This window comes from Oryzias latipes, chromosome 22, assembly GCF_053564925.1.
Source record: "Oryzias latipes strain Hd-rR chromosome 22, Olatipes_Hd-rR_3.1".
NCBI lineage: Eukaryota > Metazoa > Chordata > Actinopteri > Beloniformes > Adrianichthyidae > Oryzias > Oryzias latipes.
Genome location: NC_136258.1, coordinates 11,134,557 through 11,206,645, shown reverse-complemented (window position 1 = coordinate 11,206,645; position 72,089 = coordinate 11,134,557). Strand labels below are relative to the sequence as shown.

The 72,089-nt window shown below is 40.1% G+C and overlaps 1 protein-coding gene, 2 long non-coding RNA genes and 1 pseudogene across 5 annotated transcripts; 1 reads left to right on the top strand and 3 right to left on the bottom strand.

Annotated features, from left to right (window-relative positions):
* Positions 1 to 14,499: 14,499 nt before the first annotated feature.
* On the bottom strand, positions 14,500 to 14,649 carry LOC111946886 (U1 spliceosomal RNA; annotated as a pseudogene).
* Positions 14,650 to 35,464: 20,815 nt separating this feature from the next.
* On the bottom strand, positions 35,465 to 37,841 carry LOC144988948 (uncharacterized). The gene is made up of 4 exons (XR_013653051.1): positions 37,562 to 37,841; positions 36,664 to 36,844; positions 36,460 to 36,589; positions 35,465 to 36,285 (listed from the first exon to the last, which is right to left on the bottom strand). It is a non-coding gene; the product is annotated as an uncharacterized LOC144988948 (long non-coding RNA).
* A 70-nt stretch (positions 37,842 to 37,911) lies between these two features.
* Positions 37,912 to 68,753, top strand: LOC110017583 (uncharacterized). Of its 2 annotated transcripts, XR_013653052.1 has the most exons (4): positions 37,912 to 38,262; positions 53,059 to 53,158; positions 55,319 to 55,469; positions 68,229 to 68,753. It is a non-coding gene; the product is annotated as an uncharacterized LOC110017583 (long non-coding RNA). The 2 variants fall into 2 exon arrangements; XR_002293013.2 differs by lacking the exon at positions 37,912 to 38,262 and having other exon boundaries at positions 50,664 to 53,158.
* On the bottom strand, positions 43,154 to 46,510 carry LOC144988947 (protein NYNRIN-like). Of its 2 annotated transcripts, XM_078940353.1 has the most exons (3): positions 44,017 to 46,510; positions 43,883 to 43,940; positions 43,154 to 43,552 (listed from the first exon to the last, which is right to left on the bottom strand). In XM_078940353.1, the coding sequence occupies exon 1, from the start codon at positions 46,335 to 46,337 to the stop codon at positions 44,304 to 44,306; it is 2,034 nt and encodes a 677-aa protein (XP_078796479.1). In that variant the 5' UTR covers positions 46,338 to 46,510; the 3' UTR covers positions 43,154 to 43,552; positions 43,883 to 43,940; positions 44,017 to 44,303. The 2 variants fall into 2 exon arrangements, with proteins under 2 accessions (XP_078796479.1, XP_078796478.1); XM_078940352.1 differs by having other exon boundaries at positions 43,167 to 43,552; positions 43,883 to 46,510.
* Positions 68,754 to 72,089: the final 3,336 nt, after the last annotated feature.

Genomic DNA, 72,089 nt, shown 5'->3' with positions numbered 1-72,089 from the left:
CCGTACTTCGATCAATGTGTTTCTCGTTTCTCTGAGCTATTCTGTTTCCTTTTCAAGTGACTCCAAATTTATTGTTTTCATGGTCCACTGACAATTATTCTGTCTTTTTTTGTTTCCCATTTGAAATGAAAAGTCTCTCTTCAATTCTTCTAAGAGACTTCTTTTCTATGTTTCTATAACTTATTACTTCTGATGATTTCAGTAGGGTCAATAAAAATGAAAAAGCAAAAACATTGCTTTATAGATTTAATTTATATCCTTTTAAACATCATCAACATTAATTTTGTTTCCCAGGGAACATCTATTCCAGCTGTGTGTCACTAACTTGTGGTTAGCTGTCCTCAAAAGTCCCTGCAGCAGACCTTGCCCTTGACTGTATCTCAGCATTTTTAGTTCCATTTGTCTTTCAAAAAAATGATCCCGTTTGGGGTCACAGGGTTCCCGGAGCCTATCCCAACTACTGTTGGGTGAAGGAGGGGTACAACCTGGATGGGGCACAACCTGGATGGTGTACAACCTGGATGGGGCACAAGTCCGTTGCCGGAAGGCCGCTCATCTTGGGACAATTAGAGTAACCAATATACCCATGATGTATTTTTGGAGTGTTGGAGGAAACGCAAATGGCAAGAAAAAACGGCCCATGTCAGAGGAGAACATGCAAACTCCCAGCGGGGATTCCAACCAGGACCTTTTTGCTCTTTGTTACCATACAGTCAGTATTCTTCGATTTGGATGGTTTTTGATTTGCTAAATTTTTGCTCTTCTGATTGCTGTTTTTTTCCCAGCAGTATTAGAGGATTCTCAAATCTCAGTCATCAAGCTTGAGACACACACCTTGTGTCAACCATAGCTGTACTGCTGTATTCCAACGGCATAATAAACATGCTGCGATTGTGTTAACAGGAGCCGCTATGCTCCATCCAATAAAAAGGGAAATCTACACATCAGCTTATTCAGAAGTGTTTGTATGTCGGTGTCGATGATTATGGTGTGCTGACATTATGATAATCTACTTACCACCACGAGTCAACTGTACCAAGTGATGACTCTGCCAGCAGGAGGTATCCTTACAGGGAGAGAAGCAAACCCAGTCATCCAAAAAAAAAATTCAGTCAACTCAAAGTAATAAATGAGGAAATCTAGTCAGTAATAAAAAACACTACTCTACCAATAGACAAGACAACAGTAGTGAAAAAGTTAGTTTAATCTGTTATTAGAGACATTAAAGCAAAAGGATTCAGCCAGATTATCGGGATAGATTGTGGTCAAATTTATCCCACTTTTTTGTTTTTATTGTGATAGTTCCATTCGGCCCAGGTCTCCCTTGAAAAATACATCTAATCTCAGTGGGACTTCCTGGTAAAATAATGGTTAAATTAAAAAAAAAATATATAGACAGAAACCATCTTAAGCATATACATGAAAGTGCTTTTAAAAAAACGCATTGCAAGAGAGCTTTCAAAAATGCCAAAAGAAGCAAATGTATACAAGATCCCGAAAAGGTTAAATTCTGCAAAACTGTAAATCCCAACTGGTTTAACTTTCAATGTCCATTCAATGGCCGCTCATTTTGTACGTAGAGCATGTAAACAGACTTAAAAACTTGTGTAATGATGCATGAACGTGAGAGTTTTTAATGCAGTAGCCCGAAACAACCTTTTACGTGCGTTTGCATAGGAAGTTTGTTGCTAAGGTCGAAGTAAACATAGCATAAGAGTTAGGCGTGATGTGGCAAACAGGAAACTATGTTTTACGCGAAAACACAGTGAGATCAGTCTACTAGTCTATGGTGATGCAAACGAAGCGGCTGACACCACAGCTCTACAGGAGTCTTAGTAAGAACAGTTGTCTGGTTTGTTGGAAAACCAAGAAACAGCTTACAGTAGCAATGTTTACTTGTCAAACACATTACGTGGCTTTGTGTGTACAATGCAAATTGCATTATTTTATAGCAAATATTAGAAGGCATGGATGATTACAAATATACAGACAATTTTGCATGAGAAAATCCAGGAAACAACGGCTTTAGCCTATAGAAAACTACATAGGTGCAAATGACACATAAAGTATGCAGGCTGCAGACTTGCTCAAAGTGTGCCCCTACTTCGCCTAACATATTCATGTTAATCCCTTTTTTAGTATCCCCAAAAGGGATTAGGGATGGGTATGGTTAAGGTTTTAACGGTACTACTACTCTTATTGATACTGCTTATCGATCCGGTATTTTAACGATGCTCTTATCGATACTTTTTGAGGACGAAAAATTAATAAACAACAAATTAAGAACATAAAGTGTTTTATTTCCTCATTATGCAACAATGTTTGGTAAATCATTGTTTATTACCATTACGAGGTGAAAGTTTGGAGGTTAAAGACTTTTGGTACATTATAAAGATAATGTAATAGTTTACGTGAAGTTAGCTGGTTCTGTTCCCAATAAGTATGCCAAAAAAATAAGGAAGATTTTATTCCTCCACCAGCTTCTTTTTCCCTTCAAGTTCATTGTCGGTGAAGCTGCACAGCTCAATTGGGTTGGCCTGTGACGCACCTTGGGGATTGTGCTACTTGGCAGTAAAAACTCTTCTTTGCCTGCTGCTGTTCCACTCTGCACTTTTCAAGAATTAGGCTTTAGAAGAAAAAGAAAGTGGGCTATAAAAATAGTAAACAGGCCCTTGTTCACATTTTTTTTCGGTGCAGTTTGCATTAGCTGGAGTTTCAGGTCTAAAACATGCTTTGTTGATTGGGTACTTTAAACACCTTTTCCTTGTTTTGGCAAAATAACATGTGGCTGCCTAATGACATTTACGTCACATGACCTTTGCAACAAAAATAGATTCTATGCACTAAAGATGTCCTCACAAACAGATAATGTAAGTTATGATGGGGTTCTTGTAAGACAATCTTGAAAGACATCTACACTCACCAGCCACATCTTTAGGTCCTCCTTGCTAGTACTGGATTGGACCACCTTTTGCCTTCAGAAGTGCGATAATGCTTTTGGGCATCAATTCAACAAGATACTGGAAACATTCCTCAGCAACAATAATCAGGTATGTGCTCAATTGGCACTAAAGGGCCCAAAGTGTGCCAAGAAAATATCCCCCACACATTGACACCACCAGCAGCAGCAGGAACCCTTGATACAAGGCTGGATGGATTCATGCTTTTATGCTGTTGACCCCAAATTTTGACTCTAACATCCAAATGTTGCAGCAGAAATGGAGACTCACCAGACCAGGGTGCGTTTTGTCCAGAACAGGTGCTGCTCCTGTTCTTAGATGACAGGAGTGGCACCCGCTGTGGTCTTTCTCAAGGTTAGACATATTGTGCATTCAAGGATACTCTTCTGCAGTCTGGTTATTCTCCAGTGACCCCTGGCAACAACAAGGCATTTCCCCCCACAGAACTGCTGCTCACTGAACATTTTCTCTTTTTCTGACGATTCTCTGTAAACCGATATGGTTGTGGGTGAAAATCCCAGTAGATCAGGAGTGTCTGAAATCGTCAGACCAGCCCGTCTGGCACTAACAACCATGCCACGTTCGAAGTCGTTTCTATCTCCTTTCTTACACATTCTGATGTTGAACATCAGCAAATCGTCTTGACCATGTCTACATGCCTAAATGCATTGAGTTGCTGCCATGTGATTGGCTGATAAGAGATGTGCATTGATGAGCAGTTGGACAGGTGTGCCTAATAAAGTGAATGTACATGATTGTTAGAATGCTTATAACTTGTAAATACTCTGTTGAAATCCTCTTGGTTTGAAAGTCTATCTTGCATTCAATAGAAGAAAACCTTGTAACCTAAAAAAACTAAAGCGTGAATTGAATTGGTTAGTTCAAAAGGGACCCAAGTCAAGAGGTTTGTTTTTCCAGGAAATGATTTTAATTGCATAGCTTAAAGGGAGGCAACACCAAATGATTAATACTTTTTACCAAATTTAGACCCGGGTAATAGCTTACAAATGCAATAATATGAAGCACCTCACTTTTATAATTTCAGAGGACGAGCAAACTAAAGTCTCTGGATTTGGACCCTTCTTGAATTAAACAGGGGCGCTGCCATATTGGATAACTAGTGCTGCCATCTATGGGATCAAGCAAAACCCATGCAAGAGAGGCCTAAGTCCAGAAAATTTTGAACGTAATGCATTTTCAATGTCAAACATAGTCAATACATTACAACGGACTTGGGACTTTTTTGCACATAATCAGATAGCTTTTCCCTTGAAGACCATAGAACAAATAATATCTCTATTTCGAAAAATTGTGGACTTGGGCCCCTTTTGAACTAACTGATTCAATTATGCTTATAAATATTTTAAAGAGCAAATCCAAAACAGAAACCAGCTAGGTATCTAATTTGGTCCAAGTACAAAAAATAAAAACAACAAACTTTCTAAAAGAAGGTTTCTTTGTTTAAAAATAATATGTTACTCTTATTAAATGCTTCTCTTCCATTTTACCCAGAAGTCTAAAAAAGTGGGTTTATGGTGAGAGAGAGAGAGAGAGAGAGAGCTTTATATTGAATTTGACATCTAAATCAAGAATTGGAAAAAGAAAAAGAAATCTCAGTTTGAGTTATATGTATTCTGCGAGTCACCATAGTCCAACAACATTCACTCAACCAGCTAAATTATTTTTAAACACATTTGCACCTCTGAAGTGACAGAGAGGTGCAAAGCACTTATGCAACAAAACGCTTCTGAGTCTTTCACACCTGTCATATTCAGTATGTTTTTTGTAGTCTTTTAAAAGTTACCTCTGAATAATTTTTACAATGACATAAAAGGGGATTCTGATGTTTGGAAAAACACATCAGATTCGTGTTCAATGTTCTCTTACTGGTAAGAAGGATGACATAGATGCTTCGTTTAGATCATAACAAAGGGGTTATTCGTAGCTCTGGGGATGTGGGATGCATAAAAAAAGCTTAACACCTTAATGAGAATGACGGTTTTGTTTTCTGATTTACCCCAAAAAAAGTTTTACAGATCTCCCTATCTTGTCTCAGTTTCTGGTGCATACACCATGCTACATTAGGATTTAGATGTCCCTGAATGTTCTTAAGACCACTTTGGGAACAAATAACACATAATCTTTAGAACTTGAGCAGTGTTTTCATTACAAAATTATATTTCATTCACAGAGTTTAATGCAATAGAAAAAAGTTTAGATTTACACAAATTAGGGTCATTATTGTCATTCTTCCTTCTTATCAGCTCTCTCGCTTTCATGGATGACAAGCACGCTGATGTGTCATTCTTGTACAATACACTCAGCGGGAGCAAATTTACAGTTTGAAAGGTGGGACTTTTTCTCATGATGCGAGTCAAACACTTGCTAAATGATGTCAAAATGAATAAAACAAAGATTTGTTTTCTCCACAGATGAAACAGACGGTTGTGTTGTGTCCTTTTGGCATCAGATGGTAAAACATTCTGTCATGAAAGTATTTGATAGGTTTATTGCATTCTGGGATTGATACTTTCTTGATCTAAGGCCAATATTGATTACACCTTAAGATCCTTAACCCTTGTGCTATCTTAGATGACCCCACCCTTACATTGACGTGTTATTCCTACCATGACAAAGGTGGATAAAGGTAGAAAGATTTCATGTTATCCATGGACACCAGTGAATATCACAAATCATTGAAGAAAAAAGGTTCAGAGCACTGTCTAGTGGGTCTAGATGACCCAACTCCCAATGTTAAAGTGCCTAGGATAGCACAAGGGTTACACTGTAAATGAGAACTGGACTGGCATTACAAATAGGAAGTACCCGCTGATTCAAGCCAGAATCCCATAGACTTCCATAGAGAAATAAACAACTATTACTCACTAACATGTCCTTGTTAATCCTAATTTTGTTTTCTTGATATGTTTTCTTTGTTGCGAATTATCCATGTTATAAACTGACCAATCAGATGTCTCAATAAAACTATGTGTTCAAAATGTTTAATTGACAGATTCTTGACTGGGTCCAGTTCTCATAAACAGTCAATTCTTAGGACATATTTAATAAAGCTTTATCTGTATAAATAGTCTTCATACTTTTTGAAACTACTACATTAATCCCACTTTGTTGATATTAAATTAAAAAAATAAAAATCTTTTTGTGCATTTAGTCACCTCAAAGTTGGCACATGAGCGCTCTTCTTCGAAGCTCAAATATCTAATAGGTATCTCTTTTTTAGAGAAAATCCATATCCATCAAATGCAGGAAAAGGTTAATGATTTCCAGATGACATCTGTAGCAGTTGTCCCCTCCCCCCAGGCCATGGACCGGTACTTGTCTGTTAAACAGCAGAGAGAGAGAACAAAAAAAAGAAAATTTCGATTTTTTTTTTTTTTCCTGTTTTATTTATAACCTACTTCTGAAGGAAGGTTTATGTTACAGACCTTTTTTTATTTTTGTCATTTTTCACATCATTCTTGACGGATTTCAAGTTGCTTGTCACTTGTCAAAGATACGTCCACTACTTACTTAAAGTTGCTGCACTGACCAATTGAAATCCCCAAGTTAACAAAGTTAGCAAACAAAAAACAAACATATTTGTATGTGTTCGCAGAAAAGAGCCAGCGCAGAAACAAAAGAAGGGCCTTTGACTTCAATGAAAAAAGAAATCAGCAGTAATAACGAATAATATGCAGCAACCGCCTGTCTAATGTTACAAAGAATCTGCTCATCAGTGGATTCACGTTTATCATCAAATTTAGAAAATACTAGTTTGATTAACCGTTTTTCCTTTCTGTATTGTTGTAATATTATTGTAATATTGTATTATTTTACACCTCAAAAGTTAGGTGAGGCTTAAATTGGCATCCGATTCTTAGCTTCTACTTTGACAGTTATGATTTAAGGGAAAATATAAATCACATTTTAATGGTTCCAACATGAAACCAAGTGGACAAAAAAAGTTTAAAGCAGCTGCAGATATTTTACAGAGGATAAAGATAAAGGTAACCTTTAAAAGTTAAAGGAAACTATAAGCTAAGAAAAATCAAAATCAAACGCCCGCCTCAGTCTCACGCAGATATTCCTTCAAAATATTGTCTGACAATAAACCGGTAGGTGGCCTGAAAAAGGTTGGGGACCACTGGACTACTCTATTGAATTTTCACAAGAAAGTCTTCTGACGCAAACAATGGCAAAACAAAAGCACGACATGCCGAAAACATCAAGATGCAACCAGTTGGAACATTCCAATACTTCTACAATACTTCTACAAAACTTTTAGAGCTTGACTAAGATTGACTTCAATATTGTAGAGCTTCTCTTCTGAACATATCTGCTTCCTGCTTTTAATAAGGTGGACCTTCAAGATTTAAAAGACACCATTCCTTCCACCAAGAAAGGGCAGGAATGTTCCATCAAAAATCAGATTTTTTCTCCAGCCCATTTTTGTTGCAGATGTTATTTTAATGCTGTGGTGAAGGAGGTTCTCGCTGGTCTTACTTATCCAAATGACCCAACATACATTTGCTGTGTGTCTAATACTTCACTGCCTTAATCTTGTAGCTATTGAAGTTTTTAACAGGGCTTAAGGGACAAAGGACAGCACTGATAGTACCCAATACCCACCAATAATGGCTTATAAAGTGCTACCAGTTATGCAAGCCAAGTTCTCTTAATGGGGTAAAAGGAACAAAGAGTCAATGGCAGAGCTCTTGATATACAACCTGATTAGCACTGATCAAAATTTGGGATATGATCTGGAATAAAGGAAAGTTTTCTGTGAGAAAGAGTAAAAAGATCAGTTTCAAACACATCTTAGAGAAAGAATGCTCCTCTCAGTGGAAGTGTCAGAGGACCACATCAGAGAGAAAAGACAGTCAAATGTCTTTTTGCCGGTTAAGTGTTTGTGTGTGATTTTGGCCACCTAACAACCTCACTGCGTTTAAAATGTTGCCAGGGATGAAGGGGATTTCTATGATGCCATGTTGGTCCCTTTTTTAAATGCACACTGACAGATCAAATGGAAGACGAGTGAGTACACAGAAGCCTTTCAACATTCCTGGCAGGGACGGATGGAGCTAAAAGAACAGAGATCAAACATTTATACACACACAGAGCACAAGGGAAAGACTGTGCACATCACTGAGGCGGCGATGTGTCACATGGAGATACACCAAAGAGCCATGTCAAAAGGTGAAAATGGTTCGGTATAGTATCCAATAAAAGTGTTATCTTGGTTTAGGTCAAGTTGACCAAAGATGCTGTTTAGTAAAGCATGTTACGCAAAATGCCATTATCTGGCTGATTAAAAACACACCTTAAAAAAAAAGGAGTTTTTACCATAATTTGAACCCAGAAAAACAGTATGACCAAAAAAAATGATAGCATTTTACTTGGTTTCTTGATATGAAAATTGTGTAGCTTCTGTGTTAGAATAGTGTGACAAATACGTGCACCACAGTGTGCACCACACAAATAAACACGGATCACTGAGAGCGTTTGCTCAGATTAAAACGAAAACCTTAAACAAATGGGTTAAAGGTAAATGTCAAAAGTGTGTCTGCAAAATCTTTGATGTTTCTTTCTTTCCAGTTGCACCAAAAATTCAGAGGTTTAGGCTCCATGTTCTGTTGAAAATCTTCATGGACATGACCGCAGAGGAAAAGTGATGACAAAATGAAAAGATTGTTAACATCTTGACACCTATTAATGCAAATATGCACCAAACTACTTTTGCTCCAAACATGCCTTAATTAGCATCTGCAAAAACATTAGTGATGTTTTCCCCCTCATAACTGTAAACAAATTTAGTAAATCAATGGGTCAAGTGAAGAATAACAGAAGAACCAAGGGCAACCCTCACAGACATTAAGGGTGAGCTCCAAGGTTTGTGACAGTATACATCATTTGTTAATGTCTGAACCAATGTGGACTTAAGGAAATACTGCCAAAGAGGACACCACTGTTTAAAGAAAATCCTAAAAAGCAGGGCTGAAATTTTCTGAGAGAGTGCCCTCATTACAGATACAAATAACGTTGAACTTATTTTGATAGGGCTCACAGACACAAAAATAAAGCATATCAGGAAAAGAAAGCTACTGTAAAACACAAGAGATGCACTGTCGTAGTCTGAGCTTCATCTGGTCCAAGTTGTCTAGTTTTTCTGCGTTCTGGAGAAACGTCTCAGAAATGGGTGTTTCGGGTTTTTGGGTTGTCCGGGCCCGTGGAGGGTCGTAGAAAGGAGTTGTCGCGTGTGGCAGGTGTATTATGAAATACTTGTGAGGATGATATGAATTAGACGTACCTCTGACATACCGGTGAAACTGTAGTACAGTGCCTCAACACTGCACTCTTGTCATTAGTGATATGATACATTAGTGGTGTAGGACACCTGTAGGATGCCCACACAAACTATGCTCTGATTGATACTCTGATTGCCTAATTTTCTTATTTCTAACACTCAGGCAGCACAGCATGGAATGAACAACGGGTGCACAAGGAGCACACATTTATCACTTGAAGAGCACTAAGAGACTCCTTGCAGTGTGCAGATTTTGGGGGGGGAAAATCAGTATGATATTAAAATGTTGTGCCCTGTACATGTTTGCTCACTTTTTGCCCACAGGTAGCCCGTATCCACTCATAAGGGAAGTTGTGATTAAGGCATATGTTTGCTTGATTCCTCTAAAAGGGTGTTCAATAAAATATTAAGTAAAGAGGATCTTCGTTTTTCTCTTCGGCCTGTTGCAATTTTGTGTCAATACAATAATTCTGTATAAAGACAATTCAAAAGCAATGTTTGATTTTCTATTGTTTATTTCAATCTTCTGTTTTTGTCTGTTCTAAGTTGCTTCAACAATTTTGAACTTTTCTATCATTGGAAGAGTTGTGTTTATTATGCATTAACATTAAATAAATACTTTTTGTCTTTTTATGTTTATGTTGTGTTTGTCATTGCAAAATAGAGAAAATGTAAACAGGTGCCTTGTTTTATTCTCAGTCATAATGTATTTCATGGGAATAGGTAGAATAGACATTGTAAGTAAACCTTGCCTTCAGCTGCATCACTTTGAACTAAGTTGAACTTTTGTTTTTTTTAAAGAATACATTTTGGTGGGATTAGATAAACTCCTTTACAAGCAATAAATCAAGCTCTACCAGATATTAGTTAATGCTCACTAAATTTAATGAAACAATTGTGACTTAACTGTGTCTTTTTTTTTGTTTTTTATCAATGTGTCTTTTTTTTTGTTTTTTATCAATGCAATTCATCATGTCTGAAATGAGTTTGATAAATCTGTGTGAATCTTTTATTGTATTAACTACAATGCTTGAAATCAATCAATAAATCCATCCATCGATCAATTTATACATCAATCAATATACACAAAAATTGTTTGACAACAATCACCTACATACCCACATTAAGACAATGGGGAAGCTTTAAGGCATGTCACTGTGGTACTGAGGTTGCACAGCCCAAAACAAGTAGGACTAAGCTCGGGTGGTGAGGACGTCACAGGGAATTGTGGAAATGTCAACAATTGGATCTAGAGTCAGTTTATCCAGAATGCCTGAACCCCAAAAAAAACTACAAGAATACAGTGACGTGGGGTAAGGTTCACAGCTCTTGAGGCACTGACAGTCAGATTTACAGATAAATGAAGTAGCTAGAGTAGCTTATTCACCATTTGATTGGCAACAGTTGAAGTGCATTGTTTAAAATTTCATTTCAACATTTTTCTTCTGTTTACAAACTGTAGCATTAATTTATTTTTTATTATTGACTTACTTTGAATACTTTGAATTCCATGCATTGCTCATCTGAAGAAACATGTGGATAACCTGTTTGTAGATGTGTTCCTTTTCTTTCTTAAGGTGTAAAAGTCTCTATGTCTTAATGGAGATCAGTGCCAGTGACGTGTCTAAACAAACTCCTGAGTTTAGAGACATGGTCCTCCATTTAGAAAATGAGGCTAAACAACATCGAAGAATAACTTCTACAGTTGTGTGACATCCTCTCTACCTTGAGGCACACATACTGCGGTTAGGCACACATTATGCCGGCCTTACCTAGTGTACAGTATTTCTAATGCCTATTTATAGACCTAATTAGTAACAAACTGGCTCCAATGTAATCAGACTGTGTGCAGGGTAGGCATGGTGTCTCACCTGTCACTTTCTCATGTATTTGAACAGAAAATGTGTAAATCAAAGAAACATTGAAAACATGCACAGAAAAAAAGCAATCATAGAGTAAATGTCTAAAAAGTAATATTTGATTTTTACTTTTATTAATAAAAAAGTATATTCGTCTTATTTAATTTATGTATTTTTAAGCTATGCCTCACCTGACTCCCCTGACTGCACGTCACTGCAAGAATAGCAAAAGATCACTCCCACCTTTGTAATGCACTTATTATAGCATTATTATTTAGATGGTGGTTTACTAAAGTCCCCCTCTGATGAAAATCATGTTTTTTGAGTTTTTTAACACATACATGTGGCATTTTTGCGCCTTCTTATTTATCAGATCTTTTAGTAAGATAGTAGATAGTAAGGACCCTCGCGGACCCTGAGATCCTCTGGCACTGGTCTGTTGACCATTCCAACTGTAAAAACTAAAACCTATGGAGAAGCTGCATTTCAGCTCTATGGTCCCCGTTTACGGAACAGTCTGCCAGAGAGCCTGAGAGCCGCAGAGAGCATTAATGCTTTTAAGAAAAGGCTCAAGACCCATCTTTTTAACCTGGCTTTTAGCTAATTTTTATTTTTTATTTATTTATTTTACTACTTTTATTTATTTATTCAGTTATTTATCTATATGTATTTTCTATTTTTATTTTATTTCTTTATCCATTTTATCTTGTTTTATGAACTTGAACCTGATTTTTAACGTGTTATTTTAATTTACCTTATTTCAATGTTTTATCGTTTTTATCAATATGTTTCCTTTTGATTCTCAATTTTTATTCATTTTTATTTCCGGTGCTTCCTCAGCTGGAACCTCTCCCTCTGGGACGGCTGCTGTTCAGCCACTGAGGCTCTGGGTGGGGACCTGCATCACCGCTTAGCTGTGGTGGAGCGGTCCCCGCCTGTGATGTTGCATTTGGCTGTCTATGCGTCTGTTCACAGGGGGGGGAGGTTCCAATTACTAGCGTTTCCCGCATCATGTTTTTGTGCTCAGCATATGTTTTACAGCCTATTTTTCATTGTCATTTTCCATCAGTTAGAGAGTGGGAGGTGTGAAAGGCGTGGGGGGCTAGGTACGGGTAGGGGGGCCCTATTATTTATTTATTTATTAATACTTGCTTGTTTTTATATTTTGTTGTTTTAATGTAAAGCACTTTGTGTTATACTTTTATATGAAAAGTGCTTTATAAATAAAGTTTGATTTGATTTGATTTGATTTAAAGGAGCTGCTTGTGGCTCTGGAGCCTCAGGTTGCAGGACCCTGCTCTTCTCCATTTATTCATTTGATGTTTATTTAAAATTTAATTCGCAAAAAAATGACAATAAATCTCTTGAGTCTTAAGTCAGTTGAGCGGGTTAATAAATACACAAAAATAATCATTAGAAATAAAAAACAAAGTAAAGAAAATAGAAAACCAGTCAAGATAAAAGGATAAAAATTTGGCAGATGGCTCCAGAACATGCATAAGGGAAAGTATCTGGCAGGGGGACACCCCAGAGGCTGTGGCAGCTGTTAGTAAAATGTAGGCCAATCAAAGCAGCCTAAAGAGGGATCAAACCGCCAGGACTTCCTGCTGCATCTCACTGGCATGCAATAATTCTGTCATTCTAACAGAGCAAAGCACATCCAGTCTGGTTCAGCATTATTTACAGACCCCTTTCCTTTAACCTTAATGCTCAGAACATGCCAGCAAACCAGGTGGAGGAAAAAAGGATTACCCACCGTGTGACTGAAAGCAGAGCAGTAAGGGTAAAAAAGATTAAATTAATTAGTGCCTCGATACTGAAGGCACTGGAAGCCATCATTGCTACTTGATGCTTGATTATCTAACAAATAGGCTGAAGCGGAGGGGAAGAGTATAATTACTTGGGCTGCTTCTCCTTCTGCTTTCTCTATCTTGATACTTTTTGTTTTTTCCGGCACTGTCAATGTCTTTCAACTATATATTTGCTGTTTATCACCCTCCATCCCCTCCACTCTGTAGCTGTCACTTTATCTGCTCCTCCTCTGCAATTTCCTGTTTTTTTTTTTTTTTTCCATCTTTAGGAGGAGTGATGAGCAGATGAAAGCTGGGCTCAGTCTAAGTGCAGATCTTCTTGGGATAATTATTCATTATGTTCAAACAGAACCTTCACCCTGAAAAGTACTTCAGCATTTAGGGTTTAGATGACACTTAAAGTTCTGCAGTAGCTCAATGGCCCTCAAACTCATTTTATCTTCTTCCAAAGTAAATGTTGATTATTGGGCATAACATGAGATAGTAACAGTAAAGTGGCGGAAGTTTACAGCTTGCTCTGGGTCTTTTAGATCCACATTTGGATGTTGTTGTTGTTTCTTCATATTGTTCTGTTTTTCCGTTTTAACACCACATTTTAAAGAGTTCCAGCTTGACCACAATCAATTTAAACCGAAGGAAACAGACCAGACTTGATCCGGAACGCAGAAGCAAGTGGGGACTTTCCTGATCTTTTTTTCTTTTTACATGGTGGTGAAGTGGTTAGTACTCTCGCCTCACAGCATCCCTATGTCTATCTTCTCCTTTGATTTATTTAATAAAACTTAAGTTGAATGTATAGTGAATAGACCATCCTCTTCTCGAAGAAGATGCCCTCTCACATTGAAATGATGAAGGAGGAAGAACGGCCTCCTGGTTTTAAGGCACAGAGAGACAGAATGACTCTTCTAATGTGCATTATAAAGTTATAAAAAATAGTTCAGGAAAAAAGAAAGAAAGCTCTTTTCTGGTTGAGCAGTGTTCCAATGTTCTTTAGGAAATGTTTTACAAAGCATCAGAAACATTTCAGAAGGGTTTTTTGATTAATGAGAATCAGTGACGCACATTCTTCGGCCACGGGGGGTGGGGGGTTGGTTCTCTGTATTCGCTGATTCTGCGTATTTGCAGGTATCTTCGGACCCTGACCCCCCAAATATGGGGAAAAATACTGTATATATTAAATATTTTAGGATAATTCTAATTAAATTATTGATGGAAAATCTGAGTTTGACACTACACTGATTCATCATTCTTCGCTGTGATTATATCTATGATAAAAAAAGTTTTAACTCCAAGCCGGCTTAAAAATGAATAAATAAATATCAAAAGGAGCCAAATGAGCCAGTCTTTTGAACGGCTCTTTAAAACAAACAGATCCCAAAGATCCGGCTCTCTTGAAAGACGGTCAAATCTTATCGCTATTTGGTACTTCTTTTAGTGCCACCTTGTTTTTTCTGCTCCTGAAGTTTGCTTTCCTCTAATAAAAAAAGAGAAAAGAAAGATGTGGGTGGAGATCTACTGGAGATGCTGCAATCCTATAAAACGCCACAACCTTTCTCAACAAAATTTAACGGGGAACACGAATGTAGTTCTTCCCAATCAAAAATTGTGCAGTTTATATTTTCACATATGGGAAATTCATAAAGGTGAACAAAGGTGAGCTTCACCTTGGGCAAACCACCTTTGTGATCATGGAGTCACCGCTAACAGGTAAGTATGACCGTTTCTTCTAAAGCAGCTTCCTTTCATTATTTTTATGGTTTCTTTTTAGTGTCATATCCTGGACTTGTCTGAGAACTCATCTATATAACATTATACATCCAACCATCTCCATTATCTGCTGCTCTTCTAGGTTCAGATGGCGTAGGCTGCAATTTTAGCAACAATGCCCAGATCTCTCCGCCTCCAGCTCCCTCAGGGAAATATCAAGGTGTATTAAGTGCAGCTGAAAGATATAAAATCTCCTGGAAGTTAGTGGTCTGCCAAGTGGTAAACCCATTTACCTTTCAAAGGAAGCTCATTTGTGCTACTTCCATCTACGATTTTATGACAAAAACGGAGTTTAGAAGTTTAGAAAATCCCAGATAAATTGAGAGCTTTGCTACTCTACTCTCTCTGTTTCAAGGTTCACATTAATGCAACCCTTTAGGTAATCTATTTCACAATTATTTTGTTGCTAGGGAAAAGAACGCACGAATAGTTAAATTAAATTTGTCGATTTAAAGCAGTGAATGGTTCCAAAAGTTTTTTTTTTTTTTTTTTTTTACCAGTTTCTGGTTTAAACAATGGCTCAGACTTGGGTGTGTTAATTTATTTTCCACAATCAACAGTCAATCAGTGCATTGAGCCTGCTGAAAACTGAAAATCATTGCATAGGAAAGCCTAAAGTACAACACAAAAAAGCAAAGTCATCATTCCAAAAGCCCTTACAGTAGAACTTGCATGCAACTTGGCTGCACAAAGAACTTTTATTAAATAAAATCATTGATACTAGACAAATCTAGAACAGTCCAACACTTGCCGGCTATAAGTTCGACTTACTGAATGCTATACAAACCTGGCTCTTGTTCTTAATAAAAAAGACTACTACTACTACTACTACTACTAACCCACCACGAGTGTATCCAATAAAAAAAGCACCATAGGTAAAATACCTCCCCGTCTAAAGCACTTTTGAATCACAAAGCACACTTGGACCCACACTAAATTGTCAAGAATTCTAACAATAGTAAAGAGCTAGCTGGGTCAGTGTTCCACAGCTTGGACTGAACGTTTTAAAGAACTCCACTCACTGGCCACTTTACACCATGTTAGAACCTGGTTTGACCCCTTTAAAGAAACCTTAGGTGTTAAGTCAGTGTGTGTGTGGCCTTGTGACGGAGTGATGACTTGTCCCGGGTGTAGCTTTGTCATGTTTACTCTTTTTGTGAGAAAAGCGATCTAAATCGAAAAAAAAACAAGACTTAAGGACTAAAACCTGGTTAATATGTATTGCTTTTGTAACTGACCATGGTATAAGCGGGATAATAGCCTTCGAAGTGTGCGTTTATTACTTTTTAACGCACGCCGTGGAAGCCTGAACCGTCCAACGCGAAGCAGAGGACGGTTGCTTCCGGGAAGTGCGTTAAAAAGTGATAAACGCACACTTCGAAGGCTATTAACCCTTACTTAAGGTCCTAAAAAGACCTATATATATAGTAAAGCATAATTTTACCACTAGTCCCTCATCTATAAACTTGAAAATCAGTTTTTTTGTACCAATTTTCACAAATAATTGGCCCAACAGTAGCTTGGATAGGCACCAACAACCTTGTGACCCCAAAAGGGATTTAGACAGTTCAGAAAATGAATGGATACATTATTTTAAAAACTTAGCAAATACAATTAATGTAAACACACATCTCAATTTATTGGATTTGTGTGTGCATATTTTATATTTAAACATATAATGTGCGTGTGTGTGTAAAATAGCTTTAGTAATTGGTAGTGAAGTTGAAACAAATGAGTTGCATATCAAATTCTGCGAAGATAATGGCCCCTAAACTCTGTACTGGTCATAACTGTCAAAAAGCATCGGCAGATGATAAACAGTAGTATTGTGACTTCCAGAAACAGCAATTTTTGAACTCTACAAGGCTTTCAAATTGTCATTTACCACACTGTCATTAAACCGTCTGACTGTTTTGATGCAAAACTAAATATTAACACTGTGGCATATCAAGCACAGTTACAAAATATTACAAATACTTAAACCTGTATGAAAGTAGCCATCTGAAGAACACTTCATAGTACTACAGATACCCTCCGATGTTTCCTTTCTGGTTTTATTTGTTACAAAAAGGTGACCTATTGGTTTGCTTTGTTTCATTTATAGAATACCCAGAGTAGTTTAATTCTGTAAGAGTGCAGCAGGGAATCTGGACATGCTGTTTTATTTTGGAAATTGACCAGAGACTGCACTCTTCTCATGTCTGACTTCTGTGCCAGCTTATCTGCTCTGTGTGGCTTAATGCTGCTTCTGTCAGAAACAGATAAAGCATGAGCTGCTCCTGAGACAACTGGGAAAGGCTAAACACCACATCCTTTGAAATACCGCCATAGTAGAGTGAGATGAGGGGGGGGGGGCAACTTTCATGTGTCATCATGTTGGAAAATATTGAGACAAATGGGATGGAAACAAAATTATAATTCCTTGGTTTTCGTGTCACTTTCCCTGTCTAACACTATCTGAAATATTATTTAAGCATTTTATAAACTGGAATTTTCTTCTTAAGCCTGATATGACAACTCACATGCTTTGTAATTAAAGACGTACACTAACCAGCCACTTTATTTGGTACACCTTGCTAGTACCGGGTTGGATCCCCTTTTGCTTTCAGTGCTGCCTTAATCCTTCGTATCATAGATTCAACAAGTTACTGGAAACATTCTTCAGAGTTTGATAGCATCACGCAGTTGCTGCAGATTTGTCAGCTCCACATCGATGCCAATCTCCCGTTCCACGACCTCCCAAAGGTTCTTTATTGGGGAAAGATCTGGTGACTGTGGAGACCATTTAAGGTGAGTGAAATTATGGTCATGTTCAAGAAACCAGCTTTATGTCATGGTGCGTTTTCCTGCTGGAAGTAGCCACCAAAAGATGGGTACATAGTGGTCATAAATGGATTTGGACATGGTCAGACACATTACTGTGGTGCTGGAACCATGCCTAAATAATCCTAAGGGAACCAAAGTGTGCTGAGAAAATATCCCCTACACCATTGCACCACCACCACCAGCCTGAACAGTTGATACAAGGCAGGATGGATCCATGCTTTCATGTTGTTGACGCCAAATTCGAGCCCTACCATTTGAATGTCACAGCAGAAATGGAGACTCATCAGACCAGGCAATGATTTTCCAATCTTCTTTTGTCCAGTTTTGGTGAGTCTGTGTGAATTGTAGCCTCAGTGTCCTGTTCTTAGCTGACAGGAGTGGCACCCGGTGTGTTCTTCTGCTGCTGGAGCCCATCTGTCTCAAGGTTGGATGTGTTGAGCATTCAGAGATGCTTCTTCTACAGACCTTGTTTGTAACCAGTGATTATTTGACTTCCAGTTGCCTTTCTATCATCTCGAATTGTCTTTTGGACCATTCTCTGTAAACCCTAAAGATGGTTGTGCATGATTATCCCAGTAGATCAGCAGTTTCTGAAATACTCAGACCAGTCCTCTGGCACCAATAACCATACCACGTTCAAAGTCACTTCAATCACCTTTTTTCCTCATCCTGATGTCCGGTTTAAACTACTGCAGATCGCCTAAATGCATTGAGTTGCTGCCATGTGATTGGCTGATTAGAAATTTGCATTAAAGAGCAGTTGGACAGGTGTGCCTCATAAAAGGGCTGGTGAGTGTACATTAGTATGTATTAATTAGTTTTAGAGTAAAACCAAGAAGTACAGACATAAAACTATCAAGTATTTGAAATAAATTTAACATAAACTATTTAACATTTTTATGGTTTTGACTGTATAAGGTATCCACCTTTTTGTGATTTTGCCAAGGTGACATGCTACTACAAATTGGACTTTAATAAATTGCAAAATACATCAAAAGTGTTAACTTTATTTCACATATTCTGCAGATCTGCATGTATGGCCTGTCTAAAGTATGCCCAATTACAGTCACAGTGACAAGCTCTGTGTAGTTGGGTCTTTTTTTTCCTGTTAGGAAAGCCTTAACAATCGCGCAGGCACCTGCTGTGCACAAATCTGCACTTCCACAATTCTGCCATGATTTGACAATGAAATCCAATTACAGGGAGATTCTGGTGGTGTTAGAGGACATTTTATGAGACACATTCTGACATGATGGAACCAAAATCTTAAAGTACAAGAGCTGCAAAAGAATTATAAAGGTCTAGATTCGGTTATCCCCCTCAAAGGTTGGCATGTACTACTGTATAGTGTTAGGTAAAGTTATGGATCTTTTCTATGTCTTTCTGTCTTTTTAAACATTTTAGGGAAAGAGAAGACTTGGGGAGCTCGAGGGAAACATAAGCGAGGTAAATGGAGTGAACCAATGAGAAAGTTGAGAGGAGGGATGAGAAGGAAATGTTGAATGGGCTGTAATAAGGTAATTAAGGTGGGAAGAATTGGACCACCAGGGAGCAAACGTACAATAGCGGTTGCTTGCTTTCACACAAGAAGTGAAAGTAGATGGGGAACAAAAAGGCATCCTGGAATTGGTGTTTCAGTTAAAGCAGAAGAGAACCACCCCAGACAATAGGAAAGTGTGTATGCCTGGTATGAAACCATACAAAGTGTAGGTAGTACACAGGGAGGCGTGTGTGTGTGGGGAGGTTGGGGGCTGATAGGGAGGAGAGGTTGTCGAAAACACTTGTCAAACAGTGATCGCACAATGGGATTAAACAATGAGTTTTCTGGTCACATACGCAGTTTACTAATGGGGCATAAAACATTTTTTTAAATTAGTCACTAAGAATACAGTCACTCCTTTATTTATAACTGGAAAGAAGTAATCGTGATGGAAACGTTTTACCTATTGTGTTACGCAACTGATGTTTAACCTGCAACCTTTTTAAGCTAGAACTTGTACAGTTCTATTTAGCATGGATGTAATCATTATGTTGCTTCTACATCAGCAATTGTTTGTAGGTTACTTTCATTAAGTCAATACAATAATTTCTATTAAAAACTGCCAACAATTGATTGACACTGGTTTCCCCCTGAGATAACCATTACACTCTGGGTCCAATTTACGTAGCACCTGAAAAGAAACCAGAAAGTTGCCTGTGCATGCTCATAGATTACATGAACAGGATGGTTAAAAGTTACAGGTGATTTACCAAGACACACAAACAGCAGCATTTAAATGAGGGTTTAATGTGCTCTGTAATTGCTGACATTATTGCAATGGAGAGAAGAGACTAGAACCTGATTTCCTCTACTCTGTCTGCGGTGCATCTCCCAATCTGAATGTTTAAATCGCCTCCGTCACGTCTCCATCTGATGTCCGTCACTTCGCAATGCAAGCTTTACGAAAGGGTTGATTTCCAGTCCATTGACGCATTGAAGCCAGAAAAACAGGAACCATGTCTGGTTTTTAGAAACTTGCAATATACCTTTAAAGGGACTTTTCAAGTAAACATTTTATTTAATATTGAAGGTGACATGCCCATGCGATTACGCACATTAACAACGGGTGTCCATTTTTTATTCGTGGATGAGGAATGTTTAATTTTGCAAGAACAAAAACACAACATGGTTTATCACATAAAACATGGATTTTACAAGGACAGTGAGGAAGGAGAGGGCATGAGGCCTGATTGATAGCCACGAGCAAAGAGAGTGGGATGAAGTAGTCAACGGAGGTGGTGAGACAGACCACTCCTTCAGAAGCTAGGGGGATGGGGGACAGACTGGAGGTGCAGTGGAGAAAATGTAAAATAATGCATTGCAGACGGACCAATGGAAATCAGGCGTTACTCATAGCCACAAAGTCCCACCCCCAAGGAAATGCCATTTTTAATCCATGAGCTTTCTGAGAACAGACACAATTGGAGCCATTTGTTTTATGGTACAGACAGTAGGCTCTATCTCTATTTGTATGTGTGGATAATATTAAACATTATTGGGCTTTCAGCTGTGCATTGTGACAAATTATCATGTCAGACTTCAGATGGTCTGAAAATGCTTTTAGAATGAGTGCAACTACCTTTAAAACTATTTTTAACATCACAGTTTTTCTTCTCAGTAAGCAACACACACATCATTTATGCATCAGTGCCCCAGTGTTTTCCACCACTAAGTTTCATGCTTAAAATCCAAAGCAGAGCCACTATCCCCCCGTTGCTTGTCCTGTTTGTGGTAACATTTGAGCTTCTCAGTACATTTCTCCCCATCTGTTGAAGTGACAGATTAGCTCCACAAGGTGAAAACTACTCAGTAACCAAACAGATGTTCAGTCACTGATAGGAACTTCCCTTTTTCGTAACTACATCGGAGAGGGACCAAGTAAACTTTTAGAAAAAAAGTTGCAAGTGTAAGAAAATAAATAGCAAATAACTGCCCATTCTTCCAAAAAATATGTGATTACTAGTTTACTAATTCATGTAATAATTCCCTTTATTCAGGGGGGGCTTTAAAAAACTGGGTATTTTATTTTATATGCATTTGTCTACTATTGTGTGTATATGCAACAAAAAGACCATTTTCATTGGAGTGGGTCTTTGAAACTTATATTTGTTAAAGAGAACAAATGATGTAGTGTGTGTTCTTGTCAGTACATGGACTGAAAACAAAATTCCCTTTTTATTGTTTAATTTTACTTCAGTTGTCAGAAACAGTAAAGCTATTGTTTTATAATAAATATAAACCTGTTTCTTTACAAGTAAAGAGAATACACTATAATCATTGACACAGAAGGAGAGAAGAACAGACTCTTGGCAAGCCAAAATGTGATATTTACTGGCGCACTTTAACTGGAGGTGAAACCAGTTCAGTTAAACAAAAGCTTTCTGGCTGACACACCGTCAGACGTTGTATTTAATGGTGAGAGACAGAGTGAGTGTGTAGTTAGACAGAGGGGCTGATGGGAGTCTAAAGGTCAGTGTAAAAGTCTGGCCCTCAGTCTGAATAAAGCTGCTGGCATTTACACTGACAGACACAGGAATTAGGGATGCAACTGCAGTGGACGAGATAAACAGCAAATAAGTCAAAACTGGGTGAGAAGAACAATGCTTAAAAAAATTCTTTAAGATGATTAATTCAAGAGATTAATTATTGAAAGCAAAGAAAACATGTTAAAAGTGGAAAAATGTCATAAAATTAAGATAGCATTTATATATTGTGTGGGAAAAGGTCTTCCCTTTAATTTTCTTGTAGCCTCTTTATTGGTTCTCATTTGCCTGTGAAATACCAAAATACTTTAATCTCTATGTATAGACATGTTCAGAGATGTGGAACCAAGTTCATTTGTAATTATTTTAAAAAGAAATTGTTTGAAAACAACACAATTCTAAAAAACATCCCGTTTCAGTTCTTAACAAATTAGGTGAAAATAAAATATTTGACAGAACCATGTACCCATTTTATTAACCCTTGTGTGGTGTTCATATTGTTGTTACTCAGCCAGTGTTCGTGGGTCTGGTGGACCCGTTGCATGTTGTGGTTTTTAATGCCTCACAATCAAACACTTTGATGTTAAAATACTCGACAGATGTTTACCTCATCAAATTACAATCAGTATATTTGGTTAATATTTGCACTTTACCTTTTTTAGATCACATTCATAACTCATTATTTAAAACGTGATAAAGAAAATCAATTAAAATCAAGATATGAGTGGAAACAAATTTTCAAGTGAAGCAAGGGTTTTCAAAACTACTGACTTTTATTTATTTGAACACAGAAACTGAACCCATTCAGCTGCACAACACAAGCTGAACACAGAGTAAACCTATTAGTCAAGACAACACATCAGCCCCATTGAACACATGACCTTCTAGCCACTAGCCTGTACAACACATGGTCCTGGCTGCTGACGGCCTGGTCCTGTGGCTGGGTGCTGATGGCTTCGTTTTGGAACTGGCTGATGATCAATCTAAATGGTAAATGGTAAATTGCGTATACTTATATAGCGCCTTTCTTCCAACAAGGACAAAGTGCTTTACAGTCACGGACCCATTCACCCAGTCACACACACATTCACTCACACATTCAGACACTGGTGGCGGCTCCGCTGCCAAACACAGGCGCCCGCCTACCACCAGAGGCAAGGTGGGGTTCAGTGTCTTGCCCAAGGACACTTCGACTCATGGGCGTGCAAGGCGGGAATTGAACCTGCAATCTTACGATCATGGGCCAACCACCCGACCGCTGCTCCACGGCCGCCCCAATCTAATCATCTTCTTCAGAGTCACTGTCAGACTCTGAATTTTCAGAGATGTGATCCTCTAATTCTGAAACCTCCTCTTCTGAATCGTCTCCCTCTACATCATCATCAAAAACGTCTCTCTTCTAAAATCAATTCCAGGGCCCTCTGCGCAGAAAGTCTTTTGGCCATTTTGATCAGTTGTGATAAGAAACCACACTGGCAAAGCTATATTTATAGTGTCCCGCCTCCAATTTGTAGCAGATAAAGAGCGAGATAGATTCCCGCAAGAAAGTCAAATGGTCAAATGTGCGGGAGAACGAGAGCAAACAGAGTTGATGGTTGAATTATTCTAACAATGTTGCAACCTTGTGCGGGAACCGCAGGTGCAGAAACAGAACTCACATTTAAAGTGAAACTTTCTCTCTCTGCCACTCTCTCTCTCTTTCTCACTGGTCACACACACACCTACACACACCCACACACACACAGCAGGCCCAGACAGGTGGAGGACAGAGTGTAGGTACATAAAACATCAATTTCCACACTTCTATTAGCCCCGGGTCCAGTGGACCCGAACATCTTATATGTAATAGAAATGTGTTGGGGGGGTATACGGTGTGTGGTCATTAAAAATGTATTCTGATATCTGTTCTTCACAGAAAATGAGCCAAGGCCAGTGAGTCTGAGTTTGAAAAATTAATTAATTGTATCATTTTTCTTTTGATAAAAAATGAAAACGGGTCCCACAGACCCGAACACCACATAAGGGTTAAACTGAACAAAACAAAAAAATTATAACTAAAGCTTCCAACAGACTAGATGCTGTCTATGGGGCTTTCTGCTCCCTCCGCAGTGCACCTTCAGGTTTTACAGAACATGTTTAACTGATGTTGTGTCTCCAAATAGTGTTTATTCTGCAGAACTTGTAAAATCAAAGTTGACTGAAGAGAACATTGGTAGACCTGCATGGCGTTTCATTTTGAAGAACAAGTAGATTCACTGTTGCTAACTTTAGAGCAGATAGAGTTTGTCCAAAAAGTATTTGTAACACTTCACTTCTTCCACATTTTTCCTACAGCCTTTTTCCAAAATGAATAGTATTCATTTATGTCAACATCCTACACACAAAACATCCCATAGATACAATGTGAACCAAATTTTAAAAGTGTTGCAAATCTATTAAAAATTAAAAAAAAAAACTGAGAAATAACATTTACATAGGTATTTACCATTTGGCTCAATGCTTTGTAGATGCAAATCTGGCTGCAATGAAGTTGTTTTGAGTATGATGCCACAAACTTGGAACATCCGGAAGCAACGATGCACACCCATTTTAAGTTTCCCCCAGAGAAGTTCTGCTGGATTCAGGTCCGGACTTTTGTTTAGGACATTTTCTGAGTTGTTGTAAAATCACCCTTTTTATATCTTGGCTGTGTGCTTAGGGTAGAGGTAAGATCGGGCCTAAAAAATCCAGCCCAACCCAGGCCCGCGGGCATTAAAGTCCAACCCAGCCCAAACTCGTCCAATTTACTTGATTTGCAGGCCCGAGCCAGAAGCAAACCCGAAATTTCAATTTATCCCATAGTATTTTTGGCAGAAAAAACCGCCAGATTTCTTAAGGTTAAAATAATCTTTGCACAACGAAATAACGCTGGAACACAGAATAAGAAGCCAGACAAAGAGAGTGAAAGAGAGATCTTGATGCACACTCGCTTAATTACGCAAAGAAATACTCTGCGCTTCCTGTTTAGTAGTAGTTATATAGCAATGACCTTACAGCGCCTTCTCCGTTTTAACCAAATTATTTATTCAAAACAAGTATTCCTTAGTTTAGTATCCACACATCATTTTAGTATACATTTTTATAAACATATATTTATTGAAAAAAGTCAGCGAGAAGCCCGGCCCGCCCCGAACGTAATGATTGTAATTTTAGTCCCCGACCCAACCCGAATTTCGGGCCGGGTCGGGTTCTGACTCGGGCTTAAGATCTTACCTCTAGCTTAGGGTCATTGTCCTGCTTAAAGATGAACCATCACCCTGATATCAAGAGTGTCCTGGAGCAGATGTTCATCCAGGATTTATCTGTGCAGTGCTGCATTCATCTTTACTTTAACCCTGATAGCTCTTCCAGTTTCTGCTGCTAAAAAATATCCCCACAGCATGATGCTGCCACTACCATACTTTACTGTAAGGATGGTACAGGTCTGGTTATGAGCAGTGCCTGGTTTTCTCCAAACGTAATGCTTGGCATCCATTCCAAAGAGTTCAATTTTTGTCACATCAAACCCCAGGATTATTTTAGTTCTAATGGTTTGACAGTCATTCAGGTGGGCTACCATTTGCCTTTTATGAAGGAATGGCTTCCATTTGGTCAATGTACAAAACAGTCCTGATTGGTAGATTGCTGCAGAGATGGTTGTCCTTCTGGAAGGTTCTCCTCTCACCACACAGGAACCCTGGAGCTCTTACAGAGTGACCATGAGGCCATTGGTCACGAATGCCCTTCTCCTCCAATGACTCAGCTTAGATGGCCGACCAGCTAGGAATAACCCCGGTGGATCCAAACATCGATAATGGCCACTGTGCTCACTGGAACCGTCAGCAAGCAGAATCTTTTCTATAACCTTCACCAGCCTTATGCCTTGAGGCAACCTCGTCTCAGAGGTCTAGCGACAATTCCTTTGTCTTTATGCTTGGTTTGTGCTTTGACACACACTGTCATCCCTTGGATCCTATACAGACGAGTTTTCCAAATCATCTCTATTCAGCTTAATTTACTACAGGTGGACTCCAATAAAGCCGCTGAAACATCTCAAGGATAATCTGTGTTAACGGAATGTTCCTCAGCACAATTAAGAGCTTCATGGCAAAGATAAGATAAGATAAGATAAAGCTTTGTTGTCATTGAACAGTCACCAAGGCTGGGAATCCTTTTGTACATGGAATTTCTTAGGTCATTACATGAAATCTGAAACAACTTTTTATGGGTTATTGTGTGTAGAATGTCGAAGGAATTGTATCAATTTTGAAATAAAAAAAAGTGGAAGAAGTAAAGTGTTTGGAATAATTTCTGAAGGCGCTGTAAATAACTAACCTAGCCCCCTAAATTTCTTTTACTTTTTATGATGCATTGATTATTATTTTTAGTAATTATGTATAACCCCTAGTTGATTGGGGTTGAGATTTTATTTTTAGGTTTCAGTTTTGTGAAAACTGGTTTTTGTTCAGGTTATACATTTTGCTGAATAATTTAAGACAGGCAAAAGTGACTTTTTTTCCGTCAGGGTGGAAGCAGTCAGTCTAAGCTTCCACCATGCAGGCGTAGTTTATTTACAGAGCGACCATGAAGAAGTGAACATCGGCTGTTGTTCCTGTTCTGAAACCGGAGGTGGTAGGGAATGCTGGCGCTGAAATCAGTGGAAAGGTTGCCGGTGCTGCTTCCTGCTTGAGTGCCATGGACTGTGGCAGCGGCCGGGCTTCTGTCTACAGAGTCTGACACCTCCCCTGCTCTGTGAGGAGCAGCAGGTGCGATAAGTGCAATGTACTTTCTTTCCTGTCACAAAAAGTGTGTAATGACAGAAGGAAAAGTCACTAGATTTGTCGCTAGATGCTTTTCTAAAATAATAGTCTGTGGAAGAGTCTGGAAAAACTCTGAAACAGCCAGATGTGTGGTGTGATAACACCAAATGGCTAAAATAGTGTTTAGATGCTAAAACCTCTTATATGTGTGTCTTTTAATCATTCAAGACATTAAAGGCAACAAAAGATCATCTAGATTAATGAAATTTAGGCCAGTAAGAGTATGAAAAAAAAGTTTGAGATTTACTCTTTCATTTCTTGCTGAGGATTATGGGACATTTAACTGTATATTTGTCTGCCTTTCAATCATTCTCTGCACCAGTTTGACCTTGTTAAGGCTTAAAGGTTACTGGAGCATATGCGGTATAGGTTGCTCCCATGGGCGAGACAGAGACCTGACATTCCACTGGTCTATTACAGAGATGGGATGACAAGTCCACAGTTTACAGTTTTCTCTTTATGTTTGAAAAAATGAGAAGTAGCCTCATTAAAATGCAATCCCTTGGTAGAACGACAGAGTATTCCCAATGAAACAATGAAGCATTAAAAATGCATTATATAGACTAATTGAACTCAAAATTAAACCTACGGCTGTTAAAAGAGGCTTGTATTTTCTGCACTATAGGGCACGCTGGATTAGGTGGGTCGCCAATGAATGGTCTGTCTACAAACTAATGTCAGATATAAGGTCTATTAAGCAAAGTCTGTGTGTCAGAGATAAGTCCATCATCCAGTCAGACTTTATTAACTGGGTTTACTATAACCCCAGAACTGGTTTGTAGCCATGTTAGAAACGTTGGCTGTGGTAAAGTATTCACAATACCTGCGAAGCTAGTTCACAACAGGCAGGAGATGCATTTGTGAATGTGGGTTGGTGTTCACACCGGACAAGCAGGGAGAGACATCTTCTCATGTGTCTTTTGCTACTGTTTACTAGCGCATGTTGGACGAGGCTTGGTGTGAAATGTCAAAGCAGTGCAAATCTTGTGGATCTTGCTCCAGACTTTCTCTTGAACAGCTCTCTTCCGAAATACGAAAGACTTAGCGTCATATAATTCCAGATGGACACAACCTGGAGTTTTTAATTTCTCCTCCATGATCAGTTTTGAAACAGTTGGCACTTCTGGGAATTTGACGTCTTCCAAACATCTCTATCAAAACAGAGTCCCTGCTTGGTCAAGGTTTGACCTGGTTTAACCTTCAGCGCCTTCAATGGACACGCGTTTGTACATAGTGTCCGAAAACAGTCCTAAAAATGTGCATAGCTACGTTATGAATGCAGAATTTACATGGACTTTTCATTGAAGGTAGTTGCTTGAACACATGTTGCCAAGGGTGGTGTGAGTGTAGCTTAACCATGTTTACAACATATAAAAACAGACTGATACTGCTAAGACAACTTTACTGTGACTCTTACTGTAACTCCCAACCTTTTAGTTTAGTTTATTTTCCCACAATGTGTCACAAATAACAGCTCACCTCACAATACAGAACGTGGAAAAAATGGACACCCCCGAAGCAGATGCTTATTATTAGGGGTCCACTACCTTGTTAGTAACACGTAAAAAAAACAGTTCGACACCGCTATATGTAAGTTGTGCTAGCGTATTCACAATAACCCAGAAACTTTACACTGAGAGGTAAACATCATCTATGTGCCACTCAAAATTACTTTAACATCAGTAACCACAACCAGAATTAATCCATATATAAGGTGCACTGTTGTTTTTTAATGTGTGGAAAATACAGTAAGCCAAAGATCAAGAAGGTTTTAAAAACGCTAACTTCTTTTTGCTGTTTTTATTCATCGCATGTTTGGATGTAGAAATGATCTCAAAATATTGTCAGTGGTTGTATTTTTGCAGTCAATTTTATATTATTTCATTATGTCCACCAGAAGCCTGGAAGGTACTGGTAAGCGCTCCACAGCATTTGCATATCAAAGGGAGGGTTATCTGTGTGAGACTGAGGGCCAGAGCCGTGACTGACAGCTGTCATGGGTGCGTCACAGCTAGGATTCACAGATTTGGAACCACCACTACAAAAAGATGTGGTATAAATAGTGTTGGAAGACATACAGTATACCCAAAAGATGTGAAATTCAAATATCCATTGCTCTCTCACTGATGATGCAAGCATGTCCCTGTCTTGACAGAGTTTTAGTATGCAGGAAGAAAAGGGTGCATCAAAAGGAAAACAGAGCTGTGCGGTTACTGCTGCCTACAGTGACAAATGTCATACTATGTTGGTGTAACGAACAAGCATGGATCAGTGGCGCCTCCAGAAATTTTTCATGGGGGTGGCCGGTTGGGGCCACATTAAATCTTGGGGTGGCACTCAAAAAAGCATGAGCTATATTTTTAAAATTTATTCTACTAAACGTAGTAAAACAACCTTTAGAATACAAACAGAAAGTTAAATGCCTGATATTTTGTAGAGCATTAACTTATAGTAGATACTACTATAGATAATAGTAGATTTCATTAGTAGATACTACTTTTGATATATTTTTATTTATTTTTTTTATATTTAATGCTTAGGTGAGTCTGCTTGGGGTGTTCGGCTCTTGACTGGGAGATTTCTATGATGAACAAAAGTGAAATCAGTTGTTCTGAAATAATAATAATAATTATACCCTTCCATGGTAATTATTAATTATATGTAGACATTTCTATTCAGACTAATAAACATGAAACCGTTTTATTATTAGGGCAGCAGGATTCTAAATTCACCTGTTGGTCCAGGAACAGGTGGAGCACCTTTAGCTAAGTGCTGCCTTGTTTCTCTGACCAATGATGCTGACTGTTGTTCTGCGTCCAGCGGCTCGTCTTTAGATGTCTGCGCATGCAAAGGCAACAGGGAGGGGAGGGGGTGTGGGCCGGTTCAGGTGATCAGAGCGACTTGCCCGCTTGCTGGCCCGCGTGCTTTTGGGATGATGCTACCACAGTTTACGGTGGCTAGTGGGGTGGCCACTCGGGTGGCCAGGTGTCGGCCAGGCACTGGTGGCGCCACTGGCATGGATCCATATGCAGAGTTTATTGATAGTGAGGAAAAAACAGGAAAAGCGCTGAGAGCTTGGGCAGATGAGGGTGGCAGCCGTCGGCTTCAGACTTGGGAAGGAATCAGGAAAGCACTGAGAGCTTTGCTGATAAGGGTGGCAGCCATCGCCTTCGAGCTTGGACGAGGAAAAGGGGCAGGTAAAGGTGGAGGTGGCAAACCGGGTCCGAGATCCAGCCTAGATCAGAGGCACAGCTGAATAAACACAGGGCATGAGTATTAGGTGAATAGATACACGACCTCACAATATATAGAGGTTGAGTGATTGCAGATGAGATAAAGTTGAGTGATGAATGACTGAATGGAAGCAGCTGGTGAACAGGGGTATTGAGGACAAGGGCTGATGGGAAACGTAGTGTGGTAATCAGGAAGCGGTCAGTACTCTGGTGACATTTCCCACTGATGGAACTGATGGGAGGAGGACAGACAGGGGACCGCTTCCTAATAGACCTCCCACTCTGCGACCGGCTCTGGAAGCGAGCAACCAGTCAAGACAGGGGCCGCCCACAGCATACTCCAACCAGGGGAAGGATGGGGGCTGAAAGTCCAGGACGCACTGAAGTGATGAAAGACTGGTGGAAGCTTACTTTAGAGAGTTCTGGTCATACCCCGCCAATGGGTGCTATGGCAGAGGTATCAGCAGGCAGGACTTAGAGAATCAGTCTGCCATTGTCAGGATGGCAGTATTCCCCTGAGAATGGGGCAGGCCTGTCACAAAGTCTAAAGTGGCTAAAGTAGACCTTGGTCCTCTGGCAGGTGAAACACCATGTGACAAACGGCGTTGGCCTGCTGATGTTCCACTGAATTGGGGCCAGAACAAGTGTACATGTCCTTGAGCAGCAACGTCAGCGTTACGGCGATGGTACTGAAGCCCCGGAAGAACCATTGGTAAAAGTTTGAGAATCCCAGGAACTTTTTAAGTTCCCGCACTGCTGTTATTTGCGCCCTGAGGAAACCTCCTTCCATCAGTAAGGACATTGAAGATACAATGTCTTTCAGCATAAGAACGATCCCAAACACACAGTAACGAAGGTATGGCCTATGAAGGTAAGAAGCATATTGAAGGTCCTAGGGTGGCCTAACCTGTCTCCAGATCTCAACCCCATAGAAAATCTTTGGAGGGCTTAGAAAGTCCATGTTGTCCAGTGACAGCCCAAAAACATCACTGCAGTAGAGGAGATCTGATGGAGAAATGGATCATAATACCAGTAATAGTTTGTGAAAACCTCATGAAGACTTAGAGAAAACATTTTTTCCTCTAATTTTGTCTCTCATAGTTGACATATACCTATGAAAAAAAATTACTGACCTTTCTCATCTTTTAAAGTGGTAGATCTTATTTTTTTGCCCCACTCTATATGAATCCAAATGTTCAAATTAGATGTTGAATTTTATTCTAAAGGTTAAAAGATAAATGTCTTATTTAAAACTTAATGGTAGGTCTAAATGTGACTGCCTGGCCAGCCCTCATCAGGGACCCCCCCCTTTTCTTGGGCACCCTCCTCTTTGGCGGCAGGGAGTGGGGGTGGCCCCTGCCTCGCTTTCTACTGGACTTCCAGCTGGGTGGTTGTCTGAAGAGTGGGGCAGGTCTTCCTTTGGGGGCCCTATTTTTGTGCTTAGAGTTGGGGGGGGGGGGGGGGTTGCTCAGAACTCGCCTCGCCTGGGACTTGGAGGGTGGGGGGCTTTCTGGTCTTTGGGGCTTTGTGCTGGACCCCTGGCACGGGAGGAGGGCTGTGCTTTGGCTTGGCTGGGGCTCATGCTCTCTGTGCCCTAATATGCCCATATCCCCATATGCCCTATGGTACTGGGGACTGCTGTGGCAGTCCTTCCTTTTGGGGGGCTGACATTGGGTGGCCTGGTGGGTGGATTTCCTACTTCTGTTTTCCCGTGTAGAAGTCTGGGGGGCCCTGGCTACTACGGCTGTCTTGCTTTTGGCAGGGGTCTTGGTGTGGGGGTGGCCGGGCACTCTCCTTCTTTTTACATTCCATCATACACTACAGTAGAACACAAAGACTTACCTGAGCACAGGTGTCAGCTCACCTTTGCACAAACAGTGTTCATGACATAATGATATACTTGGAATGTGTTTGTTTGTTTGTATAAGTACAGTAAGCGCGTGTGAGCCTAGTTGTAGTATGTATTATGTATGCACAAAAGCATTACCCATACGTCATAAGTGCGTGCAGCTTGCATTAGCCTTACAAATACTTCACAATGGGTCTCCTCTTCCATTTCCGGGTTAACGAACGGACACGTATTGCCTGTCGGCTGCTCTCTCAAGGGATTTTCCAGCGACTGAAGTTATTTTAACGGTCGTCAATTGACTTAAAAGCGGATAATCTCTAAGAAAGACAGCTGACCTGTCACGTTCAGCTCGTAGTCTCGGAGGCCATCCTCATGGTAGAAGCACAGGCGGAGTCTCAGGACTTGATTTTTACTCAACCTTTATTTTCCAATTTCTTCTGTTGGCATTTCACAGTCATGTCCCAGCTCTAACCACCAACCAACAACAAACCTCCCAATGGTTACAACTCCCACCTTTATAAGATTTCACCTTTGGGAGCTACCATTCACCCAGGTGCCCACAGATAATCTATTTACACAAAATATTAAAATATGTACATTCAAAGTTTCCCCAACCCCTATAAAAATAGATAATTTCCCCATGCAAAAATAGAATTCACCGACTGTTCCTAAAACATTTCAATAATTCACTCAAATAATAAAATTACTAATCTAAGTCTCCCCTGTTAACTTTGCAATGATTTGGGTTCCCTCCCTGGAACCAATATAAGGTCCTTGTACCCTTAGGGACCTCTTTTGCTGGCGGACCATTCCTGACACAGAAAACAGAGGTGAGTAACCACCATCAGACAAGGCATAGACATACATGCAGCAGGTGTAAAACAAATATTTAAATCTATGTGCTTTCACAGGTGCTCCTGACCTAGAAGAACATTGCTGCTGCTTAACTTTAGCTGCATTAAACTAATAAAACTCTGTCAATTAACGTTCTCTGCCTGTTTCTTTAATGTGACAACTGCTCGTTGTCACATTTCCTCACCCCCTCTCCCAAGTTTACAGTACGTCAATTCTCATGAATACGGGACAAACAGTCTGCCACACAGTTGGTCTTTCCTGCTCGATATTGAACTGTGAAATCATAGGCTTGAAGAGACAGGTACCATGCAGTGAGACGTGTATTGGAGTCTTTCATTCTCCTCAGCCATTGCAGGGCACGATGATCTGTCTCTAGGCAGAAGTGGCGCCCAAGCAGATAGTACCTCAGAGAGTCAATCGCCCACTTCATGGCCAAACACTCCTTCTCCACTGTAGAGTATCGTGTCTCTCGGTCGAGGAGTTTCCTGCTTAGGAACAGCACTGGATGCCTCTCCCCTTCAGCTTCTTGAACCAAGACTGCTCCAAGTCCAACAGCAGATGCATCTGTTTGCAGGATGAAGGGTCGAGTGAAGTCAGGGCTGTATAGAACAGACTCACTTGTGATGGCCCTCTTCAGATCCCGAAACGCTGCATCAGTCTTTTTTCCTCTTGTCATTTTCTGCACTGTGCTTCTAATTGTTGCTTCTGACACCACTTGTCACGTTCAGCTCGTAGTCTCGGAGGCCATCCTCATGGTAGAAGCACAGGCGGAGTCTCAGGACTTGATTTTTACTTAACCTTTATTTTCCAATTTCTTCTGTTGGCATTTCACAGTCATGTCCCAGCTCTAACCACCAACCAACAACAAACCTCCCAATGGTTACAACTCCCACCTTTATAAGATTTCACCTTTGGGAGCTACCATTCACCCAGGTGCCCACAGATAATCTATTTACACAAAATATTAAAATATGTACATTCAAAGTTTCCCCAACCCCTATAAAAATAGATAATTTCCCCATGCAAAAATAGAATTCACCGACTGTTCCTAAAACATTTCAATAATTCACTCAAATAATAAAATTACTAATCTAAGTCTCCCCTGTTAACTTTGCAATGATTTGGGTTCCCTCCCTGGAACCAATATAAGGTCCTTGTACCCTTAGGGACCTCTTTTGCTGGCGGACCATTCCTGACACAGAAAACAGAGGTGAGTAACCACCATCAGACAAGGCATAGACATACATGCAGCAGGTGTAAAACAAATATTTAAATCTATGTGCTTTCACAGGTGCTCCTGACCTAGAAGAACATTGCTGCTGCTTAACTTTAGCTGGATTAAACTAATAAAACTCTGTCAATTAACGTTCTCTGCCTGTTTCTTTAATGTGACAACTGCTCGTTGTCACATTTCCTCACCCCTTCTCCCAAGTTTACAGTACATCAATTCTCATGAATACGGGACAAACAGTCTGCCACACAGTTGGTCTTTCCTGCTCGATATTGAACTGTGAAATCATAGGCTTGAAGAGACAGGTACCATGCAGTGAGACGTGTATTGGAGTCTTTCATTCTCCTCAGCCATTGCAGGGCACGATGATCTGTCTCTAGGCAGAAGTGGCGCCCAAGCAGATAGTACCTCAGAGAGTCAATCGCCCACTTCATGGCCAAACACTCCTTCTCCACTGTAGAGTATCGTGTCTCTCGGTCGAGGAGTTTCCTGCTTAGGAACAGCACTGGATGCCTCTCCCCTTCAGCTTCTTGAACCAAGACTGCTCCAAGTCCAACAGCAGATGCATCTGTTTGCAGGATGAAGGGTCGAGTGAAGTCAGGGCTGTATAGAACAGACTCACTTGTGATGGCCCTCTTCAGATCCCGAAACGCTGCATCACAGTCTTTTTTCCTCTTGTCATTTTCTGCACTGTGCTTCTAATTGTTGCTTCTGACACCACTTGTCACGTTCAGCTCGTAGTCTCGGAGGCCATCCTCATGGTAGAAGCACAGGCGGAGTCTCAGGACTTGATTTTTACTCAACCTTTATTTTCCAATTTCTTCTGTTGGCATTTCACAGTCATGTCCCAGCTCTAACCACCAACCAACAACAAACCTCCCAATGGTTACAACTCCCACCTTTATAAGATTTCACCTTTGGGAGCTACCATTCACCCAGGTGCCCACAGATAATCTATTTACACAAAATATTAAAATATGTACATTCAAAGTTTCCCCAACCCCTATAAAAATAGATAATTTCCCCATGCAAAAATAGAATTCACCGACTGTTCCTAAAACATTTCAATAATTCACTCAAATAATAAAATTACTAATCTAAGTCTCCCCTGTTAACTTTGCAATGATTTGGGTTCCCTCCCTGGAACCAATATAAGGTCCTTGTACCCTTAGGGACCTCTTTTGCTGGCGGACCATTCCTGACACAGAAAACAGAGGTGAGTCACCACCATCAGACAAGGCATAGGCTGTGTCCGAATTACCGCCCTAACCCCTAACTACTAAAACCCTATATAGTGCGGCACTATATAGTTCTCTATATAGTTTTCTGAATTTTCAAAGCAATTCGGACACCCGTGCTCACTAGTTTTCTCTTTCGGGTGTTTTCAAAAGGCGCTCGGCACGAAAACAAAGTGGCGCATTACCGCCACCACCTGGTCTGGAGGGGAACTACTTCTATTTAACGCGGAGAATGACACCCATTTGTCAAATTAAAAATATAATAAATATGAACATTTTATGAAGACTATTTATGAATCTGCTGTGTTCTGATCATGGAAAATGTGGCTGATTTATAAATAATAAAATTACAAACACATTGGTGTAGATTTTATGTATTAGTTGATAAATAAACCCCCATGTTATTACTCCATGGCAATATTTATTTTTGTGCCGCTGAACGATTTACGGACTCTTGCGAGGAGGCATTTTTTCCTGTAGTTTTCTCTTCTACCTTACTGAAAATAGCTTTATATATGAATCTGTCCGTGTTCCTGGCAATAATTCAACCGTTTTTCATGGGATCAAACCAAAAACGAGCAGATATGCAGCATCACAGGACGGCAAGGAGAAGCAGACGTCTCAGAAGATTTCCTCTGGATGCTCTGGCCAGACATGAACAACCTGTGAGTTAAACTTAAAGTTTTTTTATTAGTTCAATTTAAGCATTTGTTACTAATTGTGCTCAAGGTTACACAGTCTGCTGGGTAAGACTTAACATTATTTTTCAACACTGAACTATGAACTGTATAGTCTAACTACATGAAACACTTGTGGGATCAAAGTTTAGTATTTTTTATTCAGAGTCAAACCATATCACTTGTTTTAAACAAAAATACTTTAATTTTTAAATATTTATATAAAAATCCAAAAACCCAGCCAAAAAAAACATGAGATTTTCCAGCATTTATAAATACGTCATAAACTAAAATGTAAGACATCAGAATAAAGTGAAACATTCAAAAAAAATCAGATTTAATTTTCTCAATGAAATAATTATTTTTCTATTTTACAGGGTCTTCCACGTCTCTACTGCTTTGCCAACATAAAGGTGTCTGTCGTGGCCCTTCACGCTGACGCTCAGTCCGACACAAAACCAGACCGGCAGACCTGCAGATCAGTTGACCCGCAGGACCATTGAGCATCTGGTGGAGCAGCTTCGGGTTCCTCACACTCTGGGGGGGGCACAGGAGACTGAGGTCCTGGTGTTTCTTTTCTGGCTGGCGTGTGGCACATCATACAGTGTGGTAACCAGAGCTTTTGACATGCCACGGTCCACTGTAAGTGACGTTGTCCACAGACCGCATCCTCCAGCTGATGAGCAGGGTCACCCAGCATCCAGTGGGAATGAACTACCATAAGTCGCCTCAGGTTTTATAGCAGCTTGCTTGGTCTTCCACCTTCCAAAAGGTCGTGGGGAGCATTCAGGGCTGCCACATAAGAATAAAGGTCCTAAAAGAAAATGCAGCTTGTTATTTTAACAGGAAGCTTTTTTATTCCATTCAACTGCAGGCTGTATGTGACTAATGCCAAATTTAGAGATATTTTTGTTGGGAATCAAGGATCAGTCCACAGTTCAGAGGTTCTACGTAAAAGCCCAACTTATGTAAATAAAACATTACCCACCTGAAGGATCCTTTTGGGTGATGGTGGGTATCCCTCATTGCACATCCCATCATGCTGCTGACACCCTACAGGGAACCCATGAGGAATGCGGTTCAGGCCCGTTACAACCAGCACCACGCCAAGGCATGCTCTGTGGTGGAGAGAGAGCATTTGGCAAATGAGGAGGAGAGCAATACTTCTGGGGGCACTGGAAGTAAAACCAACCTTTGCAATGAAAATCATTGCCTGCAGTTCAGTTCTGCACAATCTGTGCATCAGCAAAGGGGACTGCTGGGAGCCACAGATGTTGAGCCACACCAGGAACCAGTAGGACGGGTAAAGTGGCGTCCGTCTGCGAGGACAGATCTCTGCTTTCCTTTCAGCTCCAACTGTGACACACATGACTCTAGAAGACCAGGATTATTGTTAAGATGTATAAAAATAAATGTTAACATATAAAACGAAAATGTAAATATGTACATTTGATATTTATATGAAAATCCTTTTGAGATTGTTAAAAATGGCTCAGATTTAAATAATACATGTAAATAATTCATTTTTGTTACTGCATTTATTAAACAAATTGCAAAAACAACGACGACGTTACATTTTGTGAACAATATTTTAAACTCAGGTAAGCTTAACAGACTCTCCTGTCACTCTTTGTCCCTTCGTGCTCTTTCCTCCTCTCCTCTTTCAACAACAACCGTTACCCCAACATGACAACGATTACAGTTTAATGATAAATAAATACAAATCTGATCAAGTGTCTCTCTACTCCCATCCGGCACGAGCTTGCCTGATAACAAACAGGCTATCTTTCTCCATCCACAGATGGATCAGATTTTCCTCATCCTCGTCTGTCCCTACATATATAAACACATTTTAAAAACGTGTTAATAACTACGGTTAGAACTCACTGCTTTTTGATGTAATATCAACAGCGTTTGTTTTTAGCCTTCAATGCTAATTCGCGCTAGCGTTAGCTTTAGCATTACCGAAATTGATGAGCTTCAAAACAATGTAGATAGTCGATTGAGGAATATAACATATTAAACAAGTCATCTCACGTATTTACAAATATATTTTACAACATATACAAGATACTTTTAAATATACTTACATTTTTAAGTCTTCTTTCTAGCGCAACCGTCCGCCATCTTTGAATAATTCAAACGCAGTGTATTATGGGTCACACGCAATGCATTCTGGTATGAACGCAGTGCATTCTGGGCAATATTCGCCGATCGAGTGAGCATCGATCCACACTGGTTTTTCGTAGAGAATTCTGGGAAATTTCTAGTGCACATGATTTTTGAACTGTAGATTCGGACAGCACTACAAAATGGCGACCGCACTATATAGTGCACTATATAGGGTTTAGGGCGGTAATTCGGACACAGCCATAGACATACATGCAGCAGGTGTAAAACAAATATTTAAATCTATGTGCTTTCACAGGTGCTCCTGACCTAGAAGAACATTGCTGCTGCTTAACTTTAGCTGGATTAAACTAATAAAACTCTGTCAATTAACGTTCTCTGCCTGTTTCTTTAATGTGACAACTGCTCGTTGTCACATGACCATTCTCACTGGATTACCGATCAAACCTCGGGCAAAGCTAAATGCAGCTGGAGTTAGCATTGCTAATCCAAATAGCGCTACCATTGCTAGCAGTTGTTCTGAAACGGGGAGCAATAGAGAGTCTTGGAACACCAAGTGGAATCATTTCTCACGTCCAAAGGGATTTCCCTGGATCTAAATACCATAGAGACCTGCCACCCGCAGGAGAAAGGAGACGGATAAACCAGCGATCCTCATCAGGTTTGTGAATCATAAACACAAGCTAGCTCTGATGAATCAAAGGAAGAATCTGAAGGGATCTGCTGTTTATCTAAACGACCATCTGACCAGAAGGAATGCTGAAATCGTCAAACATGCCAGGCTTCTCAGGAAGCGTAAGCAGATTTAGAATACTTGGGTTAAAGGCTGCAGGATTTACGTCAAACCACTCGGTCCAAGGTTCTGGTAGTAACACCATGAAGGACTTGGAAAAGTGTTTGATCACAGACGTCTGAACCAACATGCAGTAATAAATCAAAGGGTAAAAAATAATTTCAAGAAATATGACGCCTGGATTCATCGTTTTCTCGAAGTCTGAAGTGACCCTGATTTTCAGCTAAGTTCTGACCTGCAGACAACTTGACCTCAACTTTCAGCGCCGCTAATAACAGCCGCAAAAGGAAAAGAACCTTAATCTAATGTCTGCAGACATAACAGCAAAGAGAACTATAAACTCTGTTAAAACACAGAAGAAGGGCTGTTAATCAGCAGAAGGAGGAACACCAACCTTGGACATTTGATAGAATATGGACCCTTTTTTTTATTTTACTTCACAGCATTGCCTTACAATAAAAAGAAAAAAAAATGCTTAATCGATTATTGAAGATGGTTATAATGATTGAATTCTAATTATATTAGTTCACTTGATCCAAAAAGTCATGATATGTTATGTTTATTTTCTAATTGTGTAATTTTTTTAATCATAAACATGATTTTTCTAATGAAATGAATCTGAATATATTTTAGATAATTGATCTGTATTGTGGTATGTTATTATACAAAATAGTTATAACTACTTTGCATATGTATGAAGTAATTCATCATTGTCATGTGATTTATTGATACTTAAGCATACGTAATGACCTGAAACTGTGTTGGTAAGGCATTGATAACAGATGAAAAGTTATGAACCGGATAATGATAAATCATGTGATAAAACGGTTACGGTAGAACAGGGGTGGGATTATAAACGTTTGCTTCCTTCCACTCCATTTTAAGCAACTTTGATTAAATATTTAATTATCCTAAGTTTGATACGTCTTTGAGTGAATGTATGAATGCTTATTGTATTGTTCTGTGCATTATTCTGATTGCTTGAAAAAAAACATTTCAAATCAAATCAAATCAAACAATACACTGACCACATGCACTATGATTGCATATTCCATTTTCAACAAGCCTGAAGGGAACTGTAAGACACACTTCCATGAGATGTGCCTTCTACCGGCTACTCCTCTCTACAACCCTCCACAGCCTAGGACCACCCAAAAACTTGCAGTAATCATACGAGTGCATGTGACAATACCTGATCATCTTTACTTCTGTTTTAAAAGCATTCCCACTGGTCTTTTAATTATGAATATGCTATTTTTAGGCAAAAAAAAGTCGTTTTCTAGGACATAGTTTTAACAGAGTGGCAGAAGAGTTCAGCAGAAGTAAGCCTTCCCCAACTTCCCATCATCCTTCATCTACACTCTCTCCCACTAGCTTAGAGCCCCTTACAACCTCATCTAACGTTACAATGAAAAGTGCGAGAAATATTGGAGCTATCCAGTCGTACAGTTTTGACCCAGATACCAACAGCATTTTTTTCCATCTGTTCCTGATTCCCAATGCTTGAATAAATAAATACAGAAAAGCAGTTTTAAGCCCAATTTTCCTTATGTATGTCCTCCATTATAAAAAAAATGCCACAAGAACATAATAACCCTTGTGCTATCCTAGGCACTTTAACGTTGGGAGTTGGGTCATCTAGACCCACTAGACAGTGCGCTGAACCTTTTTTCTTCAATGATTTGTGATCTTCACTGGTGTCCATGGATTACATGAAATCTTTCCACCTTTGTTATGGTAGGGAGAACACGTCAAAGTAATGGTGGGGTCATCTAATATAGCACAAGGGTTGAAAACACCAAAAACACAGTTTTCATTTGAGTGGGTCTTTACCTATATAATACCACTCAGTCTTGGTGCAACAGTGTTGAGCTTTCTATTTACATCAGTGCAAATCTCACCAGAGTTCAAAGCCAACAACGATTGGTGGCTTACCCTACAATACAGATGATAATGTATGTCCTTAAACTCTGCCCATTCAGTCAGATTCTACAAACAGGGCTGCCAGTCAGAGTGACAGCTGTCGTTCAAGCTGTCGCCAAATCATGGTTATGACAGTGGATATGAGACGTCTGGATTGAAGGATGGTGAGAAGGCTGTAGATGGCCTGTGCAAGCCTAGGGGACTTCCGTCTACAGAGACGGGTTTAATTCACACAGACAAAAGTTAAGGACTACCACCTTTGAGCTTAAAAATGTTTCAGCAAAAGGGACAAACCCCGATGGCAGAGACATGATATTGCATTATATGTCACACAAATTGCTATAGCTTTACAGACACATTTAACACCTGAACTCCAACAAAAACTTAACAACGGAGCAGCAATTCATGCGCTGAGTGTGGCTATTTATTTCTATTAGCCATCACCTGTCTTATCCCACTGACACACACAGACATTGAAGCTGCCCCAAGGTGATTTATAGCTTTATTGTTGGTGTGAGAGTGTTTGACAGAGTGTTTGTGGAGGGGGGACGGTAATTGAAATGAAGGTCCTCTCTTCTCTCACCTCCTGAAGAAGCAGCTTTCTGCTGTTCTGGGATCAAATGACTGCAGGAAGAGGAAATAAAAGCTTTAGGAGCACGTTTGGCTGCCATATAACTGGAAAGGGTGAAAACAAAAGGATTTACATACAAAAGTGTAAACTTTACCAGCCTTAATGGCACATAAATAACATTTATCTGTTAAAAAGAAAATGAATCTTTATTCATCAAAATAACCGCTGCTTTGGGGTCATTTCGTTTTTCATTCATCATTCAAATTACAATTATTGCGAAGCAACCCATGGCAAAATATTTGTTTATACATTTTTAGCAACTCCTTTAGTTACTTTAAAACTTGCAGGAAAACCATGTGCTAACCTTTCTAAATAGGATATCCATCTGGTGCACATATTCTTTTTAAGTACGGAGCCCGTGACCTGTCATGGGTTCAAAAAAAAATAAATAAATAAATTATATATATATATATATATATATATATATATATATATATATATATATATATATATATATATATATATATATATATATATATATATATGTATAATTTCCACAAATTAATTTCATCCTCTAACTATTCCCTTGCTATAGTCAATGCAAAGATTAATGATGCAGTGGCAAAATGTATTTTATTTATATTATGGCTTTAAAGCAGTTATCTTATTTACAGTAAATGTGTAACCGGAAGCATTTAAGTTTATTTCCGGTTGAAACAATAGAGAGTGTAAAAGGTCACAATTATTTCGAGGGAACACATTAGTATTTTTTTTTAATCCAGTCAGGTCACGGGCTCCGTAATTAAAAGAATAAAAGCAGGCATAAGAAATACATATGTATTACTTTTTACGTTTTATTGGTTGTGGTGATGATGAATGGTGAGGAAAACTAATTTACAATTCTAACAATATATCTCAAAACATGCTTTGATGATTTAAAAAAAAAAGCAAATTAAATTTGTAGTAAGCTTCTGGTTATAGCTATGCCTGCAGCAGTAAAAGTCCCACTCTGATCATATTTTGATCTATTGTAAGAGTGTTCCCAGTGGTCTTTTAATTATGATAATGCAGATTTTAGCCAAAAAAAAAAAAACTGTTGGTGACCCCCGCCCCCCCACCCCACCCTGTAACCCATAATTGATAACTCATGTTTACACGCTCTCCTGCTAGGGTTACAGCCCCTCACACCCCCAACCTAACATTACTAAGGAGTAATATTTATGCCACCACATTGCACACAAAACTTTGCTAATAAAAATATTAAATATTTGCTTACAAAACGTTTTTCCTTTCACATTTAGTTTTGCTTTCTAAGTTTTTATTTTTGCTTTCAAAACCTTTTTTTTTTCATTTTTTTTTGCTGTAAAAAAGAGTTTTGTGTTTGCAAAACTAATGTTTTAGCATGCGTTGTGTCTCATCTTGCTTTTTTCTTATCTTTGATTTTGCTCACATAGGTTTCAGTTTAGCGTGACAAAAGCTGCCATCGAACAGCCTGCTGATTGGTCCAGATTCTAACCAATCAAATTTATCTAACATGTTGTCGGCGACGGAAGCCGAACCAGCTGTTTTTACCCTAGATTTTATCTCTTTGGCCTAAGAAAATTTAATTTTTGCAATTTTGCTTGATTAATCAGAAAAATGTGGAAGAAAAAGTTTTTGAAAAGCAAAAATAAATATTTTGAAAGCAAAAGAAAAAATTTAAAGCAAAAAAAATGTTTCCTTTTCCTATCTGTCCATATTGGCCATTGCTCATTTCTTGTCTTTACACTTTAAACTTATTTCTTTCTATCTAGTCTTTACTGTTTAACTTGTTTATTTTAGGTTCTCCCTTTTAAAGCCATTTTTTTTAGCAGGCCCCGTTAAATTGCATTTCCTTCCTGTGCAGTAATGTGACTTTCACTCTACAAGTGAGGATTTCTTTTTATCTTCTTCTGGTCTGCTTTATTTTTTATGGTTTCTGCCAAATCTGTTCCTCTGCTAAGCCATAGTTTTTTTTCCAGTCATTTTTATTTCTGCCTGTCTGTCTGAAAGGACAAATTACACATTATGACGGAGTAATGAAGCTGGAACAAAGAGGAAATCGAGTGAAAATTGTGTGATTAAATGTATGTATATGATAAAGTACGAAGGCTGTGTCCACATAGTTTAAATATGTGTAGCAACTGTGTCACACACAAAAAAGAAAGAAAGAACTAAATGGGCTAATGACCAGAAGACTGAAATTCGACTCTCGGAGGGAATGGCAGGAAACTGAAGTTGTTGTTTGGTGTGGGGCAATTTATTTACAGTGATAGTCAACAATGAAGAGAAACAATGAATGGCCATTCAGATATATACACAAAAGTACTTCAAAAGGGTTTCACATTTACAAAGGCATGACTGTTGTAGCATGTCCTCGAGTCCGGCAACTTTTAGTTGCACCATAGAAACAAAAACACAAAGAAAAACCAACTCGCCCACAGTTCAGAGGAAGGTAAGTGCACTGGGAAGCGTGAATTCAGTTTGTATGAATATAGTTCATTAAAGCAATGGTGTGGGCATAAGCTGGGTCAGAGGTCTTTGTTTTCAACTGGGCTACTAGGAGCCCCCTACCGGCTTGGCGGGAGAATGCAGCTTTTCTGATGGTTCAGGTTCCAGGGTCTAGCTCGCCATCATGGACCTGGCCTGGGTAACGAGACCAGAGTCTCAATTAAATCTATGTTTTCTTCACATCAACAAGCAGAAAAAAAAAACATTCCCTTGCCAGTTGACATAATCCAGTGTGCACACAATTCATAAAAATATAGTACGTATTGCACCACATTCAATTCCAAACATTAAATGAGCAATAGCAAATACATCACTAATCCAACACATTCTTTACATATGGGTACGTACCCCTTTTCAGGTTTAGGTGAAACTGGCAGAAAGCTTGATGAAAAGCCATGCTAATAGCTTCCATGTTAATGAGTGACAGTGGCTAAGCTACATTAGCATAACAAACTATTGACTCACCAATTTCCGCCAAAAATCACTTCCAAATGCTCTTTGTTTTGAACTGGATAGAGGGCCCCTGTGACATACCATGCATCACAATAAACATCCAGTGAAAATAGAGCAGTAAAGTAGGAAACTAACTTAAATCATACCTGTGCCTTGTCTCATCTGGCCTCCCACTGCATCTAACACTGCTGACTTCCTGTACCCTTATATGCGTTCGTGATTGGCTGCGCCGTGTCACGTGATGCTGTGACGTCACGGAATAAACGCTCGTGATTGGCCGACCGCCCCATGTGACCAAATGACGTCACCGCCGCGGGAAATACAGAGTGACCAGGAAGGAGAAAAATACAGGGGCAAGGCAGGCAAAACAAAGCCAGTAGACATCACCTGGGTTACACCCTCCCCTCTCAAAACCATGCAACTCCGGTGAATGTCAAACTACATCGACACGGTACATCCGACTAGATGCCGGGGCGCCAAAAGCTCCACCGCAGGCATCGGCTAGGCTATGGAAAAGCGTTTGTACTACAGAGATTAGCGGCTGACCTAAAGCGGAGTACTGTAAACGGTTAGGCGGGTGTCTGTCTCTCGCGGAACGACGAATGGATAAATCAGGCTCAACAGCATCCCCACTTTCAACATCTGAAACAGAGGTGGGAGCCTCAGCAGGAATAGGTACTGGTGTTGCCGCACTGGGTGATGCCTCTGCTGGGCAACCATCACCTAAAGACTGCTTTATCTCAGGAACAACAGGAACCTCTGGTAAGTATTCACCCGGTCCCAGTTCTTCCCCAAGTCCTTGAGAGACAGCCTCCTGCTCCATTCCACTGGGTGAAGATGGACGATCAGCATCAGACTCCTCGTTGGACTCTCTAATAGGCAAGTCCCTTTCAGGCAAGGTAGCTTCAGGTACTGAGCTGTGGCCAGTTGTAGACGTAACCGGAAGAGTGCCTTTGTCATGGAACTTCACGGGCTGTGAAATCGACAGATGAGGAAACCTCAACTCCTCTTCATCACTTAAACACTCCTCTGTAGTCACAACTGGCTGCCCCTGACTCCGAGTCTGAGGACGGTGTACAATGGTTGCAGGTAGCAGGTCCGGCTCTTTACTCTCAGGTAAAAACCCGCATGGCAGTAGGAGATCCCTGTGTAAAGTTCTGGTTCGCCCTGATGAATCTGCTTCAGGTCGCACAGTGTAGACAGGGAGATCTCCAGCACGATGCACTACAACATAAATGTCTCTCTCCCATTTGTCCTCTATCTTGTGTTTCCCTCGAAGGCGTACATTCCGGACAAGAACTCGATCTCCTTCTTCCAGGACAGATGGTCTGACCCGTCGGTCAAAACATTTCTTGTTCCTTTCAGCTGATTTTGCTGCATGTTTGGAAGCTAGCTGGTAACTTTCCTCCAGTCGAGAGCGAAGGTTCTGCACATATTGAGAATGTGAGATTGATGGTTTGTCTCGAACCGGAAGGCCGAAGGCTAGGTCAACAGGCAGCCTCGGAGAATGACCAAACATGAGTTCATATGGAGTGTAGCCGGTTACCTCATTTCTGGTACAATTGTAGGCATGCACCAGCGGCTTTACATACTCCTTCCATCTCCTCTTCTGTTCGGGCTCCAAGGTACCAAGCATGCTTAGCAATGTCCGATTGAACCTTTCAACAGGATTCCCACGAGGATGGTATGGCGTGGTCCGGGTTTTCTCAATACCAGCGATGACACAAAGTTCCTTGATGAGGTTGGACTCAAAGTCTGGACCTTGATCTGTGTGCAGACGCTCAGGGATGCCATAGTGCACAATGAAGTTCTCCCACAGACATTTAGCGACGGTCTTGGCCTTTTGATTGGCAGTTGGAATGGCCACGGCGTACTTCGTAAAATGATCTGTGAGGACTAAAATGTCTTTTGTGTTGCTTTGATCAGGCTCAAGCGTCAGGAAGTCCATGCACAACAGTTCTAGTGGTCGCCTGGTTTCGATATTTACCAGAGGTGCAGCTCGTTCTGGCAGTGCCTTCCGCCGAATGCAGCGGTCGCAGGTCTTTATCTTCTGCTCCACGTCGGCTGCCATTCGTGGCCAGAAGAACCGTGATCTCACTAGGTCAAGGGTCCTTTCGACTCCCAGATGTCCCATATCGTTGTGGAGGCTGGTGAGGACCATAGATCGCAACTCTTCTGGCAGCACTAGCTGAAACAAGATGTGCTCCCCATCCTGCCGTCTCCTGTACAGAATGTTATCTTTAAGTTCAAGTCTGTTCCACTCTCTCAGTAACAGAGGAATATCAGGCAATTCTTGTCGAACAGTGGGGGAAATCTTTTCACCAGTCTCGAGTTGGTAAATCACTTCTCGTATGCTGGGGTCTTCTCTTTGCTTTTCCCGAAGATCGATGGGAGACATTGAGGGAACGACTGGCAGCCCTTGGTGAGACTCGTCCACATAGCTGTTGGGAATAGCTGTGATGGACATGCTCAGTGACTCAACCAAGGTAATGCAGTTCTCTGGACAGTCTCTCAAGAGACCACAGTGACAAATGGCGGCCACAGCGTCTGGATCGAGCTGAACTGCAGTGCCTGGCTCAACATGGTCACGGGTGAACTGATTGACCAAGTCCCACTCTTTCAGACCATGGGCATCAGTTGGTTGATGATGGGGCCTTCGGGAGAGTGAAGCAGCATCTTGATTTCGATGTCCCACCCGGTACTGGAGTTTGAAATCGTATGTAGATAGTGCAGCAAGCCTTCTATGACTGGCAGCATCGAGCTTGGCAGATGTCAAAATGTAGGTCAATGGGTTATTGTCTGTAATTACTGTGAAACTGGAGCCATATAAATAATCGTGAAATTTTTCAGTGACGCTCCACTTTAACGCCAGGAACTCCAGTTTGTGTGCTGGATATCTGGATTCACTTGCAGACAGTCCCCGACTGGCATACGCTATGACACGCAACTTTCCATCTTGCTCTTGATACAATGCAGCTCCAAGGCCTATGGTGCTAGCATCAGTATGCAGGATGTAAGATTTCTTTGGGTTAGCAAATCCGAGTACTGGGGCTGTTGTGAGTCGATCAATCAGCATCTCAAAGGCATGCTGGCAATCTGATGTCCAACGTTCATTAAACGGCTGTTTAGCGTCGTGACTGGGCATGGGGGCTGGCTTCTTAGGTTGACGGCGCTTTGAGCTGTAACCCCTAGTCAGGTCGTTCAGAGGCTTAGCGATAGCAGCATAGCCATGGATGAATCTGCGGTAATAACCAGCAAATCCCAGAAAAGATCGTAATTCCTTCAGTGTCTGCGGAACTGGCCAGGATTTGAGAGCACTTATCTTTTCCGGGTCCGTCTCCACACCCTGCTCGGAGACAATATGGCCGAGATAGCGCACGGATGTCTGAAACAGTTTGCATTTCTCGGGTGCTAACTTCAGGCCGTAGTTTTTCAGACGGTGGAGTACTCTGATCAGACGGTCTTCATGTTCTTCCAGGGTGTTGGAGAATATGATGAGATCGTCCAAGAAGACAAGGACCTCTTTCAGGTGTAGATCTCCCATACATCTCTCCATGAGCCGCTGAAACGTGCTTGGCGCATTGGTTACACCTTGTGGCATCCGGTTGAACTCCCAAAAGCCCAGTGGGGTCACGAACGCAGTCTTTGGTTTGTCCACTTCTGCCATTTCAATTTGATAGTATCCTGACTTAAAGTCAAGGACACTAAACCAGCGGGAACCTGTGAGTGCTGAGAATGACTCCTCCAAGTTTGGGAGTGCGTAAGCATCTTTGATAGTGTGGAGATTCAGCTTACGATAGTCAATACACAGCCTTACATCCCCGTTCTTCTTCCGGACAACCACGATTGGTGAAGAAAAGGGGGATTCCGATTCTCGTATTACTCCTGCCTCCAACAAGTCACGCAGATGGTCGCGGACAGCTTCGATGTCACGAGGATGGATCGGCCTAGCTCGATGTTTAAATGGAGTCTCATCGTGAAGGCGGATGTGATGTTTGACTTTGTCTGTTCGTCCATAGTCGAGGTCGTGAAGAGAGAATACTTCAGGAATCTGTTTCAGTTTAGAGGTGACTCTGGCTTTCCACTCAGCGGGTATTGGAGAATCTCCAAAATCAAAATCCAGCTTGGCATCAGGTTTCTGGTGTCCACTGATGGAAACACGCTGAGACAGGATCTGTGGAGATATGGTGAGATCTGCAATGATGGTCAGTGGCATAAGTTTGATTGGCTTTTCTGATTCATTGGCAACGATGATTGGGAGCTTGTAGGGTGACTGACTTGGCAGTTTTACCAGGCAGCTCTTCACACAGAGTCCTCCAGGTAGCGGCGTGGTTGGTTGTTCTAGCAGGGCACGCTTGCCAGCTGGTGGTGGACAGGAATGGATAGAACCTTCAACAACCATGGCGTGGCCAGCTGGAACTGAAACAGGTGTTTTACTGGCCAACCTCACCAAGTCTTTGCTTGTCTCCTGAGTTTGCTGATGTCGGAGCTGAAGCAACTGAAGCACTGCTTTGTAGCCATGCTGAGAAGGTTTGTAGCTGGAACACTCACTTTTCAGATGCTGCTCGTAAAGCGGCTCCAGGGTGTTCATCCCTATCAGGATCTGGGAGTGGATATCCGGCCTGACATCTGGGATGATCAAAGCAAGGGTGTGTACATCAACATCTACACCAATGAAGTCCTTCGGAAAGGTAACCGTCATCTCAATGTATCCTAGATATGGTACTTCTTGTCCGGCAGCTCCTTCAACCTGTAGCAGTTCATGCAGTGGTTTCACAGATTGATTTGAAAAATATTGATTGTAGATAGATACAGGTACTGTTGTGACTTGTGATCCAGTGTCTAATAAACACTGAAAATTCATACCAGCAATGATGACTTGGCCTGTGCATCGGGATCCAATCAATCCTCTTGGCAGATGGGTTTTTTCAGTTGAAATGGAATGTGACTCGGTGCAGCATTTCACTGTTGTCTGCTTGTTGGGACGTAGTTGGTCCTCCGCAGTTCCCGTTCGTCCCTCAACAGGAACTCGCTCTAGTTTAAAGACGAGTTGCTTTGAGGTTTTCGCTGCCACTTCTTCTGTTTCTCTGTGAACTGTTTCCTTTTCATAGCTACAAGCGTTGGATTCGGATCATTATTGCAGTTTGTCTTTATGTGTCCATCCTCTCCACAGTTGTAGCAGTAACCTGGCTTTGGTCCTGCAGATGAAGGTTTGTGAAGAATGCGGGGCAGTTTACTGTTCTTGTTGGAAGGAACAGACTGGTACGTGGCAGACTGCTTCTGACTTGTCTGGCCACCTGTGAGGGTCCTCAGCTGTTTCTGTATGTCGGCTAGCTGCTGGGCGAGCTGCTGTGTGATGCTGGTTAGTGCATCAACCTTTGATTCTTCTGTAGTAGAAGTGTAGGCATATTGGGCATGCACCCCAGCTCTGGCTTTTGAACCGAGGTGCTGCTTCATACGCTGAGCTTTAGAAGCTTCTCTGTCTTCCTCAGTTCGAAGTAGCAACAAGAAGTCAGAGAAAGATGGTGGGTCAGACTTGCGTTGTTTTAATTGCAATTCAGAGATTAGATTGTTGTCCCAGCAGCCACGACAAAACTGGTTTAGAAGGTGTCTGTTCACATCGTTGGCTTTCACTCCTCCCCTCTTCAAAGCCAAAACTAGTGCAATTTGCAGCCGTTGCAAGTATGCAGATGGCTTTTCACCAGCGTCTTGGAACATCTCCATAAACTTTGCATAAAGCTCATCTCCATCCTGAACAGTTCCATAAGCAGAGTCCAGGATCTGCAAGTAAACCTTTGGTAATGTGTCTGGCTTTAGGTGTTTCACCATATCTGCTGCTGGTGGGAAAAGGCTTTCAACAATTCTTCTGGATCTTTGCAAGTCAGAAACTGCAGGATCTTGAAGAAGCAGGTCGACACTAGAGCGCCATGTTTCATAATCTGTTTCGTGTTGCGGTCTTGGAGTGCGGCCTGAGAAGGAACGGAGTCTCACAGCAGAAAGATGTGCAGCATTCTCATCGCTTTTCATTATATGCTCAACCACATAGTGTTGGACCTTGGGTGGATTCAGATCAGGGATTGGTGGGGCTCTGGGTGACATACTATGGTCAGAATGGCTCTGTGGTGTTTCCTTCTTCACATCCTGCTCCTCTGCAGCTGTTCCGGCCTGTGGCCTTAGGGTGGTGGCGTTGAGCATTTCTGAAGATGATGCAGCATGAGGAGGCGATGACATCACTTGGTCACTAGTATCTGGATGGAGCTTCCCAGGTGGTGTTTGACTGAGCTCAGTGATAGACTGGCCCAGCAGAGACATCACCCCTTTAAGAACCTCCGCGTAGTCCTGTCCTGTAACTTTAGCCAGATTCCTCAGGTCACTCAGATAAGTATGTGTCTTAACCTTCCCTTCAAGCTCTGAGCACATAGAGGACAGATCACAAATTTCATATGTAATCTTTTCACTCCCACAAATGTAGGTATATGGCAAAATCTCTCTTAAGTCAATCAACGCACTTCCTGAATTAAACTCAACGATAATCGTGTCTGCAAAAACCGAGTCAGACTCTGTAATCACTTCAACTTTTGAAATTTTACCATATTGGCTCAGAAACTCAACGACTTCTTCATCCAAGTCAGAGTTCACCGTGTGTTTGACCAAAACAGAGTTGGGGATCTTTATGCCGTGTTTCACCAAAACTTCCATGTTTGAGACAAAATGTCACTCACCATCAACAACAATCAGTTCCGCTCATATAACCCTCCTAGCTAGCTCGCCACGTTTTATGTAGCAACTGTGTCACACACAAAAAAGAAAGAAAGAACTAAATGGGCTAATGACCAGAAGACTGAAATTCGACTCTCGGAGGGAATGGCAGGAAACTGAAGTTGTTGTTTGGTGTGGGGCAATTTATTTTCAGTGATAGTCAATAATGAAGAGAAACAATGAATGGCCATTCAGATATATACACAAAAGTACTTCAAAAGGGTTTCACATTTACAAAGGCATGACTGTTGTAGCATGTCCTCGAGTCCGGCAACTTTTAGTTGCACCATAGAAACAAAAACACAAAGAAAAACCAACTCGCCCACAGTTCAGAGGAAGGTAAGTGCACTGGGAAGCGTGAATTCAGTTTGTATGAATATAGTTCATTAAAGCAATGGTGTGGGCATATGCATTCAAACACTATCCCGGGTTTGGCGTTTACTAAAAACATTCATGAATTTAGAGCATTTAAAGTGATCAGATCCTGTTAAGGTTGGAAAATGCACGAGTTTTTAACGTAAAAGCCCAAAAGATTTACGTGGTCTTCTCATTGGAAGTGACCGCTTGAAAGCACAAGTGAACACAGCAAGTGAACACAGCAAGTAAACATAGCTGCAGATACACTTGAGTGTCTCATTTAAAATTGCACTCATCTTTCAGGCACTTTCCTTCTTTTCGACCAAAATGACCTTCATTTCCGTTTGAGATCGACCCAAATTATTTTGGGATGTACTTAAGAAGCGGACAGCAGAAACGTGCTGCAGGCCTGATCACGGATGCAGAAGAAAAACGAGGTCAACCTTTAACAATAGAATACGTTTACAATCTTCATTTTGGCCATTGGGGGCTGCACGGTGGCGCAGTGGTTAGCGCTCTTGCCTCACAGCAAGAAGGCCCACGGTTCAAGTCCTGGCTGGGGGACATGAAAAATACATCAATGGGGAACCTTTCTGTGTGGAGTTTGCATGTTCTCCCCGTGTATGCGTGGGTTTTCTCCGGGATCTCCGGCTTCCTCCCACTGTCCAAAAACATGCTTCATAGGTTAATTGGCAACTCTAAATTGTCCATAGGTGTGAGTGTGAGAGTGCATGGGTGTGTGATTGTGGACGTTCTACCCTGCGACAGACTGGCGACCTGTCCAGGGCATCCCCTGCCTACGCCCAAGTAGCCGGGATAGGCTCCGGCAGCCCCGTGACCCCGAAAGGGACAAAGCGGTACGGAAAATGAATGAATGAATGAATTTTGGCCATTGGAGTGGTAACCAGCATGCAGGGTGCATTTCTGTTGCCTCTAGCTCTAGAGTGAATAAGAGATGTGCTAATTAAGCCAGACTTGGAATGGATTATATTCATAAAACTGTATAAAACATGTAATCTTATTGAAGGACGTAAACCATTTCTTACATCCTATTTTAAAGTAACATCAGTCTTTCAATTCTCCACTTGATTCAGTGGTAAATTTAAGTTAAAAACTTCATAATAACCTTCTCTCTTAATTAGTGTGCTACTTTTTTTAACAATTTTATAATTTCTTTCTGCAAATTATGTTCCTAGGATCAGACTTTTTCCTTGTCGGATCTTTTGTCCATAAATGTGAAATGATGAATGCATCGTTCTTTATCACAGACCTTTAATACTGTACGGTGATCTGCTCTTCGCCTCTTAGAAAATCTAAAGAGCTTTCAAGCGGCTCCGTTTATTGTTGAGAAAGATGCTGGTATGTCCGCTGCTCCTTTTTGCTGCCCTCTGTCTCCCGCAGCATAAAGAAGACTAAACAGAGTCAGAGGCTGCATCTAAATTCATGGACTGTATTGTTCACAGAGCTGTGCTTTCTGCAGTGTCCAAAGGTTCAGTGACCTTCGGAGGGCTCAAAAGCCCAATCCAACCTAATTCTACCTCTTTGTCCACACACTGAAGGCTTTTCTCAGCGGGAGAGAAAACCGCACCTGCATGACGTGTTGAGGGTTTCTGCAGACTGAATGGTTTAAACCTTTGCTGCCCTGCTGTTGGGAAGATGGAACCCAATGCTAGACATATTCAACTGTTGACCCTTTTTTCACCTTATCCATGTTTGTCTTTTTGAAAATAAGATACTATCATCATTACAAAGCAGATGTATATCATATCATAATAGATATGCTAAATATGTAGATAAGCATCCTCTATATGCGTCATTGTCATCATGCAACTTACTATTAACATGTTAGAGTTAAATTTAATAACAATTACAATTAGTTGCTAGTAGGCTCCTAGAAGTTAGAAGCTAGGGATAGAATGGTGCACTGGGGTTCTGTCCTTTATTGTCATCTACTCCTCTCTATTCTTGATCATTTATTTATCATTTAGTTCTCCATGCCTCTGTTTGGTGCAGTGCGATTCATGTGTTGTCCCTCTTTCCCACTCTACTCGGGGGAGGGAGAGTGATTCCAGATTCCAGTTGGCTCATCTGTGCTCCTGTCCTGGCCGTGGATTTCGCCTCTGGCTCGTCCTTCTCCTGGGCTTCTGCCGGCCCCACGGCGCGCCGGGAAAAGTAAGAAACAAAAAGGAAAGTGCGCTCAGTGTAGTTGATCACAGTGAGGTTTGTTCCAAAGGACTTTTGATTGGCTGTTCTACATGTCAATCAAGTGACGTACTTCACGCCAATGATGATGATTCGCTGACAGGTATTTTTTGTAATATTTTTGTTTATCTTTATCCCATCCTTAAAGGTAATGAGCTGGTCTAAGGGCAGGGATGCCCAGTTTAGCTAAGTCTGTTTAGTATGTTTAGCAATCAGCTATTGTATTTTATAACTGATTTTATGTTTTGTGAAATTGTGAATCCCATTGAGACAATAGTGTTGAACTGAATTAATTTGAATTGAATGTAGTTACAGGAAAAACAAGCTAAGATGAGCCAGAATGTTATTCTAACCCAAACTAAGCTGTCCCCCTTTAATGATTAACGCAGTAAGCACACCTTTAATGCAGACTTTAGAGGGTGCACTTTCTGCATTTAGCAAACCCAAAGGTATGGAGCAAGCAGAAAAAAGTTCCAAACTTTTTTAATGACTAACCTCATTAACTGTTTATTTTTTCTCTTTTTTCTTACCCCGGGTTCACACTGCATCCAGCCCAGCTCAGGTATAACCACCAGAGTGGTCTACCTATTGGAGATGACTCACATTGGCTACGGATACAAGCTCTGCTGTCGACCTCCCAATTTATGTAGGTTCATGCGATAACCTGCCTTTTTTATAGGAAGTCCTAGTAAACAAACCCTCATTCCGTGACTAGTTTTCATACAAGGTGTAAGCGGATGTGTATTAATGACTACACCATGGTAAAATCATAGCAAGTACAGCAGAAAATAGATTTTATTTTGAAAAAGTACCGGATACACTTTACACTCGCTCGCATGACTTCCGGTTTAAGTCGCTTCATTTGCCCCAACTTCAAAAAACAGTTCTCCGGCTCACTTTGCCGTCAGGCAAAAATTTTAAGCCAACAAAACAGATTCGGAACGCCGGAAAGCCCGGAGCAGAGAGGCCAAACCGGATTGGATGTGAGTGCCTCTCGCACTTTTCAAGTTACGTAAAGACTCTGGCGGTCGCACTGGAGCAGGACTGGATGCAACTGTGAGCCCAGGGTTATTTGGTGTTGATGAAATTACCCATCCGATTAGTTAGAAGATCTCTTTTCCTTCTGTTGTTGAGCAGTTGAGCATCATTCCAGCTTTGAGTACAGTCTCAGACAGGTAGAGATTTTGTGAAGTGGTGCTTGAAATAAAGTAAAGCAGCTGCTTAGCTTTGAACAAGAAACAAGCCTTCTGTTTACACATCAATGACTATCTCAGGTGTCCCCACATCACCAACTCCCTCATGCTTTTCCATATGGCATAAGTAGATGATCTTTGTATACCTAAAACTATTTTAAAAAAACTGTGCATCTATTGATCACTATGGTTTCTTCAAAGAGGACAGATATAGCTCTAAACCAGCATTTTTATTTTTAAAAGCCCCAGTTTCACGTAACTTACATAACAATAGGCACTTTTTTTTGAGAACCGGTTTATTGCAATTGTGTTAAAAAGAAAAGTGATTAATCAAAGCATAATAGGGGTGGGATTTTATAAGTTTACTTCATCCTATCCCTTTGATGTAATCAATCAAATTCTATCCAACAATCATAATGAAATCAATGTTTCATGCATGTTTATTGTATGAGTAAGGGCAAATATGTCTATTGATGATTAGAAGCAGTTTTTATGTTCATCTTTTAATTAATCTGATCAATACAGGAATTATGGTCTCTAATTGATTCAATCTAACTGTGTATTTTTTATTTTTATCATCTTTTTCCTTTGTTTTTTTTTTTGCTTCAAATTGTTTCAAATAAGTCAGTCAACTAATCAAACTTATTATATTAGTTACCCTGTGTAATGTTTTTGCAAATCAAGGCCGTTCATTTCAACTCCAAATGATTTCCATTTGTGGTTTCTACTTCTAATGCAGTGTCTGATGGTATGGTCACATGCAATAGTACAGGTGATACGGGCTTTTGGGTTGTCTGAGCCTGTGGAGTATTGTAGAAAGGAGAGGCTGGTTCAAGGCACATCTAATGCAGGCGTGTCTTGGATTTTCCTTGAGCCTGGTTGAAATTGAAATGTTTGATGTGTGTGTGTGGTAAAAATATATCTCTTATGGTTTCAGGACGACAAGCCAAGCAGAGCAAGTGTTCATTAGAAAGATGGAGGAAGTGGATTTGCCAACAAACAAGTAGCTGTGCAGAGTGGATGACGTCACTAGATCTGCTAGGGATTCCCCAAGGCTGAAGAGTTGGGGGCTGAAATTCCACTGACAGGTGATGACAGACGTAGAGCTGCGTCTCTCAGATGTGTTGTGAGGCCAGAGCTCCAGACACTCTACACTTTCGAAGGCGGAAACAGAGGGGAAAAAATAGGTAGTAAGTACCAAAAGGGATGGGTTGAAAATCTTAATCAAAGGCCAGAAAACATGAAAAGGCAATAAAAGTCTTAACTATGACTTGCTGGAGCGTGAACTGAGTCAACGAACTGGCAGTGTGGAAGTGAAACTGTGCACCTTAAATAGTGTGAATGCAGCTGGAGCACAATGTGGAAGTACTTAATATCGTAGAAAGGAGAGGTCGGTTAAGGTGGATGAAATTAGAGTGGAGGAAAAGGGAGGGTGGAAGTGAAGATGCAGGACTGAACCATGACAGTATCATGAAATATTTGTCAGGTCAATGAAAGTGATTGTTGTGCAGAGCCGTAACACCACACTGTAGTAACGCATTCATCACAACTGCCCTAAAGGCTAGATATAGGTGCGAGAAATGGGCAAACTTGTATGGGGTCAGCAAATAACACACACTTATCACACAAACAGTAATTGAGGGTCCTTTTGTGCAGTCCAAAAGATATGAGGGGGCAAATACATCACATCTGTATGAAATGTTTGTTTCTTACCTACTTCAACCTTACTTTACCCTTGCATGTTGTATAAGTATTTGCCTCAACAAAAAATGTGCATGAACATTGTTACTCAACGGCAGGGGTGGGAAAACTATGGCCCGCAGGCCGGATCCTCCTCCGCCTCCATGTTTGGTCGGGCCCACTGAACAATATCAGAGACCCATGTTGTTTTTTGTTTTATTTTTAATCTGGCCATACGATCAATACCCGCATAGAAGATGACATTTCATTCCACCCTTCTGCAGTCTATGTTCAATCTGAAAACCTCCAAAATCCCTGTCAAATAAAACAGAAGACAGTCTTCCCTTTCTATGTCACAGTTCATCTTTCCCGGTTTAGCTCATTCTTTTAAAGCGATTTTGCTGCTTTTTTTTAAACAGTGGACCCTGTTCTGTGTCTTGATTGGCTGGAGACCCTGTCAATCAATCTCCTCCGTGCCATGGAGTGCAATTAACACATGTGGAATTATATGCAGAGTATGCAAAGCAGTAATCAAATCAAAAGGTGGCTACTATGAAGATTTGACATTTTTAGTTATTTCACACTTTTTTGTTATGTATATAATTCCACATGTGTTAATTCACGGTTTTGATGTCCTCAGTGTGACTCTACAATTTTCATAGTCATGAAAATAAAGAAAACTCTTTGAATGAGAAGGTGAGTCCTAACTTTTTTTCATTATTATTCATTATAACTAATAATTTTCATTCTTAGTTTTAGCGCAAACTGTGAGACATGTGAGGAGCTGCAGCGCTCTAAAGGCCCGTACACACCGGGATGAATATTCGCCAGCCGTTATTCGCCAGCGTTTTTCGGCACGTTTTTTGTGTTCACACCCAGGCGATTTTCGCTGACGGTGAGCCGAGCGAACATGCAATTTCATTCCCTGACATTAGATGGCGCTTAATGTAAACAGAAATACTCCTGTACACAAGGTGGCGCTGCGCAACTTTACGCTTCTTAAAGTCGCTTTTCACTCAGAAGAAGAGAGCAAGTATTTAGGCGCTTGTCAGAATCATACAAAGAAAACATGAATATTTCAAGCACCAGTAGCTCCAACTGGTGCTTGGTTCGGGGATATTTTAGAATGTCCGTCATTATTTCTTCGCGGCAGTGTAGACGCTACTTGGCGTCTATCTTCTTCGCTGGTATGTGTGCTCAGAAAGGCAGTTTTGTGTTTGAGCGCCCCCAAGTTGTGTTTTACTGTAACTTCAGAGGCTCCAGACACGTGTGCAAAAGCGCCGTTCTCATTGGTCGAATAGATTTCGACACGACGCGTCAAAAAAAAAAAAAAAAAAACCCCGAGGCATTTTTTTTGTTTTGATGCTTTGACACGTGCCGTTTTTTCGCGTCGGTGTGCACACTCTCATTGGTGCCTTTTGTTTAGTCATGAGGCGTTAAACGTCGGCGAAAATCGAGCGAAATTCGTCCTGGTGTGTACGGGTCTTAAGTCTCAGCGGGAAAATGACGGGAGAGGATCCATTATTTATCAATTTTTTTCTTATTTGTATCAGTATATTTTTTCCTGACTTTTTGTCTTTGAAAACTACAGAAAGAGTTATTTGGTCATTTTTTTAATTTCATAAATATTAGTCATTTATTAAAAGGATCATGAATGAATGAAACTTTATTCATATAGCACTTTACAACTCCTGTAAGGTACCAAAGGGCTTCACAATAAAAGAAAGACAAAAGAAGTTTAAAGTTTTAAAGAAAAAAACTTATTGTGGCCCTCACAAGAAAGATTTGGGGAACTCCGCTCTAGCATCCATGTGGTGTTGAAAGATTTTTTTTTTTTCATTCTTACGATCATTCAAAAAACACATGAACGCAGCATTTCTCTAAGTTTTACACGAGGTACATCAAGCCGTTGGTGCAATTGGCTCTAAAACAAGAACAAGGGTTTTAACCTAAAAACTCTAAAATGTTCTGTTTTAAAATATAATTTTCAATCCAAATGTTTTCATCCAGGTTACATGTTATTTCTTTCTCACTCCACGCATCTGCTCCTGGTCCAGCCCTTCTATCCAATTTTAGAACCCTATGTGGCCCGCGAGTCCAATGCTTGCTCACCCCTGCTCTACGGGCTCACCTTGATATTTCATGCCAGCTTCCTGTCTTCCCATCCAGGTTTGCTCATTTTTCACACCTGGACAGCCCATATTTAGCCATAAGGGCATTTGTGACTAAGCCTTAAGATAATGGTCAAGCGCTCAATGTCTTCAATTATTTTGCTCTATTCAGGAGACACATGTCCTAGTGTTTGAGGCAAAAGGTTAGTATTCATGCACATCCCCTGTTTTCCGTTTAGTGGGGTCTTTAAACTGAGCAGTTCATAAAAGTAACCCCCTTGAATATCTTGCCATTTGGTCAGGTTTGCATAATAATGCTTGAAAATATATCTGACTAATCTCATTTGTTTTATTTGTAATCAACCTAACGTTGATGAATCATACAGGGCCAATATATTAATTTTATGAAGTTATTACGAAGATATTATGAAGTTTTTTTAAAATAATTGGAGAGGATTTCATGTAATCCATGGACACCAGTGAAGATCACAAATCTTTGAATGAAAAAGGTTCAGCCCACTGTCTAGTGGGTCTAGATGACCCAACTCCCAATGTTAAAGTGCCTAGGATAGCACAAGGGTTACTCATGCCGGTGCCATGAATGGAACTAGCAAGCCTCTGGGTGGACCTAATTGTCATTTACTATCAGGTCAACATTTTAATCTCAGTTACATGTTGGTTTATGTGAATCATATTGGCAAACACAATTTATGATATGAATTGAATCATTGCCAAAATTAATTGTTACATTCATCTTGTAAACCCGTTTTGCCCCTTTCGGGGTCAGGGGGCTGAGGTACACCCAGGACAGGTCGCAATCAGCCATTCACACTTAGGGACAATTTAGAGTAATCAAATAACATATAATAAAGATTTTTGGACTGTGGGAGGAAGAGTACCCAAAGAAAACCCAGGCATGGACAAGGAGAACATGCAAATTTCACACAGAAAGGTCCCAGCCAGGACTTTAACTGGGGACTTCTTGTGAGGCAAAAGCGCTAACCACTGTCCCACCGTGCAGCCTGTGAATTGTTACACCCCTATTAATTATGAATCTATTGTGTTCTGGTTAGTAAAACTTGTTTGACTTCTAAAAAATAAATTTAATGAAAAAAAAATCAAATGAAAATTCTTCAAATTATGGTCTATATTCGCCAATCTAGTGAGGATCAATGCTCAACTGGGGCTGGGGGGGCTTTCTGGGGGTGGGTTCCCCACTGGGCTTTGTGGCGGTCCTGCTAACCCTGGTCTGGCTGGGCGGGTTCTTTCTATCTGCTATACCATGCCGGTGTCGGGGGGCCCTGGCTACTGCTTCAACAGTGGTCATGATGTGGGGATGGCCTGATTTGACATCAGAGTTCGCTCTCTCTGCATTGAAAAGTCTGCTCTAAGGCTACATAGTAAGGTTGTTGTTGAGAGTTCTGCTCCAGTGTATGAGCCTCACTCTGCCCATGGGATTGACAGATTTTTGATACCATGTTAATTCATTTAATTGTTACATGCAACATTTGGATCGCAGTGTGAGTTGTTTTTTTTTTTTTCTTCAGTAGAAGGTAAATCATTTTCTTTCAAAAGTCACACTTCACACCTGTGACATCAGTTTAAAAAAAAGGACTATATTGCTGCTGAGTTCTTGACCCCCAGGTGAGAGATGTGGCACATCATGATTAATTTATAAAAGACTATTAGAAATATCACCCCGCTAGCTCCTGTTTAAATAATTCATCAATTTGAAGAAACGGTTGGCGGGGGTTTCTGTGTGGCCGTCTCTATCACAGACTCTTAATTCAGAAAAAATGTATAGAAGTGTTTAATTACTGTGTTTCAGCTTGATTTCAGTGAGACAAAGAAAAACATTTAAATTGACTTGTATGTTTTGTGTTTTACTCTTTGAAGTTACATAAATAGAAATAAATACATGTGCAAATTATACAGCTGGAATAGAAAGTTATTTCACAAGGACAATCACATGAATTTAGCTAATTTAGCAAGGAAGGCTAATAATTTGTCCTGTCCAACATGATGGATACTAGCTAGTCTTGCTAGGATCCTGAGTGCAGTGTTCCCAACCTCCAGGTGTAGAAAAAAACAAACACCATCTATATTTTTTCTGTTTTATTTATAATCTAATTCTGAAAGAAGTTTTAGTTAGGAAAACTGCTAACTTCTCCCCACCACATCCGACTCATTCTTGACACATTCTGCAAAGACCGCTACATTGAAACAACCAAGCTGGCAAAGTCAATATAAAGCAAACGTATTTGGAAAGGAACCAGTGAAGAAACCGGAAAAGTGCTTTTTTACTTCAAAGAACAAAGAAAGCTAAGTTTAACAGACAAAAATCTGGAGTTTTTAATTCCAAAATGGGTGAATTGGATTGAACTTTAGGGGAGGATTTTATATAAAATATGCCTGAGACAAAACTTTTCATTAAGTCTTTAATTTTCTAAAGTATTGTTATTCAAGTATAGGCTCCGTGCACGTAACTAAGGAGTTCTACTTCCGCCGCCTTGAGTGTGAGGCCGACCATTTCCGGTTTGCGACTTCTATAGCAGCGACACGGCAGATTTTCATTGCGAAAGATGGCATATTTCACCCGTTGTCTACAAGGTCTCCCGAAAATCGACGTGAACGACATCTACAGGATTGTCGACCAGTGCGTGGTTACATGGGCAAAATATCATGTCGAAAAAATATAGTGTCGAAAATACCGGAAGGGAAATGTGTCCCGTTGTAAACATACCTTTGCTGTCACATATATTTATGCAGCAGCTCGGTAATATACGAGGCGATCTTCCAAACGTGCTTTTATTAATGTTATGAATATTATGAAGTGCCTGTTCACTCATCATTTTATATTTAATCCTAGTGGTCAGTGCTTTTTTTGCGGAAAAAGTACGGAGCTGGAAGAAGAACCCAGTGTTAGGCTAACAACACGGGCTAACAACATTAGCCTTTTGATGGACACAAAATCCAGGACGAACCATGTGGGAAACGCTGGGAAACTCTGGGAATAACATCAGCCTTTATTTTGTCAGGGCACAACTAGAAACACAATTCCGTGTGATTTTTTGAACAGTTTCTAATGACTGAGACGGCTGTGTAAGCTGGCGGCTCGAGCTCTGCTCTGTTCTCGTGAGTCCGGCAGCCGCTAACCCAGAGCGGCGGTTCGGCTCGCAGTCCGAATTCTCACACATAACAAAACAACAAAACGCACACGTAACAAAGCACCCTCCCCTCAAACACATTAATAAATCCAGCTGCTCTGCTCAGAGAGGTTCACTCGGTCCACTGGCACCGGAGCCCGAACGCAGAGCTCGGTTGATGCCGGGTCCAGACGTCAGTGGACACGCATCCCCCCCGCATCTCACTCGTGAGGGGTGAAAGAGAGGGGAGAGCCAGCGGAGCGAGAGCAGAGCGGCTGGTTGGTCCCGTATGCGCTCCAAAGCTTTCTCTCAGCGAAACACCATCTATGCATGACGTAAACCAGAGCAGTAGTGACACACGATCGGAATGACCGTTTACATGAACAACGATCGGTATAACCCAGCTATCTCGATCGGAAAGAAATTTTGATCCGAACGAGTCTGACCGGGGCAGAATATTCCGAACGGTGTGTTTACATGAAGCAGTTTCTTTCCGATTGCTGCAAATACGAAACACGACTCGTCTTGCTTTGGGTGAAGTCCTCCCGCCGTGTTCACGATCCATTCGGCTCTCACCAACACATATACTGGAAAGCTATGAAAGCTTATAGTACTGTTGTCCTTTGACAAATTCGCACACGGGTACACAACAATGTTGTGATGTCTTTGTCACGCGTTGAAACACCAAACGCCTGTCTTTTACCCGAAATCCGCTCCTATTTAATCAAAACTAGCAACTCAACAAAACTCCCCACAACAATAACACGACCAACAGGAAGTTGTCGGCCTTACACTCGAAACACAGAAGTTAACCGGAAGTTCTATCGTGCACGTAGGCTATTGTAAGGCAAAAGTTTGAAAAATGCTGTTTAGTGGCTTTTAATTTGTTAATATTTGATGACAGCATTTCCAGCACTTTTATTATGAAGGGACTGATCCAGTCACTTTTGACTGACTGATTTTCTCAATCTTTCTCGATCTCCGGTTGACTGATGGATGCATTGCAGATCAAACAACAGGATGCTAGTGTTGGTAGAAACACACCTGAGTCAAAGGCTATGTAATGACAGCAGGAGGTGTTTCATTCACCTGTCAGACAAATCTGCATCTTCATCTCTTTCCTGTCCCAGCCCCACCTCAGATCTGCTCCTCCATGTCACTCCCCCATCCAGTGAACTATCCATCATTTATCATTTCCTCCGCACTTTAATGGGAGCTTGTTAGAGCACCAGGCGCAGTCACTCCATCACTGTCAGCCATATTATCTGCAGCAAACTGTTCCTGCCTTAAGTTAAGGAGATATGCTGAGTCTGTAAAGTAAAAACCCCAACACTAATGCACCACCATGAAAACACTATGGCGTTCAGAAATCAGCAGTGAGGGATTCTGCCAAAACTTTATCCAGAAAAGCTGATGTTCAAAGCACTATTGGTAATTTCATGTGGTGTGGGATAGCTTAAATAATGAAAAAAAAGTTGTTTTTTCAAAGCAAGGGCAATTTAAACTGGAGTGAAGGTGTCTGGCTGTATCCAAAGTTTGAACACACTTATCTTTAAAAGTTGAAGGTATTTAGACTTTTGCTGCTATGATATTTTTATATATATTCAATTAAGAGCTAAAAGAAGCAGAACTTTAAATTGATGATCTCAGGAAACGGACACAAACAGAGAAAGATTTAATAAGACTCATAAGTCAAAAACGCATCTTTAGCGTTTTCACTTGCAAGCAAGGGGGCAGACAGAAGATGTTTACATTCAATCTGCAGACTGAGGGTGCATTCGAAAAATAACAATCAGTTATACTGTTTCGGACACACACACACACACATACACAAGAGTTCAGCTGCATGTTCAGCTGTGTGTCTGTGGCCTTCAGTCCCCAAGGAAGTGAAGTCAGAGCTGGGGTTTGTTTTGAAGCTGCTGGGTGGGTGCAGACAAATGTCTGTGCATGTTGCAGTCATTTATGAAAAGCAGAGGATACATTTATTTAAAAACAGATGATAGAGTGTCTAACAAGTCTATCAGCTAAAAAGGCAAAAAAAAAAAACGTGATCATACGAGTAAAAGAAAGTATCCCACGTCCTCAAGGACCAAGCCTCTGCAAGGCATGCTCTGGAAATATCACAGATCATACTGGAATTCAATATAATTTTAAATATTTTAATAATGTCATCCATCCATCCATCCATCTTACTCCGCTTTTCCGAGACCGGGTCGCAGGGGCAGGAGTCTTGGCAAAGATACCCGGACTTCCCTCGCCCCGGCCACTTCCTCCAGCTGGGGGGACCACGAGGTGTTCACCAGCCGAGATTATCTTAACTTTGGCCTATTTCCTTGTACAATATTGTTATGAAATCTCTTTTTTGAGTTAATGCAATATATGTTAACAAAGCTTTTTGAACTTTTGTTTGTAAATTAAATTAAATTTCTGATATTTTGGAAATGGTTTTGTATTTCTTTGTATTAGAGTTGGCATTGCAGTTGGTGATGGCACAGTTGTTTTTGAAATGGCACTTCATGTTAAAAATGTTGCTGAACAAAGTCCATGTTGTCCATGATGTAGCAATGCTTGCATGAAATAAAGGTTAGCAGCAGTTCCTCCCACACGCAAATTTGCATGTGGTCTATGAACACACTTTGAACATGTTCATGTAAGACCAAATTTGACATCTGTCGAAACAGAGGTGGTGGAGGTGAAACAATCGCTGACTACAAAAGAATAAGAAATGACAAAGAAGAAACTAAGCAAGTCCAGCTGGTCTTCTGACTTTCAAATTAACATTCTTTCTCATTAACTTTTACTTGAAGTAGGCAAGAGGCTTGATATTAATGTAGTACATGTAAGGGTCAATGGCCGACGAAGTGTGCATTATCACTTTTTAACGCACGCCGTAGAAGCCTGAACCTTCCAAGGCGAAGCGGAGGACGGTTGCTTCCGCAAAGTGCGTTAAAAAATGATAATGCATACTTAATAGTAACCCGTTTTTAGTCCTTAATTCTTGTTTTTTTCCAATTTGGATCGCTTTTCTCACAAAAAGCGAACTATTTGTTACGTGGTCCACGTAACAAATAGTCCGCGTCGCGCCGCACCACCACTGCAGTCAAGATTAAGCGATATATATATATATATATATATATATATATATATATATATATATATATATATATATATATATATATATATATATATATATATATATATATACAGTATGCTAATGTTTCCGATGGGTTGAACAAAGCATCAGTTCAGAGAGAAAGTTCACCTCTTACCGCTTGTTTTTGTACAGATGATGAAGCAAAAGATTGTTTTAAAGAAGCTGGCGCAGTGATACAAAACATTTAAGCTAGGTGACCAGAACTTCTTTCTTCACTGTGCGGTTATCCTGTAGTATATCACTTTTTAACGCATTCCCAACAGCCAATCAGAATCGAGTATTCACCCGGACGCTGGTATAAGATATGGTGATATGCTTAGGTTCCATTGAAAAACCTACATATACCAGATGGCACCAGGATTTCCTGAAAACCAGAAGCTGTGATTTCAGGCATATTAGTGTACTTTATGATGTGCATCAGAGTTCCACTATGGTTCTCTCCTTGTTACATGAAGCACAATCTGAGAGATCAAACATTAATGTGGACTAACAAGCCAGTTTGAAAGTGTCTATTAAAAGCAAAGCTGCAGTATCATCATAATAATTTACATAATAGGCAAAGCCAAAGAGTCTACAAAATACTGGAGATTTCACCTTTCCATAAATGTAAAGAGTTGATTTTTGTTTCTAGTTGTGGCAGAAGCCAGCATAATGGAGGGATTTATCCATTTCATTCATGGGACTGAGGCATAATCAAATCCGCTCATCCTTCATGTGCCGTGCACTCATTCACATGGATTTACGCACAATAGCATCTGTTTCATGTCTTTGGTTTGGGTTGTGAGCTCGCACTAATTCCACCAATTCTGCACACAAATGTGTTTCTTGATGAGGATTAGCACTAAACTGCTCTCTGTAGACTTAATAGAATTGGGGAATTAAACACCAGAAAGCATCCAAATAATGTCCAGAATACAGGAGCAGATCTCAATTTCAACCTTCAGTCACTTCCCTGAGTGTAAATTATTTTTTTCGTTGTTCCCATTACTTATTTTGTATCGTGTCTTCGTATTTTCAGTGCACTTACATAAACATTTTTTAATAACTAATGTCTGAAGTTGTTATTTGGATTCTGAATTGAAAAAGTCACAACAAAAGAGTGTATTTACAGGTATTTGCACATCATTATGTCAAGCTTGTTTTAGAAAATAGAGCGTTTTTTTTTCTTTTTTTTTTAAGATGCTAGGTAACAATTTTCTGTGCAGGCCTAACAGTAACTAGGTTTCGGCTACTTTGGGAAGCTTTTTTTGGTGAAATTTTAGCTTTGATGCTGGATTAATAATGAATGAGGATCATGTTCTTTTGATATCTCTGGCATGTTGGACATGGTTTTAGTCTGTTCTGCCATATGAGAAGCTGCGGAAAACATATGTGGACGGATCGACTTTTTCATGAATTATTCACTGTTTGACAGCCCATAGTTTCTGAGAATGAAGAGCTTTGTGAGGCTTAGGGGATGATCAGGAGCACAGCAGTGGACAGCCTTGTAGTTTCGGTGGACCAGACTTTTCTAGAAATGAAACTCTGCAGCATTGAAATGTGTCAGTAATGAGGCTGAGCAGAGAAAACTGCTGGACCCGTTTTATTATGGTCTGGAGCATGAATAAAACAAAGGAAATCTTGTGAGTTTTAGAAGAATAAGAAGAAGTCTGTCCTTGGAGAAAAGCTGAGTTTTAAAAAAGACTGCAGAAACTGGAATGCTTTGCTTATACAAAGCCGGGCTGGGAATTTTATTTACAAACAGGAACAGAACACTTTAAGGGAAACGATTCATTTAGTAAAAGTTTGCTCTCTACACAAGTCCTCTGTTCTATGCTTGTTAGTTTTATGAATTCTCAAAAGGGAAAAGAGGGAAAACTTGATGTTTAAATAATTTATCTATCCTAAGTATTGATGGTTTTTGGCTGTTGTGGGATTGCGGCAAAATACCTGCCTCTTGTAATGTACCATATACTTGTACTCAGCAGCAACTTATATGTGATTTTTAATACATAAATATTATTATTAGTAGTAGTAGTAGTAGTAGTAGTAGTACTAACCTTTTTATTTTGGACAAGTGAAAACAAATGTAAACTAACAAAATAAGACAAAAACAAGACAAAAATTATATAAAACAAGAAAATTATATAAAACAAGACAAGACAAAATTATATAAACACAAGTCCAAAAGTTAGTGAGAAGAAGAAAAATCTTGTAAACTCTCGCCCCCTTTACCTTAAGTCCTTACTTTCCCAACTAAACCCAGTACTCCCACCATCAAAGTCCAGTGCCCTACATATTCGGTTACAGCTGCACATGTAATTCTCATTACCAAAAAACATCCAAATCAATAACAAGAACCATACCTTGCTAATCCTAATTTATTATTATTTAATTCACATATTTTTCTGTGTAGCAAGTTATTAAAGTTAGAAACTGACCAATTAGGTGCCTCAACAAAAGTACGAGTTCTCACGTTGAAAGTCCGTAATGTTTGATTGACAGATTCTCCAGAGTCCACTTTCAAGTGGGGGGGGGAGGGGGGGTGTAAACTTTCAACAAGCTCACTCCTGATTGGTGAAAGTAAAATGTTGACTCAGACTGACTCAAACCAATGACTGCTTACTGAAGTCGTCCGGCTCCAACATGGCGGCTTCTGTATCATGAATAAATGGCGACTGAATTGACTTCATTTAGTTGGAGCCAGAAGTAAGTCACATGTTCTATGGGTGACGTCACACTCAGTCCAGTTTTCATGTACTTGGAGGAACAGTTCAAAATGTTGAAGCCGGAATTCCAGCTATGAAAAAAAAAGAAAAAGGTAATTTTGGAGCTGAAGTGGGATATTTGCAACAAAAGGCATCAATGGGTTTTAATGTGCAATTGCTTGGACTTGAGGTTCTGGGGCCACACATCCAGATGAAATCATTAACCCTCCACCTCCATGCTTAACTGTTACAGTAAGTTGTGCCATTTCTGTTAACAATCAGAGCGTTTAGTTTGGTTTGATATATTACTTCAGCTGTTTAGTTTAATTTCCACCAAATAAATACTTCCACAGCATTAATGCCAAATGCTATTGAAAAAATGTTCACCATTACTGGAATGTTTTCCAGGATATGTAAAGACCTAAAAGTCAAAAAAGGATAAATTTTCTTTAATTTAGCTTTTTAGACATAGCTGTGTTTCATTCTGCAGATGACTGCTCTTCAGACATCCATCAAGAACAGATAAGTTTCTTTGGCCTTTCAGAAAGTATAATTGCCTCTGACAGGATGCTCTATCACACATCATTTAACCTTCCCTCTGAGCCAGTTCACAACCCTGTAGCATTAATCTCAAATCCAGTAGTCAGCATGCGGCTGACACGGTCAGATGCCTAAGGAGGGGAATCACTGTCATCTGACACACTTCCTAAAAGATACAGCTAGAGAAGCTGGCTTTTAAGTCTGATAAACCTCAAACTGTCAATTCAGTGTTTATTTTTTACATCTTCCTCAAGGATCATAGCATAAACCCTTTGATATAAGATGGTTATCAATAATAACTGTGATGTTTAAATTTGAGATGATTAGACCTTATTAGAAGACCATGAACTGAATTGGATTATTGGAGTTAATTATGCATGTGTAATGAGATTAGCTCTTTTTTTTCTTTAAACTGTCACTTTATAAATAAATGAATGTTTTGTTTTTACTTCACAATTTTCTAATGTATTTTCAATTAAATTTAGGGAATACTTCATCTGATGTATTATATTTTTTTGACTTCCCATAGGTATATATGAACTCCACGCCGCGCAGCAACATCATCTCCCTCCAAGATTAATATCATCTGCTGCTCTGAACGTGTAAGGGGGAAGTCCACACTCACCGTCTGGATCTCTATCCGGTCATCTCCGCCGTTGGGACTCACACGACTCCATCATCGCAGGGTGTCTTCGTCTTTACCTCCTATTGAACCACCACGTCCAATCATCCTGGACAATAAATTCGTGAGTTTATCCACTCCTGTGTCAGTGATCTTTCCGGGTTCCAGCAACTGGGTCTGTTCACGTCATCATAGATCATGACACTTATAACAACTTCAGCAATTTCAATCAGATTATGGCATATTCACTTGCAATCTCATAAACAATTTAGGTAAAGGAACAAAATAAAAATAAAACAATTCAGATTCAATAATTTTGTAATAATTATACTGATATGGCTATTAAAAAAAGTAAAACAAACAAAACAGTAAATGTCAAAGAAATTGTAAAAGACATTGGGTATAGATACGGTGGGGTGGTTGGAGATAAGTTTTTCCTGGATAATGTTGGGTGACCGATGCAGCCAGATCTCTATATGAAGGCCTGGCAGCAAAGCTAATGGTGTCACTAATGTTAGGTTTCAGATAACCTAATTAAGAAAACAAAAAACAAGAATATTCGATAAGCGGTTAGGTGACGTAAAAATGTGTGCAAACTTGATAGCGAAGTACAACTTGTTTTTGTGTTTATTTATTAGCCAAACTGGTTCTGTTAAATGATAATAATTGTGTATATTTTATGCCATTGATAAAAATGCAATGGAAGCAATTCTGCCAGAACAAGCAATAAAAAGGGAGTAGATTCAGACAGTTTAGTAAAGAAATGTCACGTATCAAACACAAAAATCTCAAAATATATTTATTTTCAAACTTGAACATGACCATGCAAACATCTTAAATATCCGTATTGACCTGGACAACAAAATGATCAAGTTTGATATTACAGAAAATTCCTTTTATTATTTCACTTTTCTTTTCCTTACAATTACAAATGTTATTTCTGTGTCAATTTACATGGTAGACTTCTGTCTGGAGATAAATGTCATCCACTATTGAGCTGTTACTTTTCTCTTTTCCATACTGCTACTATTTCACAACGTGTTCTATTGCACATATTCTGCAGAAAAAGGATAAAAGTGAACCGTTTTTAGTCATTTGCAATTTTTCTTTAAAAAGGTCATGCTGTACTATTTAGTGAACCTCTCACCTGATCTTTCTCTTCCCTCTTTCCTAAAGGCTTCATCACTTGTTTTGCTCTCTTCTCTTACCGACTTGCATCAATTGTTGGTACTTTCCTTCCTCTCACTTGCTTTCCCTCTATCACTTCACCTTTCCCTCCACCACCTGCTATTATCATGTCAGGAAGGTGGAAGTGTTAGGCCAAAGCAGAATGATGCATTGGCAGTTACAGAAAATTGCAGCCACTCAAAGTTGTAAACCAAATTGATTGAACATCTTTGATGGAAATCAGGGGTGTGTCACCTGCCGTGGTTTTGTATCTGCAGTCCCCCAAAATCACCGACTACAGTTGAGAGGCTTCCTGTTGTTGTCTTCCTTGTAACACAACATATGCTTGACAAGTTGATTTATTGAAATGAGACGTTAGAAATTGCACACTTCTATTGATTCTGATTATTTTTCTTATCCAATTATGACTAATATTATGTTTTCTTCTATGTTACTTGCTTTGCTGATCTGTCTAAATGACCTTAAAGAGTAGTGCAGCATAACTGCAGCTTCCCTGCTGGGGTGCTGCTGATGATCACCTGACTATACCACTGCCTGCAGTATTCACAGAAAGGACATTTCGGTCTGCTCAACAGAATTGTCATTGAACAGAGCAAATGTTTTCACATACAAGATATTTCAATATATCTTGTATCCCTTGTGCCATCTTGTGGGGTCCAGATGACCCAACCCTTACATTGACGTGTTCTTCCTACCATGAGAAAGGTGGATAAAGGTAGAAAGATTTCATGTAATCCATGGACACCAGTGAATATCACAAATCATTGAAGAAAAAAGGTTTAGCGCACTGTCTAGTGGGTCTAGATCAGTGTTTTTCAACCCGTGTGCCGCGGCACACTGGTGTGCCGTGGGAGATGGTCAAGTGTGCCGTGGGAAATTGCCCTCATTAACAGATCTAAAAACATTTCCCATCTCCAGGATATCAGCTCTTTGTTCATCCACACAGGCCCTGATAAAACAGAGAAGTTAAGAATGTGAAAGATCATAAAATACTTTTTTCTTTGTGTTTATTCGATTCTATTAAAGACACTTTGATAAGAATGAAGGTACCGCGATTTAGCAAAAGTCCGGCCCCTTTAACTGTCTCCACCAATCATTCTTGGAGAATTAATCACATGTCATCAGTCTGACCTATCAGACGTGGTTAAAGTCTTCGCTTCCTTGTTCCGATTTCATTAAAGTCTGTCAGTGCTAACAAAAATACCATCTAAAGCTCATATTTAGCGGTGTAGCTTTCCACAGAATCCGATGTCAGACGGTGGAAAAAGTGAACAAAACAATGAAGCTCAGAGACGCTAGTCTTTCTGCGTCCGTTGGCTGTTTGTACTACATCTCCCATGATGCATTGGGTTAAAGTGACAGCGTCTTAGCGCACAATGAGTCTTCCTTGTCGAATGTCTTGAACCGCAACAAACACATAAAACAGTTTTTAAATCTTCTAAATTAACTTTTATTGCATCTTTTAGAGAAAAAAAAAACAGCTGCAACTTCCAGCTTTTTCTGTCACAATTATCACAAAAATGGACGTGAGATTGCGGAGGGGCTGTAGATCAATACAGACTATGAGTTTCTCCGTTTTTTTTTTTGGATGCTGGTATGGCGCAGGATTTTTGTCAAGGTTAAAGTGTGCCATGGCTCAAAAAAGGCAAACACTGGCCTAGATGACCCAACTCCCAACGTTAAAGTGCCTAGGATAGCACAAGGGTTAAAATTAACAATATAGATTAAATGTGTATTTATGTAAACATACTGCCGAAGTATGTATTTGTGGTAGCACATTCAAGGTCACTAAATGGGTAGATTATTCACTAAGATTCTTTATTTGATTATTTAATGTGAAAACTAGAAAAGAAATGTAAAATATACTTTTTTTTCGAGTTAGCAGTGAGTAATCACCTGACAATGGTTGAGTCAGTCAAAATGGATATGCTGAGGTGATATGTTGATGGATAACTTTTTATAGTCTCTTCCTGACCATCATTCAGGTCCTCTGTGTCATCCAGTGATATCTCAAGGTGTCTCATTTTTCAGAGGTGGGGGCTTGTAAGGTTTTGAAGTAAAAACCTCCAAACTCTGCTTTACTTTCAGTCCAGGTTCTTAAAGGATCTGGTGAATGTATTGACCTGGATAAATATAAAATCACTAATTCAAAAAGAGCAGACCTGTAAAACAATGACAACATCTCACAGTCCAGGGGGCTATAATTCTGCATACAAATCAACATTAACATGAAATGAAAGAAATGAAAGCAGAATATTGATGACAATGTCAGCTAAGGGGCTATAATCACATCTCCTGTACTTCTAGAAATTGAAGATGCTCCTTATATTTCTAACAATATTAGCTAAAATGATTAATCTTTGTTTTGAAACAACTGGATTCAACAGTCTTGACAGTCATGTAGGCCTGGAACTGATAAGACAATGCAGCTGTAATTTCATAAAGTAACAGGGATGCTCATAGCTAAATTCATCTAGTTCCTAACACACAAGAGCATGCACATATACACATCAGTGGTAATTTAATATAATTATTATACTGACACATCAACTATAAAAAAATAAAAATAAAATAAAAATA

Coding starts and splice junctions, on each gene's coding strand:
- LOC144988947 (XM_078940353.1), bottom strand. CDS start 46,337: ATGTCCATCACAGCTATTCCCAACAGCTATGTGGACGAGTCTCACCAA.